At 47.0% G+C, this 72,089-nt stretch overlaps 1 protein-coding gene and 1 pseudogene across 1 annotated transcript; both read right to left on the minus strand.

The window, feature by feature from the left end:
• Positions 1–21,790: 21,790 nt before the first annotated feature.
• Positions 21,791–26,354, minus strand: LOC109763892 (uncharacterized). Its single transcript, XM_020322761.1, has 4 exons — positions 25,863–26,354; positions 24,033–25,771; positions 22,151–22,241; positions 21,791–21,799 (listed from the first exon to the last, which is right to left on the minus strand). Exons 1-4 carry the CDS (start codon positions 26,352–26,354, stop codon positions 21,791–21,793), a joined length of 2,331 nt encoding a protein of 776 aa, XP_020178350.1.
• An 8,136-nt stretch (positions 26,355–34,490) lies between these two features.
• LOC123497239 (uncharacterized) lies at positions 34,491–43,812 on the minus strand (annotated as a pseudogene).
• Between the last annotated feature and the right edge of the window lie 28,277 nt (positions 43,813–72,089).

Here is a 72,089-nt window from a genome sequence, read left to right on the forward strand (position 1 = left end):
TTTTGCAATAAGTATATGAGTTCTTTATGACTAATGTTGAGTCCATGGAATATACACACTCTCACCCTTCCACCATTGCTAGCCTCTCTAATACCGCGCACCTTTCGCCGGTATCATACACCCACCATATACCTTCCTCAAAACAGCCATCATACCTACCTATTATGGCATTTCCATAGCCATTCCGAGATATATTGCCATGCAACTTTTCATCGTTCTGTTTATTATGACACGCTCCATCGTTGTCATATTGCTTTGCATGATCATGTAGTCGACATCGTATTTGTGGCAAAGCCACCGTTCATAATTCTTTCATACATGTCACTCATGAGTCATTGCACATCCCGGTACACCGCCGGAGGCATTCATATAGAGTCATAGTTTGTTCTAAGTATCGAGTTGTAATTCTTGAGTTGTAAGTAAATAAAAGTGTGATGATCATCATTAGAGCATTGTCCCAAGTGAGGAAAGGATGATGTAGACTATCATTCCCCCATAAGTCGGGATGAGGCTCCGGACTAAATAAAAAAAAGAGAGAGAGGCCATAAAAAAGAGAATGCCTAAAAATGAGAGAAAAAGAGAGAAGGGACAATGCTACTATCCTTTTACCACACTTGTGCTTCAAAGTAGCACCATGATCTTCATGATAGAGAGTCTCCTATGTTGTCACTTTCATATACTAGTGGGAATTTTTCATTATAGAACCTGGCTTGTATATTCCAATGATGGGCTTCCTCAAAATGCCCTAGGTCTTCGTGAGCAAGCGAGTTGGATGCACACTCACTTAGTTTCTTTCGTTGAGCTTTCATACACTTATAGCTCTAGTGCATCCGTTGCATGGCAATCCCTACTCACTCACACTGATATCTATTGATGGGCATCTCCATAGCCCGTTGATACGCCTAGTTGATGTGAGACTATTTTCTCCTTTTTGTCTTCTCCACAACCACCATTCTATTCCACCTATAGTGCTATGTCCATGGCCCATGCTCATGTATTGCGTGAAGATTGAAAAAGTTTGAGAACATCAAAAGTATGAAACAATTGCTTGGCTTGTCATCAGGGTTGTGCTTGATTAAATACTTTGTGTGATGAAGATAGAGCATAGCCAGACTATATGATGTTGTAGGGATAGCTTTCTTTGGCCATGTTATTTTGAGAAGACATGATTGCTTTGTTAGTATGCTTGAAGTATTACTATTTTCATGTCAATAGTAAACTTTTGTCTTGAATCTTATGGATCTGAATATTCTTGCCACATTAAAGAAGATTACATTGATAAATATGTTAGGTAGCATTCCACATCAAAAATTCTGTTTTTATCATTTACCTACTCGAGGACGAGCAGGAATTAAGCTTGGGGATGCTGATACGTCTCCAACGTATCTATAATTTTTGATTGTTCCATGCTATTATATTATCCATCTTGGATGTTTAATCGGCTTTACTATGTACTTTTATATTATTTTCGGGACTAACCTATTAACCCAGAGCCCAGTGACAGTTTCTGTTTTTTCCCTTGTTTCAGTGTTTCGCAGAAAAGGAATATCAAATGGAGTCCAAACGGAATGAAACCTTCGGGAAAGTTAGTTTTGGAACGGAAGCAATCCAGGGGACTTGGAGTGCACGCCAGGGAATCAACGAGGAGGGCACGAGGCAGGGGGGCGCACCCACCCCCCTGGGCGCGCCCTCCACCCTCGTGGGCCCCTCAAGGCTCCCTTGACCGACTTCTTTCGCCTATATATATCCATATACCCTAAAACCATCGGGGAACAGAATAGATCGGGAGTTCCGCCGCCGCAAGCCTCTGTAGCCACCAAAAACCAATCGGGACCCTGTTCCGGCACCCTGCCGGAGGGGGAATCCCTCACTGGTGGCCATCTTCATCATCCCGGCGATCTCCATGACGAGGAGGGAGTAGTTCACCCTCGGGGCTGAGGGTATGTACCAGTAGCTATGTGTTTGATCTCTCTCTCATGTTCTTGAGGTGGTACGATCTTGATGTATCGCGAGCTTTGCTACTATAGTTGGATCTTATGATGTTTCTCCCCCTCTACTCTCTTGTAATGGATTGAGTTTTCCCTTTGAAGTTATCTTATCGGATTGTGTCTTTAAGGATTTGAGAACACTTTATGTATGTCTTGCATGTGCTTATCTGTGGTGACAATGGGATATCACGTGATCTACTTGATGTATGTTTTGGTGATCAATTTGCGGGTTCAGTGACCTTGTGAACTTATGCATAGGGGTTGGCACACATTTTCGTCTTGACTCTTCGATAGAAACTTTGGGGCACTCTCCGGTAGAAACTTTGGGGCGGTCGTTGGAGATGTCGTCCTTGGCGGCGACGGCGATCTCGGCGTGGGACCATTCCTCGTCGTACCTGGCCATCTCCCCATCGAGGCGTCGGAGATGGCTACCATCTCCGACGTCGTCACGGGGGTGTCCAGGTTCCAGGGGTACGTCAGGTCCGGATCCACCGCGATGTGTGGCGGCGGGACGTCAGAGTCCGCGAACTGGGATCGGCGCGTGGCGTCGCGCCTGTCCCACCGGCGCTGCTCCCAGTCGGCGTACTCCTGCACCATCATGGCACTCCGGGACGACGACGAGGAGCCGCCGCAGAGGTTGTGCAGAATATGTCCGCGCACCTTGGGCAGGGGCGGCGGTGGCGAGCAGTGCTCCTCCTTGACGACGCGTCGGGGCGGTGGCGAGAGACGCTCTTCCTTGACGTGGCGTCCGATTTGGACGCCGCTGCTGTGCGGCGGCGGAGAGCGTGGAGGGGATGCTAACTCCGGCTTCACGCAGAGGAGCGTCCTCGATGGTGGAGCCGGGCCGTTGGTGTGGACGACGGAGCGATGGAGCATCATCTCGATCTGCTCCTCGAACTCCATGTCGGTGCCGGCGTAGACCTGGCCCGGCACCGCTAGCACGGACTGCGACGGCGGCGGCTGCTGGTCCTCCGCTTCGTCGAAGGAGATGACGATCTCCGCCTGCGTCGAGTCGCTGCCAGCTGATGAGGAGGACGACCCTAGAGTTTGAGTGTGGTGTCTCCATGAACCAACTCCAGTCGCTGCTCCGCACTGAAGCGGTTTACCGGCCCTTCGCATGGCTTGGGCGCGGTTATTTAAGCCGCACTCCGGCGCCGTCCACATCACATCCTCCTTCCTCCCCCTCCTTCACCTCCTCCTCCTCGCCCATCTCTCTTCATATCTCTGGCGATGGGCAAGTCCTGGGCGTTGAGTGACGGGTTTTTGATAGGCCAGTGCGGTCATAAACGGGCTTGGGAGCGGTCCGGACTCCCGCAAAACCTCCCCACTTTTGTCTCCAATTTACGGGAGAAGTCGTGTCCAGACCACCCCGCGAATCGATATAGGTCGGCGTTGGATGGTTTCCAAGGTCTGGACAGCACGGTCCAAACGGTTGCGGAAGGTTTACGAGTCCGCTTTAAAGATGGCATAAGCCAGGTCAACTCGACCCCAATGGCCGAATTGACGGACCGCGTCTTCCACTCCTGCCGCTCCTACGCGTTCTGTTGTACTTGACGGGTGTTTATGTTTCGGCCGTGTATCCCTCTTCTTCCTTAATACGCTTGCATGGTTCTATTTCCTCTTCTTTGGGGATGAGAAATTAATATTTTTCTATCTATATCTATACCAATATAGAAAGAGCGAGTTGTGAAAATCTCAAAATATCTCACCCGTCAACCGTGTCTATCCAACGAGCCGCGTCGCTTTGGTTTTTAGCGTTAAATATGTTTAGCACTAAACACATTTAACACTCTTTCCTACTCCCTCCGTCTCATAATGTAGAGTAAATTGCACAAAACCACCACTTTGAAGGTAAGGTTTGCGAAAACCACTATAATACATTTTTTTTTTTGCAAAAAACACCATGTCTTCAGTAATGTTTTTGCAAAAAACACTGATCGGCGGATATGGCTCGTTTAAGTGTGTTTATGATAGATGGGGTCCGTTTTTTGCCTACGTGGCATAACTGTTTAGGTTTAATGCGAAAAGCCCCCTAAATTTTTTCCCCGCTTCCCAGGCCCATCCCGACCACGGCCACACACCCGTCCCACGGCCGCCCCCATCCCGATCCTGGCAGAGGCCCCCGTTGCCGCCGAGGAGCGGCCTTCCACCATGCACTGGCGAGGGCGAGGCACAGGTCGCCGGAACCATGCGCCGGTGATTTGCCGGAGCCGGCGTCCCCCGCCCCTTCCTCCCCAGGCCGCCGCCGTCATGCCCCCAACCGGATCCGGCCACATCGGCCTCCACTGTCCCCGCCCGGCACCGGATCAGGCAGCAGGGGAGGGCTGCCATTCCTCGACGCTCCGGCGACCGCGAAGATGGCCAGCACGTAAGGGAGCGCGACGGGAGCGGCGTCCTCGAGCCATCACCAGAACGCCTCCATGGCCGGGAGGAGCTCGTGGGCCTTGCTCGCGACCGTGGCCACGACGAGCGGCCAAAAGCCGGCGACGGCGTTCTGCACCCACGGCCGGCGACGACAAATCGAGAAGCGGGGGCTAATTGCTTTTTCGTTTTTGATTTAGGGGTGTCTATGTAAAATTCTAGGGTCTAGTTTGTAATTTTAGATTAAAATCTACCTGGCACAAAAAGTCATGCCATGTAGGCAAAAAACGGGCCCCACCTGTCATAAACTCACTTAACTGAGTCCGATCCGCCAATCAGTGTCTTTTGCAAAAAGATTACCGAAGACATGGTGTTTTCTGCAAAAAAAATGTATTGTAGTGGTTTTCGCAAACCTTGCCTTCAAAGTGGTGGTTTTGTGCAATTTACTCCATAATGTAAGATGCCTTTTGGCACTAATATAGTGTCAAAAAACATCCTACATTATGGGACGGAGGGAGTAATAAATAGCATGCCTAATATCAACATCAACGTTAACCAAGTAATTACATCCTACCAAATGCTAACGTGCAATACTGTGCACGTACACATTTTGTTTTTTGGAAACGTGCACACACAGTTAATAGTAATTTTTTTAGGGGAACACAGTCACTGGTAACTGAAAACATCAAGTTGGATTGGTTCAGGCAAGACCCGGTTTGAACATTTTTCTTCTTCTGAGAACAGCCCGGTTTACGCTTGAAAGGTTTACAGCCCAAAACCACCGCGTCGTCGACATCTGAAGCCCACTAAACCCGTGCCGCCGCTTAAGAAGGCCCAGCTCACGGTCCAAACAGTGTAGTCCGAACGTGTCGAAGGTTTACGTGTCCGGCCTGAAAATGCGGTAAGAGCAAGTCTAGTAGAGCCCTCAAACCCTTAAACCCTTAAAAATAACTGTTTTTTTTTTTTTACAGTTTTCGCCGAAAAAAAGCCGTAGACTAGAACCTCTAAACCCTCAAACCCGTAAAAAAAATTAGAGGTCCAACCCTCAAACTGTTTCCCAACCTGTAGAAGTGAGGGTTGGGAGGAAAAACTCCCCAGAACCCGCACTCCTCTTTCCTCTCGCGCGGGAGGGAAATTTCATCCCCGGCTCCTCCCGACGCCTCCTTCCGCCGCCTCGCCCCGCGCCGGCCATGGAGGCCTGCGCCGCCGCCGCGCCCGCCCCGCCCCCGCCCCCGCCCCCGCACCCGCCCGGCACCCGACCATGGCCGACGTGGTGGCGGCGACCCACGTCGGGGCCAAGCGGCGGCGGGCGGGCCTCGCACCGCCTCCTCCCACCTCCCCGGCTCCCGCCCCGGCGCCCGCCCCCGCCCCCCCCCCCCAAGAAGAGCCGGCCGAAGGCAGGCTCCCGTGGGCCGCGAGGGGCTTCCTCCAAGGTCGTCGGCTCGTCCCCGGCCGTGAAGAAGCCATGGAAGAAGCCCGCGGCCCCGCCCGCCCCCGTCGCCGAACCTCCTCCCGCCGCGCACGAGGTGTTCGAGGAAATGGCATCCCCATTCTCGTTCATGGACCTCCTCCAAAACGCGGAGGTGGACCTCGGGGCTCCGCCTCTAGAACCCTTTAGGGTTGGTGACGACTTGGAGGAAGATGAGGAGGATGAAGGGGATGACGAGGAGGAGGTGGCCAAGATAGGGGAGGAGGCATTCACCGCCGCTTCTTGCCCACACGCGCGGTCGACAAACTACACCGAGGCAGAAGATATCCTCTTGGTTCGTGCTTGGGCAGCTGTGGGGATGGATGCAAGCACCGGCACCGGTCAAACCGGTAAACGATATTGGCAAAGGATCGAGGACAACTATTGTAGGATCAAGCCGAAGAATAGTGGGTTCATCTCTCGCACTTACCGGTCGCTTCAAGGCCGGTGGGAGTTGATGAAGCCCGCTTGTGCTCGTTGGAGTGCGGCCATGGACCAAGTGAGGGATGCACCACCTAATGGAACCGTGGAGAGTGACTATGTGAGTACATATCTCTTCACTATTTTGATTATGTGTGTGTACTATGCTATTGGTGGGTTCTTATGTGATTATGTGTGGTTGATAGGAGACAATTGCCGGCATGAGGTACAAGGAGATGGCTGTTTCCAAGGGCAAGCCATTCCCATTTAAGCATGTTTGGGCAATTCTTCAAACTTTGACAAGTGAAAGTTGAGGGATCAAGAGACCGCACCCAAGAAGTCGGCAATGCTTAGGATGGATGATAGTGAAGATGAGGAGGAGAGGAACTTGGGCAAGCCCGAGGGAACCAAGAAGGGCAAGCTAAGGGTGAAGATGGAAGGAGAGGCGTCAAGCCTAAGGGAGAAGATGGAGCACATGATGAAGGCAAGAGAGGAATTGACAACGAAGACATTGGAGACGAAGCTTCTTATCACCGAGAAGAAGAAAGAGGTCAAGCTTGCCCTTCTTGGTTCCCTCGGGCTTGGAGGAGAGGATGATCAAGCTCAAAGAGGCAAATGTATGGAAAGAACTCATGGTGGAAGAGAAGGAGCATATGATGATGTCCAAGAAGGACATGGATGAAGACCAATTGCAATGGTGGAAGGACTACAAGGAGGACATCGCGGAGAGGAAGAGGATGTTCCGTGGTGCGTCCTCTACTTTTCGAGATGACACTCCGATGAGTAGTTGTGGCGATGGCGGTGTGGACGACTCCACCGGCGCCTATGAAGATGCTTGATGGAGCCCGCATGTGGTCTAGGAGATGGCACCGAGGTGCAACTTTTTGGTGATGGTGCCGATGAGAGGGGGAAGATGATGATTTTGTAATGTAAACTATTAAACCATGCATCAATGATTGTCATTTGGTAGTTTGTTTAGAGGTTGATTGTGTTCTTGTAGTCATAAATTGTGAGATGTCAAATGATAGATTTAAAGGTTGGGGTTAAGACAAAGACTAGAACCCTCAAACCCAACCCTTAAAGTTAAGGGTTGGGTTTGAGGGTTCTAGTCGTTGCCCCTGTTTTTCAATCCTTAAAAATACCAAAAACTGGCACTTCTCAACCCTTAAAACGCTTTAACGGTTTGAGGGTTCTACTAGACATGCTCTAACGCAGGTCAACTCAACCCGAACGGCCGAATTGACGGACCCGCGTCTTGCACTCTGCTGCTTGCGAGGCCTGGAATCGAGCGGTCCGAGCGCGCCATGCATTAGCATGAACGCGATCGAAGCCCGAGCGCGTTCGACCCTACGGATGGACGCCGCTCGCGCCTGCATCCTCGTGCTTTCGCGCACGAGCACGAAGAAGCGGCGTATCCGGCCATGGCGAGCCTGACATCAGGCGCGGCTCCATCCTCCACGGTCCACGTTGTGATGCAATGCGCGTGCCAACCATGCCAGTACTGTCGCCGATGCTTCCGGACTTTGGTTCCAGAGCCAGCCAACATGTACTGCCGTGCACGCATGGAGATGCAGAAATGCAGACTCGGTTCTTCCTTAACCGCTGGAGGTCCGGTTAAGTGTAAGCGTTCTTTACTTTGGTAGAGCCTTTTAATTTTGTTTCTTAATTTCGTTGAGACTCCAACACTCCTGATAACCCTCAAGGTATGACGACGTACGTGTAGGTGTAGCTTGGAGAGTTTCTACAACACTTTCGTTCGAATTATCCAGCCTCTTGCATATTATCTACTTGATTGCAACTCTGATCTTCAGTGTCCTCTTCCCTTCATAGTAAAAGATTACTGCCGCAGCCTTTCTGGTAACAACCTTTATTTATAAGTGAGCTCAAGTACCACTCAGCTTCAAACTATCATTGTCTATCACGCGAGAGCTAAACTAACCTCAATTACGATGTTCACTAGGCATGGATGACCAGTGAGCTGAATTGACAGGCGAAGATCATTAGAGAAAACATTGAAAGTTACATGGTATGAATGAAATTAACTAAAGAATATTCATGGTCGTAGCAAAGGTCCCAAGCTGACATCTGAAACATACAAGTACGAGCCTCCACCCACCGCGGGTGTGATGTCAATGTTCGTGCTGTGCTCACCATTCCGCATTGTCCCTGATGCTTTTAGACTTTATATAGTTGCAGACAAAAAACCAATACACTATGTGCATGTACGAAGTAGCTTTGCAAGAAATGAACATTAGCATTAGCAGAGTAAAAACGTATCGTTACGTCCATCCTCTCAAGAGGATCTCCACAAATTTGATCATACAGCCACGCGACGCCCCTTCCCCCCTCCCCCCCCCCCCCCCCCCCCCCCCCCCCGCGCCGCCAGGGCGACTTGGGTGGCGCCGAAAACCTAGCCGCCGTCGCCGTGCACTCCCTCCGCCGCCGCCGGGCTAAGCCCGGGGCCGACAGCGGTGTCAGAGGATTTCCTCTCTCCCGCATCTCCCTGGTGGTGCAGGCCCCTAGGCGTGTGGTGGCGCGGCCAATCTGGTTTCTGCGGCGCGATGGATGGCTGCGGCAGGCGGCCAGAGGCCGGCCCATCCTCGGAGGCGACGGCTTGGTGCTGCGGGCGGCCCAGTCACGGACGGCGGCGGGGGTTGCGGGCGCAGCGGCCGGCCCTTCGGGAGGCGGCGGGGGCTACGGGCGCATCGGCCAGCCCTTCGGGCGGCGGCGGCGGTCGGCTTGGCTGCGGTAGCGTGCAATCTGCCTTCAGATCGGCGGCAGCGGGGTGGAGGGCCTGGTGGTCTCGTCGGCGGCACCTCCGGTCAGATCTGATCCGATCGGTGCAGACGGCGGTGGTGGTCATCTCCTCCGTCAGAGGTGGTCGGCCTGAGGCTGGGTGTTCGGATTTCGGGATCCGTCATCTAGTACCGGCTGCGAGTCAGGAAGACGTAGTTGCCGGTGAAAACCGAGCCGGCGGCGGTGATGGCGGCGTTCCGCGTCGTTACCTTGATAAAGGCATCGTCGAGTGACTACTGCCGACCCACTCGTACTGCTCCGGGGGAAACCCTAGGATCTGGTCATCCAGATCGGACGATGGAGGCACTGCGGTGTCGTTTCTCTTTTGGGAGCATCATTTGTGGAGCACCGCTGGAAGACAGAGGCAGGAGGTGGAGCGGCTTCATCTTGCATGGAGCTTCGGTGGAAATGTCAAGTCATGCCTGGCCGACAGGTGCTACGCTTTGTCATGCCTGTTCGGCAGGTGCTACGCAGGACAGATCTTCCAGAGACTTCAAGTTGTGTCGGCTGGTGGTACTTGGCGGCATGGTGCTGGGGGTGTACCGCGGCGACCGCGACGTGCTCAGCGGTTCGCGCGAAGGGAGGTGTTGCCGTTGGGCGCCTTGGTGGCGTCGACGGCAACTAGACCGGGCAAGGTTGATGCGTCAGTACAGCTCTGAAGATGGAGTGGTGGCAGTTGGCGGCGGCGGCCTTTGAGAGCGTGGCGCACCAGTGTGTGCTCCATACCCGGCAAGTGGCTTGGTTGGGGCCTCAGGTCTTAGATGTTAGGCTTGCCTGTGAGGTCTGTTTGGTATTATGCCCGCACTATCAGCATTCCTGCATCAACTGAATAGGAGCAGCGATAGTTGTTGCCTAGACGGTGACTTCAGACTTACTATTGTATTTCTTTGTAAAAAAATTATGAATAATTAATAAAGTAGTTGCATCCATCGCCTAGATGCAGAGGCCGGGGGTCTTCCTCCTTTTCTAAAAAAAAAGTTTCTACCACACTACCACATTTTGTTCGAATCAATTAGCTAGTCTCTCGCATATCATATCGTTACAAGTTACCGGCTTGAGAGCTACCTTGATGTTCACTGTCTTTCTTCTCTTAGTAAAAGATCACTGCGGCAGCCTTTCCGGTAAAATAAACATTGCTTCGTAAGTCGGCTCAAGTCCCTTTCGAGATAGTAGAGCTAAGTGTGCACGCACGCACGACTCGTGCGCCGAATTGACAGGCGATGGAAGATAGTAAATCGATAGAGAAATACCCCAATCCCAAGTTTCAGGGGCAAGAAATTATCAAAGATTACTTGAGGGTCGCGATCGGCGGATCTACGAGAGAGGCAGTTAGTTATCTGTACCATCTTCTCATAGTACTTTCTTTATTTTTATTTACTCCGCGTATTAAGTTTGGTCAAAGTCAATCTTTATAAACAAAAATATTAATATATACAATAACAAATCAGTATTATTAGATTTTTTTTGCGACAAAGAAAGAGTTTTATTCCATATGGATAGGGTTACAATCGAGAGGCAATAAGTCCTCAACACAAGGTGGTCCTCTATCTAGCCATGCAGCAGTAGTACTTTTCGTACGACTATACAAAGCCAACCTGCTACCCTATTTTGCTCGCGTTTAATTTTTGAAGGAATAAAAACTCTATCAGCCATAAGATGACGTATTTCCGCTACCAAATGTCCATAAGCCGATCTGGTGAGATGCTCTCCTGTCAAGGCGGCCAGTACCACTGAGGAGTCGGACTAAAATGGGTAAGGTGCAATGCTGAATAGCTAGTGCCATACCCTGCATTATTGCATGTAGCTCCGCCTCCACTGCCTCATTGCAATTGAAAATGCATCAGTACGCCGCAAAGATGACACTCCCGTCATGCCGGCGCAAAACCATTCCGGCCGCCGCCGAACCGTCTACAGAAGAGAAGGATCCATCAACCGACAGTGCTGCCTGATCCACACTTGGTCGTGGCCACGGCAAGCAAGCTTCTTTCCTCACGACAGGCCGCTCTTGCCTTACCTGCATCTTCCCTTTTATGATCTCCTCCGTTGTATACCTCCTGGACAAATCTAATGATTGCATGTAGCTCTGGAGGTATGTCACCAACACCACCACCAGTGGAACTTCCTTCCCATGCGCCCCGTCAGACCGCAAATTCCATATCCTCCATAGCATCATAATCACATAATCCCGCATCATGTCGTCGCAGTTCGCCGGGACATTTAACAACCAATCTTGCCCAGTATCCCGAAGGAGCTCTTGATCTGGTAGCCTCCATACTGTGCGCATCTGGGTCCACACTTGGCGGGCATGGTTGCATGTCACCAGAGCATGAAAACTAGTGTCCTTCTCCCTTCCACACAGAGGACAGCTATCTCTAGTAGAGATATGTCTATATTTCTTGCAAGCATTAGTTGGGAGAGCACCAGACACCACTTTCCAGGCCATAATCCTCATCTTGAGGGGCACCTTGGCTCCCCAAATTGTTTGCCAGATTGATCTCTGGCCGCTCGGGCTATTGCTTGACGCGCTAAGATTGAGTGAGGACTCATGAGCAAGACAATACGCCGACCAAACTGTAAACGTACCGTTCTTTTCCGGAAACCACGCAAGGAAATCCTGGCCGCTTCTCGGCGATGTTCTTATCTTTAAGATTTCTCGCACGTCTAGGTCCCAGAAGTGTTCTCGCAGCCTTTGCACATTCCATGCCCCATGCTCATCAATAAAATCGGCCACCCAATTAAGTCTACAATTGCGCTTTGGAGTTACTGGCCGAAAGTCATTCCCCCTTGGAATCCAAGGATCTCGCCATGTCTTGACTAAGGTACCATCACCCACACGCCAAATAATGCCTTTTTTCAATAGGTCCAGTCCGTGTACTATCCCCCTCCACACCGCGGAAGAGCTCGCGGGAAACACTGTATCAAGCAAATTACCATGAGGATAATACTTAGCCCGTAGCAATCTAGCACACAAGTTGTCCGGGCTGTCCAATAGGCGCCAAGCTTGTTTAGCAAGCAAGGCTTGGTTAAACGCCCTCATATCCCTAAATCCCATGCCACCCATAGACTTGGGTAATGTCATTTTGTCCCATCTGAGCCAAGCCATCTTCCTCTTGCCTTTCTCCACCCCCCACCAGTATTGCCTCATCATTCTTGTTAACTCATCACAAACAGACGCCGGTAGACGAAACAAACTCATCACATAGGTTGGGATTGCTTGTGCCACTGCCTTTATCGATATTTCTTTATTCCTCGAAGACACATACTGCTCACTCCAGTCCACAAGCCTTTTCCTTAACCTTTTCTGAATAGTTTTAAATTGCCCTTTATGCATTCTACCTTCCGGCACCGGAAGACCCAAGTACTTGGGTTCAAATACCTGTTGCGAGATATCCAAAATATTCTTCACTTCAACCGCCACCGCCGCATCGCAGCATTAGATTTGTTATTGAATGTACTTTCACATCATATAAGCTTGTTATGATAAATGTTTATATTATTTTCTCTAAACTTCGTCAAACTTTTCTAAAGTTTGACTTCAGTCAAATCTATTATGCAGACTAAATAAAAATAGAGGGAGTACAATTAGGATGAACCACGCAGTCTATTGGCCTCTGTTCTTGGGTAATAACGAACGAGGTGGCTTGCTAAAATATCTCGCTATCTCAGCGTCACCGCTCAATGTCAATCCATGAATCAAAGAGGAAACTACACCGGCGATACACGTACCCTGCAGGAATACTATAAAACAGCAGCATACCTTTGAACTAACAGGATCACATCATATGCTGCCGGTCTTATCCAGATTAACTTGGAGACGATGTAGACATGTACAACCATGCGATCGTGTTCCTGCGGACGTGTGACACATGCACGAAGCTAGCCACATCCCAAAAAACTTACTAACCTGTGGCAGACACTGGCAGTTGGCTCGAACAAGCGACGTCGGCGCCATGGGTGAGATCGAAACGAAAGCGACCAGCGTAACGGACTCTGACTCGATGGCGACCTCTTCAACTGCATGCGACCCGGTGTGTGTGGTCAGTGGTCATAGTAACCAAATGTATGTAGAGCAGTATCTGTTTGATTTGTTCCTACGGTTTACCGGGATCGATCGATCGTTCTACGCTCCGACTGAGATCGACCATCTGTCAGCAACTCAGCATACATCCAAAACCAGCACCGCGCGCCGCTGTAGTGCATGGTCTACAGCCGTATGAGATATGGACGCTACGTTTCAAAGATGATCAATGCGTCCTACGTATTGACCGTACGTCCGTGCCATCTGGACTATCGGACAAAAATCCAAGCAGCTGCAACCAGCGGTCCTGCTGGACGATCAAGCTAGCTAGCAGCTACGCGAGCGTGAAGAAGCGGCGTATCCGGCCATGGCGAGCCTGACATCAGGCGCGACTCCATCCTCCACAGTCCACGGTGTGATGCAATGCGCGTGCCAACCATAGTGTCGCCGATGCTTCCGGACTTTTGTTCCAGAGCCAGCCAACATGTACTGCCGTGTACGCATCAAGTTGAAGAAATGCAGACCCGGTTTTTTTTTGGGGGGGGGGAGGGGGGGGGGGGGGGGGGGATTTTTCTTTAACCGCTGGGGATTTTTTTTAACCGCTGAAGTGCAACTCAACAACACACAGGAGCCACACACATCGCACTAGATTCGTAAGCAACAAGCAGTACATCTACGAGATTGAAAAGGGCGCTTATAGGCGCCGGCGCACCGGCCGAGCGTTTCGGCCGGTCCAGCCCAGGCCATTGGATATGAGCCACGCAGCCGTTGGACCAGGCAAAAAAAAAAAAAAAAACAGATCGCCCCCAACTTCTTCTTCCTTGGCCAGTCGGCCTGGATCCGCATCTCCCGCTCGGGGAGCACGGCACCGCGCCTCCTGTCCCCTCCGGTGGTCGTCCCCGTCGTCAGTCCCCACCCTCGTCGCCGGCCGGACCCCGCCCTCGCCGGCCGTTCTCGTCGCCGGTCCCCCACCCTCCCGGCCTCGTTGTCGCCTCGACCCATGCAACAGCTCCACCTGTGGGTGCAGCTCTTGACGAAGACGGTTGTAGCTCCGCCGCCCTCGCCATTGATGCTCGCTGCAGGAAAATACGTCGACGCCGGCCGTGAGTCAATCAACGCCATTTGAATGGATGTAGCAAAAAAATTCACCGGTAGTAGCAAAATCAAACTACGGGTGCAGCAAAAACGCCGTCGCCGCCTTCGCGAGGTCGCAGCTCCGCCTTACATGGATGTATCAAAAAACTCCAACGGTAGTAGCAAAATCCTGCTGCGGTTGCAGCAAAAAAACATGAATATATCAAAAAACTCCAACGGTAGTAGCAAAATCCTGCTGCGGTTGCAGCAAAAAAACATGGATGTAGCAAAAACCTCCAACGGTAGTAGCAAAATCCTGCTACGGTTGCAGCAAAAAAATTATTGTCGTCCTCGCGAGGTCGCAGCTCTGCCTGATGGATGTAGCAAAAAGCTTTGCCGGTAGTAGCAAAATCCAACAACGGTTGCAGCTTCCCCTTGTTGTGCAGTGCCATTGAAGCTTCCTATGTCTATGGTTGAAGCTTTTTTCAACGGCTGTTGAAGCTTTTCTAGGTGACCGTTGCAAGACTTGTATACACGGGAGGATCCGGGCATGGCTGCAGGCAGCCATGGCGGCCGGCGAGGGAGCGCCTGGACGCCGGCGATGGAGGTCGTGGTCGCCCAGTCGCAGCTGGGGGGAGGGGGAAGGGGCGAGGGGGAAGGGGGGGAGGGGATGCGCCTGCGTGAAGGCTTGAGGTAGGGGATGGATCTGGACATGGCGGCAGGCAGCCATGGCAGTCGGCGAGGGGAGCCTGGCCGCCGGCGATGGAGGTCGCGATGGCCCAGTCGCAGCTCGGGAAGAGGGGAAGGGATGGGGAAGGGGTGGGGAGGAAGGGGCAGAAGAAGAGAGCGGCGCGCGCCCTGTGAAGGAGACGCGAGGAAGATGGAGACCGGCCCAATGTTTTCGCCGGTGCCCCGGCCCCAAACGTTTCCCGATTGAAAATGCCTCACGCGGAATCGCACCGGCGGCGAGCCAAAATCCAGATCCCGCTTGCCTCCCTACCTAGTCCCACATCACTGCTCGGCCTGCTAGTCTCTCCCCCACCGTCCCATCGACTTCACGCCCTGCCTTGGCGGGCAACCATGGCGGGAGGGCGACGAAAGCGGATTCGAGTGAGGAGATTGGGTCCGGCGACAAGAGTGGCGGATCCAAGGGCGTTGCCAGCTTCGGCGATGGCGCCGTTGGCTCTGATCGACCCGAACTCGCCGGAAGCGCGCAGGGAGATGCTTCGGGTGGTGCGGGAGTGCTTTCCCGATCGAAGCGAGTGGGTAGATATCCACATCGATCCAGATAATCGAATTCGCGACATTCGTAGAGAGAGCGCGGTTCGTCGGCGACGAGGGAGTGGACGATGTGGAGCTCCTGTTCTGCGTGATTCAGGAGGCCGAATCGGCGGATCCAGAGCAGGCGGCGAGGTGGGCGTTCTACCGAACAGCGAATCCCTCGCGACTCAACATCAACCCGCCGCGGGTGGATGCGCTGGCCAACATTTCGCCCGGGGCTCCGCCGCCGGGGATTCGGCCGCCTCCCCGTCGGATCTGACCCCCTCCAAGCAGGGGCGGATGCGGAGACATGCGATTGAAGCCCCTCCTTGGCCTGGTGAGGATGGTATGTCTCTTATCCGCCTTCATCCCATGTTTCGTTCTCGCTTGGTTGCTTTCCGTGAGCGTTTGCTCAAATCTCGCAAATGCGTTCCCCCCATTGCTGAAATTGCTGACGAGATTGGTTCTAGGGTTCTCCCTATAGATGAAAATGTCAACATAGCAATGGTTGCTGCTTCTGCGGCTGAGCCTAGTAAGGAGATGCTGCCTGCCATGGCGATTTCGCCGCCAGCGAGTCGTGTTCAGGTTGATGCAGGCAGAACAGGGGATTGCGCGATTTAGACTCCGCGCCTCGCCTCCCCACTGCTTGTGGGGTCCTTCTTTCAGAGGACGTGTTGTCAAGAGGAAAACGGGTTTTAGAAATATGTGTCCACATACATAGGAAAACCTAGAAATAGAGGAACACTTCGGCCAGTTATGGCTCATTCCTCCCCCCTCCCCCGCGCCGCCGTCTACCCAACACAGCTCTCCCACCCTGCAATTCCTCTACTTCCGCTGGGTTCCTTTGCTGGATCCGGAAAGATCTTGTGGCAAATAGGTCATTCTTGGCCTCTGATTGCTACCCCGCCATCCGTCGTGCTTTTGATCCTACCCCAAAAACCATCAAGACGATCCGTGAAGGGATTGGTCGAGGATCTCTATCCTTTGCTGAAGTGGTCAAACAAGGCTTGAAGATGGCTGATCGTCGTGGAGCTACTCCTTCTGGGGCAGCTGGTCTTGCTCGGACAACGGTGCAGAAACCTGCCTCTGGTCCTGGTGGAGCCAAGCAGCCATCTGCTTCTGGTAAGGACCATGATCCTCCTCAACGGCCGACTAGATCTACTGGGTCCACTGCCACCTCCTCTCAAGTTCAATCATCTCAAGCTAGTGAAGTAGAATTAGAGCAACCTTTGGACCCTAGATATAAGGACATGATCTGCTTTAACTGTGCAGGCCCTAGTCACTATGTTGGGAACTGTGTTAAACCCAAAACTTGCTTTATCTGCGAGCAAAACCACAATGTCAACAACTGTTCCGCTTGGGCTAGGGTTCAACCCACTGCTGTTTTTTTGGTAGTGGTGCCAGTGGTCTTGGTTTTTACCATGTAGATGTGCCTGTGACAAGTGAATCTAAGTGGCTTAACTTTCAGAATTATGGTGTGGTCAACATTACCAAAGGAGAAGTAGATAAAGAGAAATTAATGAGTCTTGTGACTGCCACTTTCTGTAAAACTAGATCTTGGCCATGGCAAATTAGGGAATTGACTAGTAAAACTTATCTAGTCAGATTTCCACCATGGAAGAAAATAGAGGACTTGATTGAACTTCCTCGCTTTAGTTTGCCTCAAGATGTTTCTGTCAAGATGACTGAATGGACTGGGACCTGTGACCCTTTTGGGGAGCTGACTGAAGCTTGGGTCTTGATTGAGGGGATTCCCCCTAAGTGGTGTTCCTGGAAGGTTTTTGCACAAATTGCTTCTATGTTTCGTGTTCTCACTGATGTTGACTGGAATGGCATGTTCAGAACTTTTTTTTAAATGTGAGGATCAAGATAGCCTGCAAGGACCCTAATAAATCCCATTTGAGAGGTTGATTGAAATGAAGAAAAAACTATCTGTGCTTGGATTTACTGTGGAAGGATTTGAGCAGGTTGGAGGTAGGGGCTTGGTAGTTGAATTTGAAGATGAGGAAGAGGATGAGGGTACCAATGAAGACAATGGAAATCAGAAGAACCATGAACTGCCTAAGGATGATGGGACTGATGATCTCCTTGCTGATGACACTGCCATTGATGAGCTTGATAAAGCTAACCTTACACCTAAAAATGGTAATGGGTCTACTGGTAGGAAGAGAACCTGTAATACAATGACTAGTTGCACTGAGTCTGACCATGAAAACTTCATCCTAGATTGTATCTCAGACAAAATGGAAAATGTTGTGAATGATTTTACAAGTGAGAAAGTGATGTATCCTACTATTGATGGTACAGTCAACAAAATGAGTGGGGTTTTTACTCCTGAGATGGTGTGCCCCAAGTTAGTTGATGATGAAAACAGGAGTGGCAGTATGAGCTACTGCTTGGATTTACTGTAATCAGTGGACATGTCTATGTCTAATGATGATAAAAGTGAAGATGAGGTGGAAGTTGGAGTTCTCTCCCCTGATACAATTCAAAAGCTGCAATCTACTGGTCTGAAACGCTCTCTGCTAGAAACACTGAACCAAGCACAATCTGGAGGCAAAAAAGAAGACAAACACTCAAAATGAGGGCCAGTTTTGGTTGAAAAGTATTGTACCAGGATTCATGGTAATGTAAACATGATTGAGAAGGCAACCAATTATAAGATGAAGAAGAATTTGGAGATTCCTCAAACCTTTAAAGGTAAATCTTTCCCCATTGTTAGTCCAGTCCATCTTACTACTCAAGCTAATTAGGTTGGTCTCACTATTGGTAGTGATAGTGGTACCATGTATGAAATTATTGAAGATCTGGTTGTTAGAGAACATGAAAAAATGCATTGCTTTTGCTAATGATCATCCTGAAACTGCCCTACCTACTAATATTGACCTTACTCATGAGGATCTAGTTAGGACTCCTGCTAGAGAACCCTCTGTTGCACCAGTTGGCACTGCTGATGTAATAGATAGATCTCCTGCTGTCCTCACTAAAGCTAAGCCTTGTGGCTTGTCTCGCCCTTTTAGAATTCCTTGACATGATAAGTCTTATTTGGAATATTAGAGGTTTAAGTAAGCCTGGTAAAGTGGTGCCTGTGTGATGTGATTTCCAAATCTAACCCTGATTTTATTGGTTTCCAAGAAACAAAAAAGGAAATTATCTCTGATGGTTTCCTTAGATCCTAAGAATACTTTTAGTTGGCATTTTCTTCCTGCTGTGGATTGTGCTGGGGGTATTTTGGTTGGTCTCAAAAAAGATATGTTTGATGTGATTGGGTTTACAAATAATAGATTCTCTATTAAAGCTGCTGTTAAGAACAAAAGTGATGTGTTTTTATGGCATTTGATGATTGTTTATGGGTTTTCTTACCTTGAGTTCAAACTAGACTTTATTTCTAAGTTACATGATGTTTTTGCTTCCAATTCCTACCCTGTTCTAATTTGTGGCGATTTAAATTTGATTAGAGGGAGTAATGAGAAGAGTAGTGGCCTTGTTGATCAACAAAGTGCTTTGTTGTTCAATGATTGGATAAATAGATGGAATCTTATGGAAATTTCTGTTTCCAATAGAAAATATACCTGGTCCAATAATCAAGAGTATCCAGTTTTTGCTGTCTTGGATAGGATTTTCACTTCTTTGGATTGGGATTCCCATTTTCCCATGTCCTCCCTTGTTGCCCTTCCCAGGGTTGGTAGTGACCATGCCCCCTTGGTGCTGGACACAGGGGCCAGGAGACATGTTGGTCCTAAGATGTTTAGGTATGAGAATTGGTGGCTCTCTCAACCTGGTTTTAGACAGGTTGTAGTCGATGCCTGGAACTCTGTGTCCTCTGATATATCCTCTATTGAAAATTGGATGCTAAAACTAGAGTTCCGAGGAAAAAAACTAAAGGTTGGAGTATTAATTTAGGGGATCTTTACATCTGTGCCCCTGGTTCCTTAGCCATACTCATTCATCCTCACGTTCTTAACTTTTGCTCACTTTTCCCCACTCCCTTGCCCGAAACCCTCAGAACTGGTCACAAATGGTGGATGTCGTCGGGTCAGTGCTTTGACCGTTAACTCTGACGTGTGGGGCCGCGCTGACTGTGTCGCCCATTGGGACGGTGCCGCTGTTCGCCCGTTGGGCCGTCGTTAGACTGTTGGGCCGTGCGCGGTCCGCAACGCCAGAAGCCTGTTATGCATGCACGACATGTCTAGCTAGCCTGCTATGCATGCACTAGCTAGCCTACCTGCATGCACCGCTGCCCGCCGCCACGATGCGCTGACCGACCTCTTTTTCATGGGAGCCGCTGCCGCTGGTTCGTCTCATCTCCCACGCGTGTCTCCTCGATGTAGATCAGTTTCACACTTTTCGATCCACCCGCATCTATTCAACGTGGCAATTAAAACCTGTCGGCAATTAAAGTGGCATATCGATCGATCGATGCGGCTCGTTTGAACGTAAGCGCGGCCGGTGCCACTCCCCTTCCCTTCCCCTTTCCCTATTTAAACCACCACCCCTCCACCTATTCTCCACACATCCATTTGCGCCGCCCCCTTCTCTTCTTCACCCAAACCCAGAGCACTCTCAAAGCGAGGCGAGGATGCAGTACAACGGCCCCACCTTCCAGCTCCCACCAACCGTGCTGGAGAGACGGTATCTGGCCGGTGTCGTCGTGGAGAGGACGCTCCGCGTGTGGGCGTTCTCATGCTGGAGGGGTGCAAGGGGGTTTGCCCAGTGGTTCCTCGGTGCGGGCTTCGCCCACCTCCCGACGGGCTCGCCGATGATATTCCGACTGGAGGAAGTGCGCCCAAACTCCAGGACTCCGCCGATAGGGCTCACCGTCACCTTCACCAACTGATTTGATGCGTGCTACCTCCTTGGCAAGGTGTTTTGGTGTGGATGCGAATTCATCGCATTCACAACCCACAACATCTTCACAAACTTCGACTGCATCTTCCCCACCCGCGACGGTATGCACAGCCTCCCCTACTACATCGGCGAGGATGGCATGGCGAGGAGGAGCAGTGAAGAGGAGGCGCAGTGAAGATGGTGGTGAATGCCGGGTCTCGTCAGCTTTTCATGCCCTAGGGTGTTAGGGCTTCTTATCTTTTATATATTTCTATCTTAATTATGTCGTTGGTTGTACCATGAACTTGTTATCTCTGTCGTGTTATCCCGTAAGAACTATGTTATGCTTGCTACCCTTATTTGATATGTCGTTGGTTATATGTGTTTTGCTTGCTATTTCTATCTTATTTGACGTGAGATATCGCTAGATGGATATGGTGCCGTACACGAGCCCTTATGCTAAATCAATCAATGAAAGGGTATCGTTCAATGAAAACCAGCAAGTTTTGGGGTTAGCCTTGTAAAAATGGTTGGAGGGTAGCCCATTCGTCTTGTTATATTCATGGTGTGTACTTGTGTAGGTCAAGTTTAAATGGCCCATTTAGAGTAGGGTCAAGTTTTCGCACGCGCGGACAATGGACTAGTTGAAGCGTCAAAAAGGAAATAAAGCTAGAAAAATGAGCCATGTTGATGTTCAAAAGAAGAAGAAGAAAAGCCATTTTTTTTGAATTGTTGGTGGCCCTATTCCGTATATTGTATGAACAAAAACAAGCTAATTTTTGAATAGTTTGTGGCCTATGCTATGGTTTAGGGCACCCTCTGTTTTATGTAAGAAGTATGCTATGGTTGCTACCTATTTTCTATGTTATGGATGTATGCTTGCTACGTGAGATATCGGTGCCGTAGCCGAGCCCTAGACATGCTCTCTAGATGGATATGGTGGCTAATGGTGCCACCGCACTTTTTTTAGGGGATTATTTTAGACGTGGTTTCAGATGCATATCATGATCTACATAATTAAGTCTGACATGCTCTTAATAGAAAAAACAAAAACAAAAACAAAAATTCGTGTATACAATATTTGTATTTTATTGCAACATAAACATGTTTATAATACCCGCATGTTAAAACAAAGTGTTGTGCTGTAGCCTATATACAGAAGGAAAATTCCACGATATGTACAAATAAATTTGACATGGGCAAGTCCAACAATAAAAGGGGATTTACCATGGCAATAATCAAGGAAAATAACAGAGCCATTGCGTGCACTATTTTCTAGGCCTCTTTCATCTTTGTGGGCCTTCGGCACCCGACGCAATGATACGGCCCAACGCAATTTGGGACCTGGAACTACGTTTTTTCTGCGGTCTATGTTGTCTGACGAAACTGAAAGTGTACAAAACTAAAGAAACGGACATGATCCATAAATTAAGAAACACAGAGCATAGAGCACATGATCCACAAATTAAGCAACACAGAGCATAGAGCACATGATCCACAAATTTAACCAAATCCTAGAGCACATGACACCACACTAATAACATCTCTAATGAGTGATGACCAGCAAGTAAGCAAATCCTAGAGCAACTACACAAAAATAAAAGGGATAAAATCCTAAAGCTATCAGATTCGCTTGCTTGTTCAATTGAATCATCTGCTTCAAGTTCTTGTTCATCTTCTTTAATTCCCCCTTCAGATCTGCATCCCCTACTGTCACAGCAGCACTTTTAGAGACCAAATTCGTTGGTGCTGACGGCAGATTGAGCTCCCGGGTTGGGGCCCCATTGAATTGAATCTGCTTAACTTAGTCATCCAGCCATTCAAAATGTGTGCATTTCTTCATGATCTGAAACGAAACATGAACCCTAAATCCCAGATCAAAAAAATAAATTAAAAGCAAATAGAAAAAGAAATCAGAGAAAAATCATGAGATCTAACCTGCCCCTCTGGCTTGCTCTCGCATTTCACGAACTCGCGCCCATAGTTGCCATTCTTGACCTCCTTCGAAGTCAACCGTATCAGCGGCACGCTGCGTGGGCAGTCAGGACATCGCTCCATGGGAAGTGGACCATACTGGGTCCACGAGGGGCGGGAGGCTGTAGTGGAGCTCGACATATCACCGAAACTTGCCAGAGAAGAAGAAGCAGAGGAGTGGCTCCTCTTGTCGCCGGAGAATAAGAAGCAGAGGATGAGTGGGTCGTCTCGTCGCTGCAGAATAAGCACTAGAAGAAAGGGGAGGCACAACCAACAAGTCTCGCGGATCGCCTCTCGCGGATCGCCCCATGATCCAACGATGCGGAGCCGTCTATGTGATCCAACGACGCGGAGCCTGCACGCAGCCTGTCCTCGGAATTCCTTCTAGAAGACCACATCCGAGGGCTGTCGCTTGGCGCTAGGGTATGATCGGACGACTGACGTTCGGAGCTAGGGTTAGGTGAAACCCCGCGGGGTTTAGAGGGGTTTTGAGCTGGTCAACGGGGTTTCCAAGGCTTTGACCGAGCAAAACTAATTTAAAACAAAAAAATTATGAAACATTCGTCGTTCGTCGTTTTATAAGACACACTAACAAGGAAGAAATACTAAACTTGGTATACGGACATTTACAAAAAAACTAGCTAGCACAATCGAGGTCAAATGAGCACCATTAATTTTAAAAAAAATATAAAACCTGCGCACAATGTTGTCTTGTGTGACATGTTACCCACTAAAAATCATAAACTTTGTCTATGGACATTTTCATGAAAAAACCTTCACACATATGAGCTATCACATACAACGTTTCATAGAGACCAAGGAGAGGAGGTAGGGTTCCCTTCGGTTTTTGAAAATTAAAAAAACTTAAAAAAAATCACCAAAGCTTGATTTCGAAGTGAATAAGAAGGATCTGAACTTAGTTTTCCATTTTCATATTTTAAACGTGTTTTTTTCATAGTTTTCTATTAAAGTATATTTGTTTCAAAAAATGTAAAAATAGAAAGATTAATTTAATAAATAGTGATTCTTCGAATCTACACTATATAGATTGAATATGTGTTAATAAAAAAATATTCGGCTCATTTGGAGTAGGTCCAAACAAAAAACTTGATTACAAATGGGGCTGTTTACCCTAGCTTGGGAGCTCATTTGGAGCACATTCTCATGACTACAAGTTTTAGCATGCAAAAGAGATCGAATTGATCACCTAAAGTTTATAATATTTCAACAAACTTTGCAGCTCACGCCACGGGGGAATGGACTTCAAGTGTTGGTTCAAATTCAAAGTTTGCCTAAAATTCAAATTCTACCTCAAATTTCACATCAAAATACAAATAGAATTATTACACCTTAGAAGTTTTCACCCTTATTGCAAATCCTTAAAGTTCAAAGTTTATGACTTCCATTCAAGTTCAAATTCAAATCTTTGCCTTGCTCCTTGTGTTCCGGGATGAGTTAACCGTCTTGCTTCTGGTTTCCCTGGCTGGGATATTTTGTGCTTTTGAAAGCTTTGTCTTGTTGCTTCTGATCTTCACTTCTAGTGGTGGCGGTTTTGCTGAGCTTTGACTGACCGAGCAAGTGATGACCAGTTGACGGTCATCTGTGGGTTCACTCATCCTTAAGGGAACTTCAGACAAAATAACTTCCTCCTCTCTTATAGCTTCAAAACCTTCATAAGCCATGGTTTCAAATTCTGCATCAGATGATGGTTCAACCGATGAAGTTTCTTCCTCTCTTGGTCTTTTCTATCCTATGCCTCTAATTAACCTAGACCTGGGTCAAATTGAGCTTAGTCATCGATAAAAAAGAGAATAAATGCAAAAAAGGGGAAATGTTGCACACGTACCTCACTGCTCCTTCAGTTGCTTCATTCTCCTCTGCCGCTGCATTCTCCTCTATACTTGCTGCATTCTCCTCTGCTGCTGCATTCTCCTCTATACTTGCTGCATTCTCCTCTGTTGCTGCATTCTCCTCTGCATTTGCTGCTGCCCATTGTTCCTCTTCTCCAAATGATGCATCAACTGGATTGGTACAACGCCTAGCAATATGCCCTAGGATACCACATCTTTTGCACTTACGTTGTTTTTTTACGCGGCCCTCTTCACCAGCTCTTGTCCTGTTTTTCCTTGGTCTTCCTGGTGGTCTAGTCAGTACTGGAGAACAGAGTTTGAACCCTGGGTCTACTATGTTCCATTGGTCTTTTCCCAAGAGTGCAGGCACATTTTCAGCATAAGCAGCCCTAAATTTGGCAACAGAGAAATATTCAGAGCAATACTGATCAACTTCACCATCTTCACCTCCAATAACAGTCATAAGATATAGGGCATGTATGCACGGCTTCCCGCGGATCTGCCATTGCCTACAACTGCATTCATTAGTTGCAAGGTTCCCTGGATATCTCCATTCCCTATTTTTACTGTCTGTGTATGTCACCTCAGCCTTGTATGTCGACGGTCGAATGCATTTCATCCTTAGTCCTCTTGCCTTGGCGTGCAATGCCTTAATCAGAGATGGGACCATAAGATGGCCAACATATTGTGTTTCTGCAATTCTTTTACGAAGAGCCATCTTTATCATGATCATCTGCCTGATCTTATCAAATGCTTGCCACAACAAAAGCCCTTTCACTGACTTGAACTTTGCATTGAAACACTCAGCGAGGTTATTGGTCACATAGTCTACTTTGCAGATTTCATTGAATTTGCTTCTTGACCACAACTTTCCATGATGTTCATCCATGTACTCCTTCACCAAAGGACTTTGAGCATACAACACTCTCAAATGGTGCTCATGCTTCCTCAAGCTGCATGTGTATGATGCTGGCCATAGGTTCTCATCATAAACTTTGCCTCTGAATTTCTTTTTAAAATTATGCGCTAGGTGTCGCATACATTTCCTATGTTCCACTCCAGGGAATACAATTTCTACTGCAGTTTCTAAACCCTTGCAAGCGTCTGTGTGTATAACTAAACCTGAGGGTGTACCTATAATGTTGCGCAACTGCTGCAGATACCAGACCCAACTCTCCTCGGACTCTACCTCCAACACACCAAATGCAACTGGGAATAGACAGTTGTGTCCATCAACTGCAGAAGCTGCTGCTAGCTGGCCTCTCCATCTTCCATTCAAATCAGTTGCATCAACAGCCAAATAGGGGCTACAACCATTCAGAAACCCCTGCCAGCAAGCCTTGAAACAAACAAAAGCCCTCCTGAAGCACTCCTTCTCCAGTGCCTTCCCTTTTAATTTGCACTTAACTTTATGCTTGTCAATCTCTACAACACTCCCTGGACTAGCCGTCTCCACTTCAGCTTTGAAGGTGTAAAGCAACTGAAAACTCTCATTCCATGGACCATTAATCCTATCAAGAGCCCTTTCCTTAGCATAGAAAATCCTCATGTAAGGTATATTAATCTTGTACTTCTCAAATAGCTTCCCATGGAGTGCTGTTGGACCAATCGTTGGTGTTTCCCTCACCCAATCCAAGATTGCATCTGCCACCCACCTAGTCTTTGCAAGCTTAGATTTGTCCTTTCCCCCTCCCCCTCTAGGTGGGAAAGTGTGCCCGTGTGGGTTGCTTTTTAACTGAAACAAGTCAAATACAATTAAGAAACAGTACACATGATCTGAATATAGAATGGATAAATAATCTGATAAAAAGATTCTGTTGTAATACCTGAATCAATTTGCTCTTTAGCATAGTGGATGCATGCAACCTCCACCTACACCTATCATAAGGGCAATGTACAGTGAATCTTCTTGGCTCACTCCTATCAACCTCATAGGAGTTTTCAGTGAGAATGCAATATGTAGTCACTGCATTACGACAGTCCACCATCGATTCGAATACGGTTCCTGGAGTAAGCTCAAGATTCTCTCTGTTCCACTCAATTGTTGGCATGTCCTCACCATCATATTCTTGTAAAACTAAGGAGTCGATGTTCTCCTCCCTCTCTTCATCGTCAGTGTCATCAAATCTAGCACGGCTGCTAGGCTCCTCTGCATATTCATCTTCCACTGCCTGTTGACTAACTCTATCTACCAGTTCAGGGAATAGAATCTCATCCTCATCATCATGTCGAGGCACTTCCTCGTTAGGCTCTGCATCTACTTCTACATCAGGTGCAGAAGGGAGAGGAGAAGTGGCAGAATTAGCGGCAGCCGACATGTTGTGGCTTTCAGAACCACTAGGTTTACTTGGTCTCGACCTACAAGGAGTGCGAGGACGCTCTCTATTAGCATAGACAGATGATGTCTGAACACCCTTCCCCTTCGGGATACGTTGTTTGCGTGCTTGAAGCACACCAATATGGATTTTACCAAAACGGCTGTCACCATTCAAACTAAATAGCAATCCCAGATGCTCATCACAAGTTAATGGGACAAATCTCTGCTCGATACTGTTGAAATATCTCAGTTCAACAGCATCGGCAGGGCTCCACGGTTACTCACAACAGAGTGGCTCGCGGAAATCTGTTAACGAAACCCTGGTTTCTACCACTTTAGGATAGAAAAACCCAGAGATCAGACACGGTTTAGTTCCACGCAGCTCGCTAGTTTCCATTCTAACCGCCAGCCGAAAAGCAAGTGCGGGATCAACCCTATTCGATTGAGATAAGATAAAGGGCGCAGTTAGGCCAAAAAATTTCAGATAAATTGCACTGATTCACGCTAACGGTGGTCAAATACAACCTAATTTATGGATCTCCTAATCAAGTTGCGAGCAAAACGATGCTTACCCAGGTGGAATCCATGAATTATCCGCCTCTGATTCGATTGAATCATCTCCACGATCGATGGGCCGGAAGGGGTGCTCCCCTGACATCGCTTCCTAATCCTAGATGGGGAGAGAGGGTAGATGCGGGAGAGGTGGCACGACTGCGGCGGAGGCGGCAGGACGGTGGCGGAGGCGGCACGATGGTGGCAGAGGCGGCACGACGGTGGCGGAGGGGGCTGCGCGTAAGCGACTCGATCTGATTCAGGTTACAATGAGGGGAACCTAAAGTGAGTGTCAGTTTCGCGACCCCACTAGTTAGCACGTAACGGTCAAAATGTGGACTCGGCCCTACGCGGCCCCACTCGTCAGAGTTAACGGTCAAGCCATTGACCCGACGGCAACGTCCGCTGTGACCAGTTCTGAGGGTTTCAGCCAAGGGAGTGGGAAAAAGTGAGCAAAAGTTAAGATCGTGGGGATGAATGAGTAGAACTAAGGAACCATGGGCACATAAATAAAAAATCCTTAATTTAGAAGCTGCCATTAAGAAAAAGAAGAAAGCCCTTCTTATGGAGCTTGATATGTTGTATGTCTCTTCCGAGACTCACAATTTATCCCCTGGTAATTTTGCTAGGATGGGAGACATCAAAAAAGAGTTGGATGAGATTTGGAAAAAAGAGAAATCTGCTTTGTGGCATAGATCTAGAGATAGAAAGATCCTTGAAGGTGACAGGAATAATGCCTATTTTCAGGCCTTGGCTAACCATAGACATAGAAAAAAACCACCTTTCTGAATTGGAAGGCCCCAGTGGGTCAGTGACATCCACAGCTGATATGCTGAAAGTGGCCACTGATTCTTATCAAAATCTTTTTGCCTTTGAACCTAAACCTGATATTCACCTTGAACCTGATTTTTGGGAAGGGGAGGAGGTAGTCTCTGAAGCTGACAGGATTAATCTAGAAAAATCCTTTTCTGAGGATGAGATTAAGCAAGCTATCATGTATTCTTATGCTAGTGGGGCCCCTGGCCCTGGTGGGTTATCTTTTCTACTTTACCAATCCTTTTGGGATCTCATCAAAAAAGACTTTACGTGGATGGTCAAAGACTTTGAAGATGGTACCCTTGACATGCATAGGCTTAATTTTGCCCTTATTACACTTATCCCAAAAATTCCTCTAGCTAGGGAGATGAAGAATTTCAGACCTATTAGCCTTAGTAATTGTGTTGTCAAGATATTTTCTAAGGATATGATTACAAGAGTTTCACCCTTGTGTGATAAACTGATTTCTTCCTATCAGACTGCCTTCATAAAAGGGAGGTTTATACTGGAGAGTGTTGTTATGGCTCATGAGGTCATTCATGAAGTTCATATATCAGGATGTGATGGTTTGATCCTTAAGTTGGATTATGAGAAGGCCTATGATAGGGTTAACTCGGATTTTATAAAGGAAATGCTCCTCTAGGGGTTTTGGTATTAAATGGGTTAATTGGGTGTTTAGTACCCTGCATCAAGGGACTTTTCAGGTCACGATTAATGAAACTAATGGCCCATATTTTGTGGCTGGCAAAGGGCTGAAGCAGGGTGATCCTCATTCTCCTTTGCTTTTTCACTTAGTTGCTGATGTGTTTTCTAAAATGCTTTTCAAAGCTGCTAGAGGTGGTTTAATTGCTGGTCTTCTTCCACAAGTGATCCCTGGTGGTGTCATCAGCCTTCAATATGCCGATGACACCATCTTATGCCTACAAAACTCTATGGTTTATGCCAGAAATTTGAAGTGGTTGTTGACATGTTTTGAAAACCTCTCTGGTCTTAAAATTAACTTTAGTAAAAGTAATTTACATACTATCAACATTCATGTAGTCCAATGAACTTGCCCAGATTTTTTGCTGTCAGTTTGGGGATTTCCCTTTCAAGTACCTTGGGGTACCTCTTCACTTTAAAAAGTTGAGGAGGGAGGACATCCAACATATTATAGACAGGATCATCGAAAACATAGCTGGATGGTTGGGAAAACATTTATCCTATAGAGGCAAGCTGATTCTGTTGACTACCTGCATTGCTAGCATTCCTGCTTATTTGATGTCCACCATGAAGTTTCCCAAATGGGCCATTGATGCCATTACTTCACAGATGTCTCACTTTTTGGGGGGTAACATGGGAGGTACTCATAAATATCACCTTGCCAATTGGGGCTTAGTTGCTAAGAGAAAGGAATTTGGGGGAATGGGGGTTCCCAATCTCAGAGAATATAACATGGCCCTTCTGGCCTCATGGGGAAGAAGGTTTCATGGCGGGAGAGCTAGTGACTGGAAAAAAATTCATTAGCTTCAAGTATACCACTGATAAACCCAATATCTATTGGGGCAAGCCTGGGCTGGGTTCTCCTTTTTGGAAAAGCTTAACCTGGTCCCTAGAAGCTGCTAGAACCATTGTTAGCTGGGTGTGTGGGAATGGTGAGAGCATTGCCTTTTGGCATGATACCTGGATTGGGGAATGTTCCCTAAAAACCAGATTTTGGGAGCTTTTGACATCTGTCAGCAACAAGATGCCCACCATTGCCCAGGTATGGGATGACAATACTCTACTGTTAACCTTTAGAAGATGTGGGGATGGTGTCACCATGAATAAGTGGTTAGATCTATGTGATGTAGTTAGAAAATTTACACCCGTTGCTACCCTGGACATTCCTAGATGGAATCTTGAACCATCTGGGATTTACACAGTGAAATCTTTTTATAAAACGATTAACTTTGGAGGCATATCTTCTGATATTAAAGATGCTATTTGGAAAATCAAAGTTCTACCTAATATTCATGTCTTTCTCTGGCTAGCTTACTATAATAAATGTCCGACCAGAGATAATCTAGCTAAGAGGAGACCTGTGGAGGACCCTACTTGTGTGCTCTGCAGTGAGAAAGAATCGATTAAACGCCTATTTTTTGAATGTGTGGTAGCTGTCCAGATCTGAAAAATAATTTCTGAAGGGATGTGTATCACCTTACCTATATCTTTCCTATCCTTGTCTGTTTTATGGAAACAAAGAAAGAAAAAAGAGGCTGTTAATCTTGTCACATCTGCTATCTTGTGGGGCTTATGGCTTTTGTGCAATGATTTTGTGTTTCAGGGGCGAAAATGGCGAAATATTCACTGCATCATGGACATGGTGGGAGGACTGCTGAGACAATGGAAAATTATGTGCTCAGACACCCAGGATGCGCTACTTCTTTGGTGTTTAAAGCTTTTGGATCGGCGAAGAGGGGAATTGCTTAGAATAGCCTGGGATGCATTCTGAACTAGCTTGACTTTACCTATATTTTGTCGGTCAGCCTCTTGGCTGGGCTTCTTGTGATGTAATAGGGTACTTTAAAACCCTTCTTCTGTGACAGCAACTTTGGCTGTTTTGGATGTGTCGTTTCGCCTTTGCTTTTCAATAAAAGTTAGGGCGAGGGGAAACCCCTTTCTTTTCAAAAAAGATCCGGTTAAATGTACGCGTCTTTCCCTCGAAAAAACAAGTAGAGCCTTTCAATTTTATTTCTTAATTTATAGTTGATGCGCCATCACGTACGTGTAGGTGTATCTTGGAGAGTTTGTACAACACTTCGTTCGAATTTTCCAGCCTCTTGCACATTATCTACTTGATTGCAACTCTGATCTTCACTCTCCTTTTCCCTTCATAGTAAAGGATTACTGCCGCAGCCTTTCTAGTAACAAGCTTTATTTATAAGTGAGCTTATGTACCCCTCAGCTTCAAGCTATCATTGTCTATCACGCGAGAGCTGAACTAAGCTAAATTATGATGTTCACTAGGCATGGATGAGGATGACCAGTGAGCTGAATTGACAGGCGAAGATCATTAAGATCAAGGGTTTCCCCCGCTTTATATTATAAAGAAACACCTGATACATCCAACTTGCTGGGGCCGCAGCACAGATAAGCCCAAAAGAAAAACAACAAGAAGAAAGAGAAATAAATACCGACACCGGCAGATCAACGAAGAAAGGAGACCGGCAACCACTGCACCCTCCGAAGAAGTACCACCACGCTCCCGGCATCCTGGAGCGCCGCGCCCCAAGCAACACCTTCAAGAAGGAATGCGACGATGCCGCCGCTGTTGCCCGAACAAGTTCTAGGGTTTCCCCCGGTACGCGAGGGATAGTGGGGAAGGGGTATACCCGTGCCCATCAGGAAGGTCCGACGGCGCCCGCAGGCGTTATCGCATCGGTGCCGGCCAGGCCGACAGGGATTTCTCCCGATCCACAACCACCACCACCACCTCAGGCATTTCGAAATGCACCACCTCCTCGGCCACCCACCAGCTTGTGCCACCATGATTACCGGACAATCCTCCCCGCTTCACCGGAGCTGTCAACACGAGGCTTGGAGAGGAAGAGGAGACACCGGCAATGGGAGCGACCACAACTAGACCGGAAGGAGGGGACAACCTCCACCGCCGCAGCGGAGCCGACCGGACGCGGCGACGAGGACTTGCCAGGCCTCGATGGCCCGGCCGGGCCCACGTGGACCCGGACATTCCTGTCACCACGCTGCAGCACGCCGGCCAACGAAGTCCTCACCGCCTGAGACCGCCGCCACCACCAAGGAACGTCGTCGCCGAGCACCAAGCCACCGGCCCGCCCCAGCCCAGATTGGCCCAAATGGGCCCAGATTTCGGCTGAGCGGGCGCCGCCAGCAACAGCGTCACCGCGCCGCCCCACGGCCAACGGCCGCACCGCCGCGTCGAGAGCCACTGGGCCCGTGGCACCACCACCGACGGGACGGCCCGGTGCCGGCCGAGGAGCACCACCGTCGGAGCAGGAGGGAGCCGCGCGTGGGGAAGGGCAGGCCCGCCGCCGCCAGCACTACGCGGCCGAGGCCCGGTGGTGCTCGCTGGCGGCGGGGGGAGGAGGCAGGGGCGGGGGAGGAGCGCTGGAGAGGGGCGGCGAAGGGGCCCCCGGTCGCCCCACTCGGGGAGGCGACGCGGGGGTACGGGGAAGGGAGGGGAGGGATAGGGGAGCGGGCACCGGCTAGCGGCGGCGACGGGCTCCGGCCGCGCGGGGGAGCCGCCGGCGGCGGCGAGGGAACCCTAGGAGCGGGGCGTTCGCAAGAGCGAGGGCCGGGATCCGCTGTTCAGGGTCCAATTCATGATGAAGATATTGCCGACAGGCGAAGATCATTAGAGAAAACATTGAAAGGTACATGATATGAATGAAATTAACTAAAGAATATTCATGATGTGGCAAAGGTCCGAAGCTAACATCTGAAACATACGAGTACCAGCCTCCTCCGAGGGCCTGTGTGATGTCAATGTTCGTGCCCACCGTCCCGCGTTGTCCCTGATGCTTTTAGACTTTATAGTTGCAGACAAAAACCAACGGAAAAACTAACGCCCACACGTGTGGGCGTTTGCACATCGCCCATACGCCTCATCACTCATTTTGCCACGTATGAACAGATGACATCAGCTGAAATCTTTTTGGTTTTTGGCTTAAAAATGTTTTATCTTCTAATTTAAAAAGCGAATTAAAAATCCGTTTTCACCATTAAATCCGTCTCAACGAGATCTTCAAAACTAGACCACATGTTGATATGTTTCGATGAAATTTTTTTTGCCCAAAAGTTGCCAGGATGTTTACACTGTAGTTGCTATAGTGCTTAAATTAAAGTTGCCATGTGGCAATTTTAGTTTGTAGATCATGGCAATTTTAGTTTTTTGATGATGACAATTCCAGTACTTTGACCATGTTTTTTTGTATGAACCATGACAATTTTAAGTGCATGGATCATGGCAATTTTAGTTTATGATGCATGGCAAGTCTAGTTTCTTAATTTCCCGTTTTATAATATGTCAAAATTTACTTTTAAATGTAGAAGAAAATAGCTGAAACATATTATGGCAACTTCAGTGTAAATATCATGGCAATTCATGTGCAATAGACACGGCAAACTTTTAACCCAAAGAAATTTCGTCAAAATATATTGATATGAGATCTAGTTTCGAAGATCTCGCCGTAAGGGATTTAATGGTGAAAACGGATCTTCAATCGGATTTTTCATTGAAGAGATAAAACATTTTAAAAACAGAAAATCCAAAAAGATTTTCACATGCATGCATGCGGTGACATGGCGTAGTCTGTATGTTATAAAGCGTGTGGGCGGGTTTGGCTCCTACCACAGGTACGGGCGTTAGCGTTATCCAAAATCAATACGCCATCGTGCATCTATGAACTAGAGTATATATGAAGTAGCTTTGCAGGAAATGAACATTAGCATTAGCATTAGCAGAGTAAAAAATATCGTTAGCATGCTTACGCCCTTCTACCAGACTACCACAGCTCGTTCGAATCAATTAGCTAGCCTCTCGCATATCATATCGTTACAAGTCACCGGCTTAAGTTCTACCTTGATGTTCACTGTCTTTCTTCTCTTAGTAAAAGATCACTGCGGCAGCCTTTCCGGTAAAAATAAACATTGCTTCGTAAGTCTGCTCAAGTCCCTTTCGGGATAGAGCTAAGTGTGCACGTACGCACGACTCGTGCGCCGAATTGACAGGCGATGGAAGATAGTAAATCGATAGAGAAACACCCCAAGTTTCAGGGGCAAGAAATTACGTAGTACTTGAGGGTCGCGATCGGCGTATCCAGTACGAGAGAGGCAGTTAGTTATCTGCACCATCTTCTCGTAGTAGTAATTGGGACAGACCACGCATTCTATTGGGCTCGCTTCTTGGGTAATAACGAATGAAATGACAGGCTAGAATAACGAATGCAAGGCGATCGTGTTCCTGAGGACCCTCTTGAGTACGTGTGCACAAGCACGAAGCTATCCATTCCAAGAAACTTGCTGAGCCGTGGCTGTGCAAGTTAGTTTGAAGAGCGACGTCGGCGCCATCGGCGAGGTCGAAACGAAAGCGACCAGCGTCACGGACCCCTTCAGCTGCACGCGACCCGGTGTGTCTGTGCAGTCAAAGGAATCAAATGTACGTAGTATCTGTTTGATTTGTTCCTACGGTTTACCGGGATCGATCGGTCGATCGTTCTACGCTCCGACTGAAACTATCTGTCAGCAACTCAGCATGCATCCAAAACCAGCACCGCTCGCCGCTCTAGTGCATGGTCTACAGCCGTATGAGATAGATATGTTCCGTCGATCCGTCCGTCAGGCGTCAGCGATAATGATGCTATCTTTCTTAGGCAAACTCCACCGCGCGATCCCAAACGGACGCCCGCTTTGCCCAGATTCTGTCTGTTTGGATAGGGCGATGGGGTTGTATCCGGGCGTATTCTGAAATGCGGTGGCCGTGCGCCCAGCGCGCGGCCGCATCCTTTGCCTCATCTTGTCCGCCTCCATTTTAAAAACAAAACAACGTTTCAAATACCAAGTCCTAGTTCAGGCCAGTGGCCCTAGTTCACGCCGGCAACACAGTCAGTGGCCGGCAACACAGCCAGCCTCCAAAATGAATAGTTTTGTTCGCCGGCAACACGGTCAGCCTCCAAAATGAATGTGTTTCTCGCCGGCACACAGCCAGCGGCCCAGCGGGCGGCACCCATGCCAACCTCCAAAAGAGAACGGACACGGCCGATCAGACGACCTAGTTCAGGCCGTCGGCGTCGAACATCTCCTTCTGCCTGGCCTCGAACCAGCTCCTTGTCTTCTCGCTCATCTTGATCAAGTCCACGCTCATGATCGCAAGGGCCACCTCCTTTGCTTTGGTTGCGGCATTGGTGACCTCGATGTCGAGCTGCCTCTGCCTGGCCTTGACAATGGCGGCCTCGATGTCGAGCTGCCTTTGCCGGGACGCCTCCTCAATGTCGATCTTCCTCTTCTTGGCCGCCTCCTCCATCTCAAGCTTCTTCCTTTGTAGCTCTAGGTATTGCTTCATTTGCTCGTCCTTACTTTGCCGCTTCTTCTCCTCCCTCACATCCTTTTGAGACATCATGCCATGCAAAGTCTCATGCAAGGCCATGGATGAGGCATCATGTATGTCGTCCATCTTGGGGTTGGTCTTGCCCCTCGGCCTCTTCAACGCCTCGCCATCTCCACCTCCGGCGAACTTGGCCGTCTTCTTGCCTTTCTTCCTTTGAAGTTCACGGTATTGATCCTTGAACTTAGGGCAATTGTTGATGATCGTCCAACAATGCGTAAGAGTGAATGGCTTGTCATTGTGCCGGGCCTTGAATGCTTCCAAAGATTAAAATGCCTACACCACATGATCAACAAGAATTGGACATGCAAACATATACAAGGGCGAAGTCTCATGGCCGTAGCAAGGAAAGGACTAGGATGAGGAGAGCATACCATGTCCCCAACGCCGAGACCACTCACGGGCCGTGCTTCAACGCTCTCAAATGTGGCGTAATACTTGTTGCACTCTTGTTGGATGAACAATCACCTCTTTTGAATCGAGGTGATTCCACGGTTGCTTGTAATTTGGTAGGGCTCAAACATCTTCCTTTCATGGAAAGTTTTGTGGACTCTCGTCCAAAAAACAAGGCCCTTTTGTTGCGCGTCCATCCTCGGATCTTGGCTAATCTCCATCCAACATTGGCAAATCAACTTGTCCTCCTCTTGTGTATATGAACCCGTGCGAATGCGCTTCCTCCTCTTTTGTGCTTCCGCTCTTTGGGTGAGCTCATCGATGAACAATGGCTCGCCACCAATATCAATGTCATTGCCTTCTTCTTCATCACCATCACCTTCGCAATAGATGTCATCGTCTTCATGCCACGAGTCACCATGGTCGTAGTCAGCACGGTCGTCGGCCTCTTCATCGGCAACGTACTGGGCACGGCCATCCTGACTTTCGGTCTCGTCGGGATCGTAGGCACGGCCATGTCCACCTTCGTAGATCACATGTTTCATGAACAAGTTGTAGAAGGGGTCGTCGACCGGTGGCGTTGGTGTTGGCATTCCGTAGAACAAGACGCGGGGGGCGGCATGGTGCCCGTAAACGCTGGCTGTGCTTGCTTTCTTTGCATCTCGACGGAGGGCCGGCCGCCGCTGCTGGACCCAGGCGTGACGTTGAGGTCGATGACGGCCGAGGGGCGCGAGATGGACGGCGCGATCACGCCAACGTCCGGCGACCCCGAGAAACGGGTCTTGCCGTTGTGCCTTGGCGGGGGAAAGCCGGGCGACATAGGCGTGGTCCGCGATGTCGGCGACTGGCAATGCGGAGGCCGGGCGACTGACGAGCCTGTGCTCGTCGGGCCGACGGCCGCTGCAGAGAAACCCGCCGGACGACAAATGCCAAGCATGAGGAGGGTGTGCGCTTTGTTGACGATGGCCTCCTTCTCCTCTACCTCGGCCTTGCGCCGAGCGGCTTCTATCGCATCGCGCTCGACGGCGAACTTGGCCGCGGCGACATTGACCTTGACGACCGCCCTTCGGTCCCTCCTCTTCGCCGATTCCTTGTCCAACTTGGCGAGCTCCTCCGGCGTGTACTCCGACCGCGGCTTCCTTGACGCCTTGGCCGCCTTCTTCTTGACCTTTCCGGGCGGGTCGACGGCCAGGCCGCCGGAATTCAGCCGGGCGTCGGCCATGGACGGGGGAGGGAGGGGGCGGCGGGACGTGGGAGGGTTTGGGGGAAATGGCGACAAATGGGGCGCGGAGGGTTTTGCTTTGTGCCACTGACAGGCGGACCAGGTGAGGACAAGCGCGCGCGTCCCGCCCGTCCGCCCGCTGTCCGTTTCACCCCAAAATCGGCACAAACTTGGGCCCGGGATGGGTCGAAAGCGGACAGAAAACAGACAAAAATCCGTTTGCTCCCGCGCGCTGGGCGTCTGGTTTGTCCGTTTTACCCCAAACGAACGCGCGGGGACAGGATGAGGTCACGCGGTGGAGTTGGCTTTAAGATGATCAACGCGTCCTACTATGGACCGTGCGTCCGTGCCATCTGGACTATCGGACAGAAATCCAAGCAGCTGCAACCAGTGGTCCTGCATTCTTAGGACCGAATGCACGTGGATATTTTGCCAGAACCTCCCGTATGTGCAGAGAGTGAGAGAGGTGGACCGAAAGAAGCAGTGCATCAAAGCTAGTCCGCTTGGAAGTCTGAGACAAGAGAGCACATTCGCGTATCTGCAGTCGTTGCGGTTGCGGGGAGGAGGGTTCATCGCTCGGTTCCAAGGGTCCGACGTATGCACATGTACGTCATAGCGTAGAACGAGGCTTAGCTACGAAGATACTGCTTGCACCGGGGCACGTCTTGTTTCAGATTACTCAGCTGGATGAATTTTCAAAAGCAGTTGATATGCTGAAGGGCAGTAGTTTTTATTTTGTTTTTTTTGCGGAGGGGCAGTAGTTTGTATTAGGTCCTAAACCAGTGGGTTTTCTCCCTTGAAAAAAAAAAAGAACCAGTGGGTTTTCGTAATGGAAACTGGGAAGGGGCAGCCCTTATTTTATTCAAGAAAAAAAAATGATGTGCCGAAGGCGTTCCTATGGTCTGGAGCTCAAATGCACCTGACATAAACAGTAAAATCAACACAAAAGAGTAAACAAAATAAAAAAAGATTTTTTTTAGCAAAAACTATTGATCAATGTTCTGCACACATGAAAATTTTCGTGAAGAAAAAACACTCCTAATGCATTGGACAGAAAAACAAAACAGGCGCTCCACAATGTTTTATCGATTTTTTTTTTGCACTATGAGCATGAGAATATTTTTTCTTCATGAAAAATTGTTGTATATGGAGCATTGGCAACAATGTAGTTGCCAAAAAAATCATAACTCTTTCAAATTTTTTACTTTTAATCTTATTTTACTGTTCTTTGATTATGTATTGTGAGCACCTGTTGTCGATGAAAATGTGAAATGGAGATTGAAATTGAGAGTGAGCACGCCTCCGAGGGATATTTCGAAAGGGGTGTTGCAAAGGATGGATTTATACATACTTGGATTATTTTGACAAGGGGACAACGAAAAGAATAAAATAATATAGGTTGGGCAAATGGAGTGTGGTCTCTCAACCAAAAGACTAGACATGGCATACATGACCTCTAGGTCATAAGCATTTGTGTCCGGGCCACCACCTATGGAATCTTCATGTATGCTAACGGTGCCGGCATGTTCGTAAACCTTGATAAGAGCGAGCTAGCGGCTATCTCCGAGATTCTGGCTTCCTTCGGCGAGGCTAGTGGATTGATCACTAACACGGGGAAGATAGATGTCTTCCAATACGCTACTAGAATATTGATCCCCTTGACATCCTTTCAATTTTCTGGCTGGGAATGCCACGTTCCTCGGGAAGTACTTTGGCCTACCGTTTGCACACCTGCCACAAAAGGAAAATAGAACTTCAACCACTCATCGACAAGATTTTGGGGCGGCTATCCGGATGGAAGGGAAAAACCTCTTGTAGCCTGGGAGAAATTCTTTGGCGAAATCGGTTCTAACAGCAATTGAAACCTACCACCTCACGACACTCCCACTCCCAAATGGCCCACCACCAAGCTGAATAAGATCACGCACAACTTCATTTGGCATGAAGATGACGTCGGGAATGTGTCTGGAGGGCACTCCCTGGACAAAAGGAAAACACTCTGCTAACCCAAAGCTCTTGGCGGGCACAACATTGTTGACCTGAAACGTTTCAGTCAGTAGCTTATGCGCTATTGGCTTTGGTTCCAATGTATTGATCCAGAACCCCGATTGGTGGGATCTCACCTTCCTTGTGTCAACTCTTACATGGAGTTATTTTGTTCTTCCACTACGTTCACCATCGGTGATGGTGCGAAGGATTTGCTTTGCATGAAAATAGGAGAGAAAAAGGACCACTCAAAACTTTCGCCTCCGAGATCACTAGTAGAAAACAGGGCTTTGGTTCGGGCCTGGCCAGCCCATTAGTCTCGGTTGAGTCATGAACCGGGACCCATGGGGGCATACGTCCCGGTTCGTGCGCCCAGGGGGCCGGCCGGGCCTCGTGGGGCATTGGTCCCGGTTCGTCTGGACCCATTTGTCTCGGTTCCAGGCACGAACCGGGACCAATGGTCCTCGCTCCTGGCCCACAGCCATTGGTCCCGGTTCGTGGCTGCAACCGGGACAGAAGGGGGCCTTTAGTCCTGGTTCCAGCCACGAACCGGGACCAATGAGTTGCCTATGTATACCCCATCGTCGCAGCAGAGCACTCCACACTGCTCTGTTTTTTCTGGCCGGCGAGGGGGGAGCTTTGTGGTGCTCTAGCTCACCTCCTATGCACATGAGGTGTTCGATGAAATGCCCGAGCCACACTAGTTAAGCTTTCTCCTCTAGAAGCTCGACCTCCAAGCTCCATTTTCCCCGAGATTTGTCTAGGTTTAGCGGTCTGTCACGTCCCGTCCCCGTCTTCACCGTTGTCGATCGCCCGCGCCGATCTCGTTACCGGCACCACCGTGGTGAGCCTCTTGTTCTTATCTTCTTTCTGAAAGAAAAAAATTCTTACTTTAGATAGATACTTGTCTAATTTTCTTACTTTTATTATTGTGTGTTATTATATAGTGCGATGGTTTTGGTATCCGCCCCCGTCGGCCCTCGTCCTGTCTATGATTCGGATGTGGTATATATTATCTTTTATAACTATTTGGTTCATTTATTGTTTATGACAATTATGCCGACCAACGTGACATAGATTTTATTTATCTAGGAGGTATGCGAACCAGAAATTCCAACCGACCCTATTGTCGAGAGGTAAAATTTAGTTGAAGAAAAAAACAATTACCTGAAGGAAAAAGTAAAAAAATTGAGGAGGAGGAGGAGATGATATTGGAGTTGCATGTTGCGGATGTCGTAGATGATCACAAGATCAAGATGGATGCAATGCGTTTGAAGATTAGAAAGATTAGAAAATATGCCATTCATACCGAGGCTTGGTATCATTATGCCGTTGGATGAATTGTTACCTTGGTTGCGATTATGATCGCGTTTGTTGTTGCATTGAAATGTTTTACATAGTTTCAATGTATGGTTTAATTAGATGCTCTGGAGAGCTATATGTTGTTCAATGAGAACTATGTATGTACTTTGGTTTTAATGTGATGATGAACTTCTATTAATTTGGTCACTTATCTATCCATGATGTTCTCTAATGGTTTTTGACACACTTAATTATATACAATGCATGCAGATGAACCGGCAATGGATGTACGGTGATAGACACACTTCCGAGTACGTTAAGGGCGTGCATAATTTTCTCGAAGTGGCTGAGGCAAACAAGCAGAATGGTTTTATGTGTTGTCCATGCCCTATATATGGGAATACGAAGTCTTACTCTGACCGGAAAATCCTTCACAGCCACCTGCTTTATAAGGGTTTCATGCCATACTATAATGTTTGGACCAAGCACAGAGAAATAGGGGTTATGATGGAAGACAACGAAGAAGAAGAGGACGATGACAACTATGTGCCCCCTGAATACGGTGATGCTGCAACGAGGGAAGCTGCTGAGATCAAGAGGAACCAGGCGATGTGCCCGATGATGATCTCCGCCGTGTCATTGTTGATGCAAGGAGACAGTGCAAAAATCAAAAGGAGATGAAGTTCGATCGCATGTTAGAGGATCACAAAAAAGGGTTGTACCCCAATTGCGAAGATGGCAACACAAAGCTCGGTACCATACTGGAATTGTTGCAGTGGAAGGCAGAGAGTGATGTGCCTGACAAAGGATTTGAGAAGCTACTGAAAATATTGAAGAAGAAGCTTCCAAAGGATAATGAATTGCCCGACAGTACGTACGCAGCAAAGAAGGTCGTATGCCCTCTAGGATTGGAGGTACAGAAGATACATGCATGCCCTAATGACTGCATCCTCTACCGCGATGTGTACGAGGATTTGAACGCATGCGTGGTATGCGGTGCATTGCGGTATAAGATCAGACGAGATGACCTTGGTGATGTTGACGGCGAGCCCCCCAGGAAGAGGGTTCCAGCCAAGGTGATGTGGTATGCTCCTATAATACCACGGTTGAAACGTCTATTCAGAAATGAATAGCATGCCAAGTTGATGCGATGGCACAGAGAGGACCGTAAGAAAGACGGGAAGTTGAGAGCACCTGCTGACGGGTCGCAGTGGAGAAAAATCGAGAGAAAGTACCGGGCTGAGTTTGCAAGTGACCCAAGGAACATATGGTTTGGTTTAAGCGCGGATGGCATTAATCCTTTCGGGGAGCAGAGCAGCAATCACAGCACCTGGCCCGTGACTCTATGTATGTATAACCTTCCTCCTTGGATGTGCATGAAGCGGAAGTTCATTATGATGCCAGTTCTCATCCAAGGCCCTAAGCAACCCGGCAACGACATTGATGTGTACCTAAGGCCATTAGTTGAAGAACTTTTACATCTGTGGAATGGAAATGGTGTACATGTGTGGGATGAGCACAAACAGGAGGAATTTAACCTGCATGCATTGCTGTTTGTAACCATCAACGATTGGCCTGCTCTCAGTAACCTTTCGGGACAGACAAACAAGGGATACCATGCATGCACACACTGTTTAGCTGACACCGAAAGTATATACCTGGAAAAATGCCGGAAGAATGTGTATCTGGGGCATCGTCGATTTCTTCCGACCAACCATCAATGTCGAAAGAAAGGCAAACATTTCAAAGGCGAGGCAGATCACCGGAAGAAGCCCGCCATGCGTACCGGTGATCACGTACTTGCTATGGTCAATGATTTACACGTAATCTTTGGAAAGGGTCCCGGCGGACTATCTGTTCTGAATGACGCTGAGGGACGCACACCCATGTGGAAGAAGAAATCTATATTTTGGGACCTACCCTACTGGAAAGACCTAGAGGTCCGCTCTTCAATCGACGTGATGCACATGACGAAGAACCTTTGCGTGAACCTGCTAGGCTTCTTGGGCGTGTATGGGAAGACAAAAGATACACCGGAGGCACGGGAGGACCTGCAATGTTTGTACGAAAAAGACGGCATGCCTCCAAAGCAGTATGAAGGTCCTGCCAGCTATGCTCTTACCAAAGAAGAGAAGGAAATCTTCTTTGAATGCCTGCTCAGTATGAAGGTCCCATCTGGCTTCTCGTCAAATATAAAGGGAATAATAAATATGCCAGAGAAAAAGTTTCAGAACCTAAAGTCTCATGACTGCCACATGATTATGACGCAACTGCTTTCGGTTGCATTGAGGGGGCTTCTACCGGAAAATGTTCGATTAGCCATTGTGAAGCTATGTGCATTCCTCAATGCAATCTCTCAGAAGGTGATCGATCCAGAAATCATACCAAGGCTAAGGAGTGATGTGGCGTAATGTCTTGTCAGTTTCGAGCTGGTGTTCCCACCATCCTTCTTCAATGTCATGACGCATGTCCTAGTTCATCTAGTCGACGAGATTGTCGTTTTGGGCCCCGTATTTTTACACAATATGTTCCCCTTTGAGAGGTTCATGGGAGTCCTAAAGAAATATGTCCGTAACCGCGCTAGGCCAGAAGGAAGCTGTAACAGCCTGGATTTTTGCCCTTTTCTTTTTTCCTTTGATTTTCTTGGATTTCCTATTTTGTTTTCCTTTTCCGTGGCTGTGTGGTTCTGAAACTTGGGAAGATCATGTCTTCCTAGGTTTTATAGTGGCTTGTCACCCTCATAATCATCCCAAGATCATGTCATTTCCATCCTTGACCTAACCCAATATTCTTTTTATTGGGAATATTTCCTTTTCTGGTAAAGGAATAACCTTTAAAACCCTAGGTTGTGAAGCAACCTATATTTCTATCACTCCTAAAATTCCCAAATAATTATCATAAATTGTTTGGGTCATATCTTCCTCAAATATGGCAAAATATATCGTTGGCCATGTTTCCCACCATGCTCAATTAATTCCTTTTCTGTTATGTCCTGAATGGCAGTTTGTGAAGCAAGTGCCATTTATCTTTGTCCAATTCAACCCAAACTTCTTGGACATCTTTTTCTGTCCAAATAATTACCTCATGCCAAAATTCAACTCAATTTGCCTACTAAATATTCCTGAGCAAATTTTCAAAGTTCCTGTCTGAGGGAAGTGATTGTGAAGGAAGTACAAGCTAGCCATATCCAAACGAGTTGCAATTTTGCAAGATCCTTCATATGATCAAATCATGACTCTCCACCAAATATGAGATCATGTAACTTATCTATGTGAGCCCAGCCCCAAATCTTAGTTTCTGGTCAGATTTTCAGTTTGTGAAACAACTATATTTTTATATTGCTTCAATTGAGCTGAAACTTTACCAGGACATGCTTCTACCTATATAAACGCGCTCCACCAAGTTTTAGCTCAATTGGTTAATCCAATTGCCCTGTGCAAATTTTCCAAGTTTCTGTCCAGAATGAAGCTTTGTGAAGCAAGTGCCACTTTGGTATTTCCAAATGGCATGAAATCTTTAAAGCAGCTTCATACCATCATATAACCCCTCTCTACCAAATTTTAGCTCATGACAATCAAGTATGTGAGTGTATCATCCAAATCCCTAATTCTGGCCAGTTTTGCACTTTCTACAGCAACCCTCATCTAAACTCCTCCTCTTAGTCTGATTTTTGGTGATCAACATCACCTTAGTGTGTGATCATCATCAGACAAACTATTTACCACGTTACCAAGCTGGTTTAACCACAGCAAGTTACAAGCACCTTCCTGTTGATTTACTTTGGATCTAAGTGCAGATCTCTTCTTTGCCCCTGGACCGATTTATTTCCTCATTTTGACTAAGGGCACGACGGTCTATCTACTGGACATGGTCGGCCCGGCCAGAACGCGCCGTTTGCACCAGTGCCCGTGGTGATCACGCTGGCATCACGCACAGTGCAAGCTCTGGCTCGGTCCGGCCACTGTGCTCGTCTCCTCCCTCCTCATCTCGACCTCCATTCATGTCCTGGAGCTCGCCCGTGCTCGACTGCATCGCCCTGCACCGCTGCTTCGTCGTGGTTCGCCTTAAATGCGCCGCTAGCGCCATGCCCGTGCTGCGTCCAGCCTCTGCCCGCCATTAAAGCTCGGTCGAGAGCTTGCTCGTGAGCTCTAGAGCTCTCCCCCGCACCTATATAAGGACCCCCGAGCCCCTCCGCACCTCACCAGCCTCTCCCCAAGCCTCCTCGACCACCAGAGTCACCCGATCTCGCCGGAGTTCGCCTCTGATCACCTCGGCCATCGCCGGTCTTCTTGATTCCGGCGAGCATAGTCCACCTCTCCACCTCCTGACCCCTCCAACGCGTTCCTCTCCTTCCCGCGGTCCTCCCCACCCCACTAGTTCGACGCTGGAGTGCCTCTGGCCGCGCCTCCCGGAGCTCAGCCGACGCCTCCACCTCTCTGCCTCCATCCCAACCAAGCCATCCGGTGCTCCTCTCTCCCTCCCGTCGCCACCAGAGCCTCCCTCTCGTCCCACTGAGCCGCCCCACCCCTTTCCCCTCGCCAGAGTGTTCCCATCACCGGCAAACCTCGTCGCCCGAGCCCTCTGTACTCCTCCTCGTCGCCGCGACCTCCCCTCCACCCCACTCCTCCCCGGCGGCCGTTTTTCTTCTGAACGGGTGCGGCATTCCTCCCCGAGCCTGTCGGTGCCCTCGCCTAGGCCGGAGGTGGCCGGAGGCAGCGGGGCCAGCGCCGGCAGCGCCCTCCCCGGCCTCCTCTTCTCTCTATCGTGAGCGAGCACGGGGGTAGGAAGAAGACGCGCGCCTGGCCCCTCCCCCTGCCCGTGGACCCCGCCGGTAAGTGGCACAAGCCGGGCCCAGGTGTTTTTAAGTGGAGACGTTTTCTTGAAAAGCGTTTTCGCAAAAGGAAAGTGTATCCTGTGAAGCTTCAGGCGGGTATACGCTTTCACTTCTCCGAAAGCGTACTCTGCTTCTGCTGCGGCCCAGAATACGTCTCCTCTATTATGAAAACGTATTTCAGCTTAGACGCTTTCTGTTTTTCCTCCCAGGGGCCTGTTTGCTGGAAAAAATTCACCGATAGGTCCCTGATCTTCTACACTTCACAACTTTTCAACCGTAACTCCGTTTGAGATGAAACCAGCGCTCACTTCTTCGTCTTATCGAGCTCTATCTTTTGGTAACATTTTCACTAGGTGGTCTCATAGTGAAAATGACCATTATGCCCTTGCCTCTAATCAGCCCCCTCCGAGAAAGAACCGTCCGACGTTTCGTTCCACGGCTTCACCACACTTCTTTCCGGAGTCTCCGTCACCCCCAGGCAAGCCACAATACCCACTTGCATGATAGTCATGCAGTAGCCATGGTTTTCAACTTTAATATTTATTAAATGATTGCTTGTTTAAAATATGGTTATCATTGTTTCGGTAATGCTTCTGGGTTAGTGCTTACTTTCTTGCTATGTTGTTATGCACCTGGTTATCATGCCCTGCTAGTTGATAGTATTCCTTTCATATGCTTATGCTTGCTAGTAGTACATGTTGATGTTGGTGATGGTCTTCGGTGCATGACTGTCGTCTGTCCCGAGTACCGTTGTTATGCATGTTCCATTGCATCCAGTTGGTTAAATGCTTGCATGATGGCATTGTTGATATGTTCTTGAATGATATTTATTGTTGATGCTAGTGGTCATGCTATGTTTCGGAGAAGTATGTACTTGTGATGTTCATGCTAGTCAGTATGCCATGCTCAGTTGGATATGATTCATTGTTGATATGATGGATAGTTATGTGGTACCCTCATGATTATGTTGATATCATGCTCATGCATTGTAATTGCATCATATTATTTTATCATGGCTCAGCATATTTGCATTCAAGTTTAACCGGATTAAATTGAACTTGAACAACTGTTGGCTGAGTCATGGTGCCACCATATCGAGCTGACCAGTGCAACCACACTTACCTTTATGGGAAGGTCCTAACTGGGTCTATTGTCGTGCCTCTCGCTGGTGCCTCCAACGAGGGAAGGTTATGGGCGTGCGGTACCCTGGCCCGGTAAGCAGACATAACCTTGTGTGCCCGTTGTTCTTGTATGGATCCTTGTCCCCGTTTGGGACCGTTTATGTTTTGCCACGACGGTGGCCGTTGGTGTCTTTGGTAGGCACGGGGCCACCCATGACTTAGCCCAAAGGGGAGTTGGTCGGAGTGGCTGGGAGAGTGTCATGGCAGTAGGACGGTTTTGTCGGAACGTCGTTGGTCCACCCGAATGGAAGTGCGAGGCCATGGGTTCCGTGCTGTGGGTACAGTGTACTAACCTCTGTAGAGTGTATACTAAATCTATCGATAGCCGTGCCGCGGATAAGGGCCCAGTTCGTGTCGGTCACACTGTGAGTCAACAGTAATAATAATAATGTGCTTAATAACAACCCCGGTTCTATGATGAGATAAGTTGGTTGTGATCCCCGGAAAGATCACCGTTTGAGACCAAGTGTTGGTCATGGTTGTGATCGCCGGAATGATCACCGTTTGGTTACGAGGTAACCCGTTGAGTCCAGAGTGGTTCCGTTTGTGATCCGTGAATGATCATCGTGGTATCGAGGATACCGAGTTGTTGGATATTCGTGATGTTGTGTGAGAATCGTGGGTAAAAATCAAGCTCCTTGTGGTCATTTAATGATTACTACGGTATTGTTTATACCAAGCTTGATTTGATCCTGAGATGCTCGTGTGATGTCCGAGGTTGGTAAGTGATGCCTGTGATGGTTACGAGGTAACCTGAGCAGAATAAATGGTGCATATAGTGTCATCATGTTGCATCCTAGTATCATCGGATTTATATGTTCATGCCATGATCATATTGTTCTAGCGATATCATGTTCGTGTTGTTCATGCCATGTTATCCTGATGATCTCATGATAATTCCTGCTTACCTGTAATTGCCATGTTGTTGTTTGTCTTGAATACTTCTGGTTATTGTGAGCTTGCAAGTACATTCAATGTACTGACCTGGCGTGTCATGCCAGTTTGCAGGTCGTGCCTCGATTGCTTGCTTGTTTGGTGTGGTTCCTGTGTGCGCGAGCTAGGATAAGCGTTCCAGCCAGAGTCCCTACGGATTGGAGTCCATCATCGTCGTTCGTTGTTCCGCTGCCAGTAGTTGTTCCGCTGGCTCGACTTGTTCTGCTACTTGCATAGAGCAAATGAGGATGGCGTAGTGTCGGCGTGCTGATGTTATTCATTGTAATATCGGAGACCTTGTATTCATATGCGTGTAATAATAGAAAGCTGGTTTGTTCTATGCTAAGCAGTGCCGTATTCCAGAAGACTTCTCCTCGATCTCTGGGCTGGAATACGGAGCGTTCCGATTTCTCTGAGCCGGGGTGCCACAGAAGCATCTCCATGGGCCATCAAACAGAGGATGTCATTGGGTTTTGTGTTGACTTCATTCCTGGCCTTAAGAAGATTGGTCTCCCTCAGTCGCGGTATGAGGGGAGACTGACTGGAAAAGGCACGCTAGGAGGGGACTCAATAGTATGCAGGGACGGGCATTCTTGGTCTCAAGCACACTACATAGTTCTACAGAACTCTACCTTGGTGACCCCGTATGTCGATGAACACAAGAACAGTCTGCGCTCCAAACACCCGGAGCAGTGTGACGACTGGATTACATGTGAACACATCAGGACTTTCGGCAGTTGGTTGGAAACACGTCTCAGAGGTGACAATACTGTTTGTGATGAGTTGTACTCGTTGTCCAGGGGGCCATCTTTGACTGTATTGACTTATAAAGGATACGAGATAAATGGGAATACATTTTACACGATCTCCCAAGATCAAAAGTGCACCAACCTAAACAGCGGTGTCCGCTTTGATGCAGCAACCAAGAGGGGAAAGGACACATATTATGGTTACATAGTGGACATATGGGAACTTGACTACGGACATGATTTTAAGGTCCCTTCGTTTAAGTGCAAATGGGCAATCTGTCAGGAGGCGGGGTACAGGTAGACCCACAGTACGGAATGACAACAGTGGATCTGAACAATCTTGGGTACACAGACAAACCATTCGTCCTAGCCAATGATGTGGCGCAGGTTTTCTATGTGAAGGACATGTCTACCAAACCGAGAAAAAGAAAAGACAAGGAAGCGAACACATCATAGGATGAGCCAAAGCGCTACATAGTTCTTTCAGGAAAAAGAGACATCGTGGGAGTGGAGGGCAAGACAGACATGTTCGAAGATTATTAAAAGTTTCATCAAATTCCTCCCTTGAAAGTCAAGGCTGGCCCAAGCACCCTGTTAAACGATGAAGATTATCCATGGTTACGGCGCAATAAGCAAAGGACATAAGTGAAGAAAAAGTGAAGACTTTCTCTCCACGACTATTATGATGATGCCTTTGATCTAGAATATCCATGTAACAAACGAGTTTCCGTATGAAACCCTGATACTTCGAAAGAGTTTGTCCGTTTTGTACACGAAGTGCATCTAGTTTTTGTCGTAACCCTCTCAACTTTTTAGAACATGCTATGTGGGTGAAATGATGATACCATGCCAACTTTCAACCTTTTAAGAGTTCATTTGTAATGCATGAAAAATACCATGCCAATTTTCAACCTCTTCAAAGTTCATCTGAAATGCTTTTCAATTTCAGGGTCATTTAGCTCAAAGAATGAACTAATATAAAAAAGAATGAACTAGAAAACTTTTATGAAACTCTAATAGCAAAAATAATAAACTAAAAGAATGAACTAGAAAACTTTAATGAAACTCTAATAGAAAAAAGAATGAAGTAGAAAACTTTAATGAAACTCTAATAGCTAAAGGCTTCAACTAAAAAGCTTTTATAAACCTCTAGTATTATTGAAACCAAAATTGTATAAAATTTATGCAACTAAATTATCAAAGTATTTTTTGTTCAAAACATTAAAAGCAAAAAGAATTTTCATAAAATAAATCAAAAAAGCAAAAAAGAAAATAAAATAAATAAGTAGAAACAAAATAAAATAAATAAGTAGAAACAAAATAAACTTTAATAAATAAGTAGAAAAGTAAATAAAATTTAATAAAATAAATAAGTAGAAACAAAATAAAATAAAATAAAATAAAAATAAATAAGTAGAAACAAAATAAACTTTAATAAAGTAAAATAATAAACTTTAATAAAATAAATAAAAATAGCAACAGTAAGTGTTTTGTTATAAGTAGAAACAAAATAAAATAAATAAAGCAACAAAGAAAACAAAAAAATAAAAAAGTTCCACCTACTGGGACACCACGGCCTGAATATGACTAGAAACCCAACCATGGGCCAGGATTCAGGCCCGCAGCAGGCTCAGTAGGCCCACAGGCACATAGTGACAAATTAGGCCCGAAAGCCTGCGGTTGAGAGGAGCTCGAGAGGGCGGGCGCAGCAGCGCTTATAAACCACTCTCGAGCTCTCTCAACTAGCGAGGTGGGACTAAACATCCCACCGTACAGCGCCAGCACAAGGCCTTTAGTCCTGGTTGGTGCCACCAACCGGGACGAAAGTGTAAGTGCATCTAGTGCCCCTTAGTGATTTTGGTGTATTGAAGACTTATAGGTTAAGGGACTAATGTGTTTATGAGTGTACACAGGTCTATAAGTCTATGGGGAGTTTGATATTTACAGAGAAAGTCGACCCCTAAAAATGAAGTTCTTCTACTGAAGACTTTGAATTTCTGAAGACTTTCTGAAGACTTTGAAAGTGAAGAAATTGGTGTGACCCTGAAGACTTGGTATTCGTTTGAGGAACATGAAGCGTGAAGACTTTTGTTTTCGTAGTTTCATTTTCTCTTTCTTGAGTCATAGGAAACACCGTACTGTTAAAGGGGGTCGAGGAAATACTAAGGAAAATTTTCCATGTGATGCTCAACTCAAAATCCTACACCTACCAATCCCTTCGAGTGAAGCCATTGGAAATCTCATACAGTCCAGTCATATTCTTCAGTGACAGAGACTAAGTTCTTCTGGTCTTTGAGGAATTTATTCTGACTGAGGAGTTAGGAATTCGCCAGTGCGGATTGCCTACACAGTGAGGAACATGATAGCCCTGAGGAATTTGATACTCAAATTTCCGACCGTTGTTGTGCTATGCGCCAGCTGTCCCAAAATATCTACCCAACTAACGGTCATATCATTGAAGGGCATTTATGTCTTATCATGACGGGCTGCTCCCTAGGCTATAAATAGCCGCCCCCTACAACCACTAGCTGGTTGGCTGCTCCAAGAGAAACTGACACTTGTCATTTGAGAGCATCCCATCCTCCGAGGACTTTGAGCGAAAATCATCAAGTGAGGAAAACCCAAACCCAAACACCTACAAACCCAAAGTGATTGAGCATCACTGAAGAGATTGATCCTGCGTGGATCCGACGCTTGTTACCTTTGAAGACTGTGCTACTTCCAGACGGTTAGGCGTCATGGTCTAGAGCATCCAAGAGGAATTGTGGATCGCCGAGTGACCGAGTTTGTGAAGGTTCGGAACTCACCTGAAGACTTACCACGAGTGATTGGGCGAGGTCTGTGTGACCTTAGCTCAAGGAGAATATGGTGAGGACTGTGTGTCCGGGACTGTGTGTCCGGGACTGTGTGTCCTCAGGTATAAATACCTAGCCGCTCCAACCAGACGTACAACTGAGACAGCAGTTGGAATTGGTCTACCAAATCATTGTCTTCACCAAGCTTACTGGTTCTATTTCCTCAACTCTTTCATTTCCTCATAACTGTGTTGTGCACTTGTTCATATCTGTGTTTGAAGACTTTGACTGAAGACTTTCTCAATTTCCTCAGTTCAATTTCTTCAGTCTGTTTGTCTTTATCTTGTGCTATCCTGTGTTTACGCTTCTGTACTCTGTGCTTGTCTTCATTTCATCATGATGACCATGGTTGTGTTCTGCTATGCATACTTTTGAGTACTTATTCCACTGCAAGTAGTTCTTCTCCAAGGAATTTCCTCACTGGCAAATTCCTCAGTGAAGAATTCATAAAAATCGCCTATTCACCCCCCCTCTAGTCGATATAACGCACTTTCAATTGGTATCAGAGCAAGGTACTCCCTTGTTCTGTGTGATTTTGGTTTAACCGCCTGGAGTTTTAGTTATGTCGACCGCAGGTATGATCAAGGTCTCTGCTGGGTGTCCTACCTTCGATGGGACGGACTACCCCTACTGGAAGAACAAGATGCGAATGCATCTTGAGGCAATTGATAACGATCTCTGGTATGTTGTGGAAAATGGTGTTCCCTCTGTCTCACCCTCACTGAACGCTACCGATGTGAAGAGATTCAAGCAACTCGATTCTCAAGCGAAGAATACCATATGTGGCCATCTGAGCAAAGGACAGTATGGAAGAGTGAGTGCTTTGGAAACTGCTAAGCTTATCTGGGATAGGCTGTCCAATGTAAATGAAGGAGTCTCAACTCAGCATGACTCTCGAGTTGATGTTCTTCGCAATCTCTTCAACCGCTTCAAAAGACTCGACAATGAAAATGTTCAACAAACCTTCGATCGTCTCACTGACATCTCAAATGAGCTTCAAGCGCTTGGTGCCACTGACATCACCGACCATGAGGTGGTGAAGAAATTGTTGAGATCGCTTGATTCCTCATTTGATACTCTGGCATTGATGATACAAGAACGTGCTGATTACAAGTCACTTGATCCCGCTGATATCCTCGAGAGGCTAAATACTCATGAGTTCCAGCTTGCTGAAAAGAGAGATCTCTATGGTTCGAGCTATGGCAGATCACGTGCACTAAAGGCCAAGGCAGTTTCTGAGTCTGAAGATGAAGACTCTGACAGCAGCCTTGGTGATCCTGAAGAACTGAGCCATGATCTAGCATTGCTCGTGACGAAATTCCAGAAGTTCTCAAGACGTGGTCGCTTTGGAAGACCCTCAAGGAGCAATGATTCCTCATCCAGTGACTACAAGAAGAGGCTTTGTCACAAATGCAAGAAACCCGGACACTACATTCAAGATTGTCCTCAGTGGGAAAAGGAATCAAAGAAAAAGAAATACAAGGATTACAGTTCTGATGATGCGAAGAAAAAGAAGAAATCCTCAAAATCTTCATCATCAAAATCCTCAAAGTCTTCATCTCACAAGAAGAGTAGCTCCAAGAAGGCTCGGGCATTCATTGGCAAGGAAATGGACTATGAGGCTAAATCAGAAGAAAATGAGGAAGAGGAGGCATCTGAGGGTTCCGAATCCGGTGTGGCGAGCCTAGCCCTCACTACTTTATTCGTCAGCAAGTCTATCTTCAACACTGAAGAAAATGACCTCACCAACAAGGCTGATGAAGGCAATGATGACTACGCTCCCACCTATTGCTTCATGGCAAAGGGTGCCAAGGTACTCAAATATACCTCCTCTGAATCAAGTGAGAATGAATCTGATGAAAACCTTAAGCCCAGCTATTCTAAACTTGCTAAGATTGCTGTGAAACAACAAAGGGCTTTTGAAAAGGTTCAAAACATGCTAGACAAAAGTGATGATATGTTGGGTGAAGAAATGGATCGCACTAAAACCTTGACTGAAAATCTTCAGAGACTTCAGACTAGGTTTGACAACCTTCAAGGTCATCATAACACTCTCTTGTCTGATCATGTGAAGCTTTCTTATGAATTTCTTCAAAGAAAGCAAGATCTTGAGAAGCTAAGAGTGAGTTATGAAGATCTTCAAAAGGAGCGCGATTCATTACTTGCTCAACAAATCAGCACTGCTCAGGAAGAATTTGTTCCTCCATGTTTGAAATGCATTGAACGTGAATCTGCTAATTCTTCACCTGAATGTTCAAATGCTTCTAATGCTACAAATTCTTCAACTGTCTCTGCTATCACTAATTCCTCATCTGAGGACATTGCTAGTATCACTGACGATGCAGGGCTGAAGAAATTGTACATGACAGGCATGTACAAAAGCCTCAAAGGGCATCAGACTCTTTGTGATGTGCTTAAAAAGCAGATCCTCAACAGGAACCCTAGGAAAGAGGGTATTGCCTTTGAGAGGAAACTCAATGCTGATGGTACATATTGGAAGCCTGAGCAGTACCCCAAAACCTCATGGGTTGCTGCAAAGGGACCTCCAGTTGATCCATCTAATTTATCTGGCTTTACATGTGAATCTTCTCATTCTTCTAATGAGTCATTTGACTCCAACTATAAACTGTTTAAAAATCAGAATGGTGAAGTATTTGCTAGATATGTTGGCACTAACTGCAGGAACGGTTCTCCTATGAAGAAAATCTGGGTTCCCAAAAGGTGCCTTGAAAGTCTTCAGGTGAATGTCCTCATGACACCACCTGTGAAGAATAGGAACCCCAGATCAAATTCTTCATACGGACCAAATTCTTCATATGGATCCAAGTCCTCATACGGATCGAATTCCTCACGTGGATCATATTCCTCAAAAGGATCAAAGTCCTCATATGAACTTCATCGTGCTAACAACTCTGTTTCGCAGGGAAGAGCTAAGGGCTATGAATATGAGCATTATTCTTCTAATCATTATGTTCATAAGTCTTCGAAGAATTTCTCTGCTTATTCATATGCTTACCCTAACTCCTCTTATGTGAAATGAAATGGATTGGCTTCTATGCCACCTTTCTCGTATGGAGCTCGCAGAGTGATGAACTCTTTGCCACCCCTTCAGATGTGGGTGGTGAAGAAAAAAAACTAATCTTTTATGCAGGGTCAGGTCTCCAGACGTACTTAAACGTGTGAAGAATTTGCTGGAGACCTGAAAAAGTGCCTGAAAGGACGCAGGCTAATCATGAAGAAATGAACTTTCATTTCTCACGTCCTCATATTGTTTTAACTGTTGCATTGCTTGATGAAATTGGTCTGATGAATTGTGATGTCATATTCTTCACATATGAAGTATATGAAGTTCGTAAGCTGCACTAATTCATCTGCAGGATGATCAACCCAAAGCCACTGAGTGGGTCGTCGATAGTGGATGTACAAATCACATGACTGGTGACAAGAATCTATTGATGGATGCTCCCTTATCACCATCGCATCTGAAGCATATCATCTTCGCTGACAAAGGCAAAAGTCAGGTATTAGGCCTAGGTAAGGTTGCGATCACAAAGGATCGACACATGGACAAAGTCATGCTTGTCGAGTCCTTAGGATACAACCTCATGTCTGTCTCAATGCTTTGTGATCTTGATATGGTTGTTGTCTTTGGCAAGTATCGTTGTGTTGTGGTTATGGAAGCTGACAATTCCAAAGTCTTCGAAGGCTTTAGGAGAGGAGACTTGTATATTGTTGATTTCTCTACAGGACCGCAACCAGCCGTGTGCCTACTTGCAAAAGCTTCAGAAGGCTGGCTATGGCATCGACGACTTGGTCATGCAGGCATGAGGAATTTGCACATGCTTGCGAAGAAGAAGCACGTCATTGGCATTGAGAATGTCAAATTCCTCAAGGATCACTTATGCGGTGCCTGTGAAGCTGGAAAGATGACCAAGGCTAAGCATCCAGCGAAGACTATCATGACCACTACTCGACCATTTGAATTGCTTCATATGGATCTCTTCGGTCCTAACCATTACTCAGCAGTCACAAATGACGCATCTCTCTATGGCTTTGTTATTGTTGATGATTACTCTCGTTACACATGGGTACATATTGTCACTTACAAACATGAAGTGCAGGAAGTCTTCAAACGATTTTCCTCGAGGGCTTCAACCAACTTTGGTGTGAAGATCAAGCACATCAGAAGTGACAATGGAACTGACTTCAAGAATTCTGGTCTTGATGACTATCTTGATGAACTTGGTATTACTCATGAGTTATCTGCTCCTTACACTCCTCAGCAGAATGGCATCGTGGAGCGCAAGAACAGAACTCTCGTTGAGATGGCACGCACTATGCTTGATGAGTACAAGACGCCTCGTCACTTCTGGATTGAGGCAATTTATACTGCGTGCCACATCATCAACAGGGTATATCTTCACAAATTCTTCAAGAAGACTGCCTATGAACTCCTCACTGACAAGAAACCCAATGTGAGTTATTCCAAAGTCTTCGGTGCTAAATGTTGGATTAGAGATCCTCATCACAATGCTAAATTCGCACCGAAAGCACATGAAGGTTTTATGCTTGGTTACGGAAAGGACTCGCACACCCACAGAGTCTTCAACAACGTTCTTCACAAGGTTGTTGAAACTGTAGATGTGCGGTTCGATGAAACTAATGGCCCGCAAAGAGAGCACCTACCCTCTATGATAGATGAACCAGCACCTGAGGAAACTATCAAGTTCAAGACTACTGAGGATGTCATTCCTACCGAAGAATCTGTTGAAGAATTCATTCTAGAACGTGAAGAACGTCGAGCTAATGCACCTGAAGAAAATGCTGAAGAAAATGGTGCTGAAGAAAATGCTGATCAAATTCCTCGACGACAACCTACTCATCCTCGCGTTGCAAAAGAAGTGCAAGTTGAAAAGATCATCAATGACATTGAAGCACCAGGTCCTCTCACACGCTCAAAAACTTCACATTTATCTAACGTTTCTGGGCACTATGCCTTTGTCTCTATTACAGAGCCCACTAAGGTAGATGAAGCATTTTTGGAGCCTGAGTGGATTTAGGCCATGCAAGAAGAATTACATCAGTTCGAACTCAACAACGTCTGGGAACTGGTTAAACGTCCAGATCCTAGCAAGCACAATATCATTGGCACAAAGTGAATCTACCGCAACAAGCAAGATGAAAATGGCCTTGTGGTGAGGAATAAGGCACGGCTTGTAGCTCAAGGCTACACACGGGTTGAAGGAATTGATTTCGATGAAACTTTTGCACCTGTTGCCAGACTTGAAGCTATTCGCATATTACTTGCTTATGCTAACCATCATGATATCACTTTATATCAAATGGATGTGAAAAGTGCATTCCTCAATGGTAAGCTTGAGGAAGAAGTATATGTTGCTCAACCCCCAGGTTTTGAAGATCCAAAGCATCCTGACAAAGTCTTCAGACTCAATAAGGCCCTCTATGGCCTCAAGCAGGCCCCTCGGGCATGGTATGATAATTTGAAGGAATTCCTCATGAAGAAAGGCTTCAAACCCGGTTCACTCGACCCTACTCTTTTCACTAAATCTTATGATGGTGAATTGTTTGTGTGCCAAATATATGTTGATGATATTATCTTTGGTTGTACTAACCAACGTTATAGTGATGAATTTGCCTATATGATGAGTGAAGAATATCAAATGTCTATGATGGGAGAATTGAAATTCTTCTTAGGTCTTCAAATTCGTCAACAGCGCAATGGCATATTCATATCTCAGGAGAAATACCTCAAGGATGTACTGAGTAAATTCGGCATGCAAGATTGCAAAGGCGTCAAAATTCCGATGCCCACAAATGGCCATCTGTGCACTGATGAAAATGGTATTGACTTCGATCAAAAGGTATACCGCTCCATGATTGGTTCTTTATTGTATTTATGTGCATCTAGGCCAGATATTATGCTTAGTGTTTGCATGTGTGCCCGATTTCAAGCTACACCGAAGGAATCACACCATAAGGTCGTGAAACATATTCTTCGATATCTAGCTCACACACCAACACTTGGATTATGGTACCCCAAGGGCTCGGCTTTTGATCTCATTGGATATTCTGACTCTGACTATGCTGGTGATCGTGTGGACCGCAAGTCAACATCTGGTACATGTCATTTCCTTGGACGATCTTTGGTCTGTTGGTCCTCGAAGAAACAGAACTGCGTATCACTGTCTACTGCTGAAGCTGAGTACATTGTTGCTGGTTCTTGCTGTGCTCAATTGCTGTAGATGAAGCAAACTCTCAAGGACTATGGCGTCAACGTGAAGAATGTGCCTCTCTTCTGTGACAATGAGAGTGCCATCAAGATTGCTCACAACCCAGTTCAGCACTCAAAGACAAAGCACATTCAGATTCGTCATCATTTTCTTCGCGATCATGTGTTGAAGGGCGACATTTCTATTGAGCATGTGAAGACTGAAGAACAGCTAGCCGATATCTTTACTAAGCCCTTGGATGAGAAGAGATTTAGCAAGTTGCAGTCTGAGCTAAATATCCTAGAATCTTCGAATGTTCTTTGAAAAGGACACTCATCCTAACACTTATGTAAAATTGATGACTTAGATGTGCAACACATGAAGAAACGTTTTTCTTCAATCAATGAAGAATAACACTCTAAGTGTGAAGAAATTAACGAAGAAGTTTGATTCTTGGAACCCTATGACAATTGTACGCGGTGTGTGAAATCATCATTTTTATACGGTGGGTCACGCCACCACCAAAAGTTGAAAACCTTCAATTTGAGTTTTTCCTCAGTTTTGAAATTCCTCAGTTGTTCATGTTCTTCAACTTTGCAAAATCTTCACTGTTTCCGTCGTTTTTCTTCATTGGCTATATGTGTGTGTGTGTGTGTGTGTGTGTGTGTGTGTGTGTGTGTGTGTGTGTGTTTATGTCCTCTACAGCATTCACTTATGGCTAATTCTTCAAGTTGCGTTTTTCTGCTAAGTGAATGTGATCGGACCCTTCCCCTCTATGCTATACTCAACCAAATCTATTCACAAATTCTTCATGTGCATTTTATTTGAAACTCGTTCAAAATCTTCACTGTGCCCTTGTCAACTGAAGAATTTGCGAATGTAACTTTTAACTTATCTTATCCAAATTTTCGGCGTTGCCGCTCAAACCGTTCCGCATCCCACGAAATACTTATCTATTCACCCCCGATCTAACACGATCTCCACTTCTCAGTACGTGGGTGACACATGTCAAGTGAATGAGAAGGGTCAGGGGGCACGTTCGTCCAAAATCTTCGGGCGAACAGTTTTTCACCGTGGCTATAAATACCCCCTCTTCCCTTCCTCACTTCCTTTACTCCGCTCGACCTCTCTCCAGCTCGAGCTTCTCAAACCCTAGTGCCGCCGCTACTTCATCGTCGCCGGTGAGGAAGAGCTTCACTGCCTCGACCTCGTCGCCGTCGTACTCGCGCCGGCCGCGGAAATCTTCACTCCGCCGCCGCCGTAGCCGTCTTCCTCCGCCGAGTTAGGGCGTGGAAGATCTGCACAGACGGACTTCTCATCTCTACCTCACAGTTCGTCGTGTTCTTCGTCCAGGGTAATTAAAAGTTACTTTTACTGCCCTCTTTGGTGTTTATTCTTCAATTTTTTCACACACTAAACACCTCACATGTCATCTGTTCTTGATTCGTTTCTCTAAGCATCATTTTTCTTCAAGATTCCTCAATTGTGTGGATCTTCGATCTATACAACTCTAGAACCTAAGACAAAGAACGCTTAGTGAAATTCTTCAAGACTCATCTGGTCAAATTCCTCAAACTTGTTCTTTTTGAAAAACCTTCTGAGAACGCATATGACCTCTCCAAATTCCTCACAACTATACTTTGTTCACAGGTACTCATGTCCGCTGCTGAATCACTAGGTTCTCATCAACTTATCTCATTTGCAGCGTTCCTCGAAGAAAAGTTGCATACTTCTTCAGAGAGTTCAATTGTTCAAATTCCTCAACTGAAGAAAATGGCTGATGGAAAGAAGCCACAGAAAGGAGGAAAGAGGCCTGAAATCAATACTGCCTTTGAAATCCCTGAGGACATTTATGCTGGGTACTGCACACCCCCTGAGGAAGATAAAAATCAGCGCAAGGTGCGCATTCAGAGGATAGAGAGGAGATGGGCAAAAGAGTGGAGGGAGTACAGGTATGTGACTCCAAAATACATCAAGAAATTCGTTGTTACTCCTCCATGCTCAAGACCACCATTGGCACCTGGCCAAGAAGCAGATCCCACTAGCATCAAGCGCGGTGAGGATTTTCCTGAAGAATGGACCAAGCGCCAGGCCAAGTTGGCCAAACAAGCAAAAGATGCAGTGAGGAAATTCAACGAGGACTCTGCTGCTACTGCTGCCTCTGCTGAGGCCTCTGCTGTCAAGCCGAAGAAATCCATGGCAAAGAAGCCTGCGCATAAGCCAAGTGCCTCAGCTAAGCCCTCACGGCCAATTCCTCACGCTGCTCCTGCCCCTCCAAAGTCCTCAGCTGCTCCGACCAAATCCTCAGCACATGTGCATCTTGCCACGTGCCAAAGGACTACAAGCTACTCTATTGCCTCAGGAGTTTCAGCTAGTTCCTCAACTGCACCAAATTCTTCAACATGACCCTCTCTGCTGAAGACTAAGACCACTCTTGGACGAGGCTCTCGCCCAAGTCCTCACAAGAAGCAGGTCGCCTTCCAAGTGCCGTCTGAAGAAGACGAAGCTAATGATGAAGAACTTGCTGAAATCATCAGAGATAGGCAAGTCAGGGCCGCTAGAGCCAAGGGCACAAATGTGCCTCTGCTTCTGGATCCAAAGTTGATCCTCGACTACATTGATCTCTGGCACAAGGACCCAAACACTCCTATGCCTGACTTCAAGCTGACTCCTGGTCAAAGTCATATGCTGACTGCCTTCATCCAAGAAGAGAAATGGAAATTTGAGAAGGCCAGGCAGCTCAAGAAAGCACAGTACAGGAAGGAGAAATTCCTGAAGAACAACGTTGTCTCTATGACAACTAATGAACTTGTGAAGATCCAGTCTGAGATCAAAACCCTCAGCAATGATTTCAATGCTTACTATGCTGATTGGAAACAAGCCAAGGTCAGGTTTGTTAAATAGACAAAGATGTTCACCTCCAATGTTGCAGCCCCATCGCAACAAGAAATTCCTCAGGCTGAAGCATCTGCTCAGCCCACTGAAGAACATGCCAGCACCACTTATGACAATCAGGCTGCTGAAGAAAATGTGAATTCCAGGGCTGATGAATGCATTCCAGCCGCTGATGAAATTGCCAGGGCATCCACTATTGGTGCGCCTGAAGAAAATGAAGAAGTCAGGGCAACTGCATCAGTTGTGCCTGAAGAAAATCAACCACATTCCTCTGCTCCTCCTGCGCCTACCCCAACTCCGATTCTTTCATCTGCATCCGATGTGAAGAAGACCAAGGCTACAGAGCATGCAGCAGTGAAGAAAAGGAAAGCATCAGCTCCTTCAGATTCTTCAACATCGAAGAAGATGAAGAAATTGACAAGCTCATTTGCTAATCCAATTGATGTTGTTCCAGTTTCCTCCATGCCATCAACGGAAATCATCCCTTTTGATGAAGAATATGTGATCCCTAGCGGATCTAATGAAGAAAATCCTTCTGCTGCTTCGTCAGAGCAGATGGATGAAGAAATTGAAGTGGATAAAATCCCTTCAACCCCCACAGTTTCCTCGCCTATGCCTCAGTTTACTGCTGAAGAGGCCGGCGTTGAAGAAATGGAAGATGAAGATGTGGACATTGGTTGTACCACACCAGTGATGAATGATGACTTCTGGGAAAGTCAGCACCCCAACTCTCCACTCTTCACTCCATTGCAACAAATTCCTCAGTCCCCGGCAACAACAGTTCAAATGGGATCTGATGAAGCTCATGAACAAGTTCCAGCCACTAGTGCTGAAGAAAATGAAAATGAAGAATTGAAGACCCAGACTGCCACTGAAGAGGAACCAGAAATTCCTCAGCCTGAAGAACCTGAGATTGCGATTCCTGAGGTTGTCATGCAACTGACTGACACTCCTCTGCCCAAGCCAAAGGATCCATTCTCAAGGAAGTAAAAATTCAAGGCTAATGATTTCTTCGGCGAGCACGTATTCTTCACTGACTACAACCCCTATGACTCTGGTCGCATTAGGAAGAGGCGTTTCTGGACTGCCAGCCAGGCAAATTTTTATTCCTCGGTGTTGTTCAACAAAGACAAAGTCTTCGATCATGAGCACATTCCTCACGTGGATATGGAATCTCTGCCATGCTTCGGGCCAGTCCTCAGTGTTCTTTACGACGCGGGACTGTTAAATTTCTGCACTGATATATGTGATTGGCATGAAGAGCTCATTCTTCAATTTTATGCAACTCTGCACATCACCGGAGACTCTGAAGGTGTGAATTCATGGGTGCTGGACTGGATGTCTGAAAATACTCACTACAAGGCACCAGCTACTAAATTGCTTCGTGCTTTGCCTCTCAGTCCTCCCCTTGAAGCAGCTCGTTGCGTCTACAGTGAACCTGAGCTTACAGATCACTATATGCAAGTGCTGATGAAGCCTTTGAAGCCAGGTCAGGCCCCGAGAACAAAATTCCTTGTGAAGGAATTGTTATATGTGCCTCGGACTATCTATCGCATTCTGACGAAGACATTGAGTCCTATCAAGGGCCACGACTTGAATGAAGAAGAAGTCGTTGGCATCATGAAGAATCTGCTTTTCAATATCATTCATGGCGTTCCTGTCAACTTCCATGATTTCTTCATGAGGACTCTGACCAATGTCGCAATGTCACCATTTGAGTTGAAGCCTTATGCTCCGTGGATTATGAGATTCATCATAACAAGGTCTTCACAACATGACTGCTACCCACAATGCAGTGAAGAAAAACCACTACTACCTTCATGAAACCCTCAACCGCACCTGGGCTGTTCTGTCGCACATTTATAGCGCAGAAGATCTGAAGAAAATGGGTCTCAAGGAAGATTTTGACTGGGCTGCACCTCCTCCGAAGAAGTACAAGAAGGTCAAGGTTCCTTCCTTGGTGGCCAGCTCCTATTCGTCATCACGTGACACTGATGAACATGAAGACTTGGACGACACTGCGGCAGGCCTTACTACAACAAACGACCCCAACAACGCTGACGCTCCTTCATCAACTTGATATTCTTCAGGGGCGTTAGTCCTCATTTTCGAACCTTTTGGTCATTCAATGACAAAGGGGGAGAAATTTGAGTTAGTCTTCAAGCGGGTCTATCTTATATGGGCATTTCAAGCGGGTCTATCTTATATGGGAGTTTTTTTCTAAGTTACAACTCTCGTTCTTCTGATGACTTTGTTGGATCGAGTTGTAAACTTAAAACTCTATGGTGGCCTGATACTTTTGTTGTTTCTTCTGCATGCTTATTCCTCGTTAATGTTATTGCACGCATGCTGAATTACATCAGTCACCATATTTCATCATGCATTTCAAATTCTTCATATATTATGTCAAATGCGTGTATGAATTACAAGATATAGGGGGAGATCTCCATGATTCAACTCTTCAAGTGTGCATTGCTTCAAAAGCAAATTCCTCACTATGCACATCTTCAGGGGGGGTTCTTCTATATCTTGCAATCAAATTCCTCAATATCAGTATTTACACTTCAAATGTTTATCCCCGTTGAAAACTTAACCTATATTGTCATCAATCACCAAAAAGGGGGAGATTGTAAGTGCATCTAGTGCCCCTTAGTGATTTTGGTGTATTGAAGACTTATAGGTTAAGGGACTAATGTGTTTATGAGTGTACATAGGTCTATAAGTCTATGAGGAGTTTGATATTTACAGAGAAAGTCGACCCCTAAAAATGAAGTTCTTCGACTGAAGACTTTGAATTTCTGAAGACTTTCTGAAGACTTTGAAAGTGAAGAAATTGGTGTGACCTTGAAGACTTGGTATTCGTTTGATGAACATGAAGCGTGAAGACTTTTGTTTTCGTAGTTTCATTTTCTCTTTCTTGAGTCATAGGAAACACCGTACTGTTAAAGGGGGTCGAGGAAATACTAAGGAAAATTTTCCATGTGATGCTCAACTCAAAATCCTACACCTACCAATCCCTTCGAGTGAAGCCATTGGAAATCTCATACAGTCCAGTCATATTCTTCAGTGACAGAGACTAAGTTCTTCTGGTCTCTGAGGAATTTGTTCTGACTGAGGAGTTAGGAATTCGCCAGTGCGGATTGCCTACACAGTGAGGAACATGATAGCCCTGAGGAATTTCATACTCAAATTTCTGACCATTGCTGTGCTATGCGCCAGCTGTCCCAAAATATCTACCCAACTAACGGTCATATCATTGAAGGGCATTTATGTCTTATCATGACGGGCTGCTCCCTAGGCTATAAATAGCCGCCCCCTACAACCACTAGCTGGTTGGCTGCTCCGAGAGAAACTGACACTTGTCATTTGAGAGCATCCCATCCTCCGAGGACTTTGAGCGAAAATCATCAAGTGAGGAAAACCCAAACCCAAACACCTACAAACCCAAAGTGATTGAGCATCACTGAAGAGATTGATCCTGCGTGGATCCGATGCTTGTTACCTTTGAAGACTGTGCTTCTTCCAGACGGTTAGGCGTCATGGTCTAGAGCATCCAAGAGGAATTGTGGATCGCCGAGTGACCGAGTTGGTGAAGGTTCGGAAGTCACCTAAAGACTTACCACGAGTGATTGGGCGAGGTCTGTGTGACCTTAGCTCAAGGAGAATACGGTGAGGACTGTGTCTCCGGGACTGTGTGTCCTCAGGTTTAAATACCTAGCCGCTCCAACCAGACGTACAACTGAGACAGCAGTTGGAACTGGTCTACCAAATCATTGTCTTCACCAAGCTTACTGGTTCTATTTCCTCAACTCTTTCATTTCCTCATAACTGTGTTGTGCACTTGTTCATATCTGTGTTTGAAGACTTTGACTGAAGACTTTCTCAATTTCCTCAGTTCAATTTCTTCAGTCTGTTTGTCTTCATCATGTGCTATCCTGTGTTTACGCTTTTATACTCTATGCTTGTCTTCATTTCATCATGATGACCATGCTTGTGTTCTGCTGTGCATACTTTTGAGTACTTATTCCGCTGCAAGTAGTTCTTCGCCAAGGAATTTCCTCACTGGCAAATTCCTCAGTGAAGAATTCATAAAAATTGCCTATTCACCCCCCTCTAGTCGATGTAACGCACTTTCAGAAAGGGGTGCATTGGTACCGGTTTGTAGCACCAACCGGGACCAATGCCCCCCTTTAGTCCCGGTTAGTGCCATCAACCGGGACCAAAGGTCTCTGTTTCCCGCCCTTTGGGCTGCTGAAAACAGACCTTTGGTCCCGGTTGGTGCCACCAACCGGGACTAAAGAGGGGCATTGGTCCCGGTTGGTGCTACGAACCGGGACCAATGCTTCGTCTATATAAGCAAACACTCAGAAATTTTCATTCAGTTCGATCGACCTCCTCGTCCTCTCCTCCGACAACACCGCCAGGCTGCTCCTCGTTGCCGTCGAGCCCTCCGGACCGTCGTCGCCTCCCCCAGCCCGCGTTGTGCTCGTCGTCGGCATCCCCGAGCCCGTCGTCCTCGTCCCCGTCGCCGCGTGCCTCCCTGAGCCCGCCTCCTCGTCCCCGTCGTGGCGTGCCGCCCCGAGCCCGCCGTCCCCGTCACCGCGTGCCGCCCCGAGCCCGTTGTCCTTGTCGCCAGACTCCAGCCGTCGCCGCCACCCTCAAAGTGAGCCCCCCCCTTTCCCATGGTCCCGAGCACCGGCCCCCTTGCTCTGCCCCTGCTCCATGGTCGCCGCTGACCCCGACGCATTGAAGAGCAGAAGGAGAGGAGAAGGAGTGGAGCAGCAGCAACGCGCTGTCCACTTTTCTGAATTTTTTGGAATTTCTGAAAAAAAATTGTCCATAAGGTGTTGATGAAATGCTAGATGGCTTTGGGCATTTTTGGAATTTATGAAAAAATTTGTGGTGAGGTACTGATGCAAGACCAAGGCGATGGCAAAATTTTAGAATTTTTGGAGTGGTTTAGAATAGGTTTTCAGCAAGTTATTTGAATCTGATTCAAATTTCATTTGAATGAAATTTGAAAAATTTGAACTATGGATCAGAAGGTTTTTGGTGAAATGGAGTGTGGGTACTGTCATGAAGTTGGAGTAATTTTTCTGGTTGTAAAAGAGTTAGCAAAATTTAGAATATGCTAAATATGTCAAATATGCTTTTTTGTCCATAGAAAGTATTTGTTCATATATAGAAAGTTTTTATATATGACTATGGATATATGAGGAATGATGATCCATGGATTTATGCATTGATATATATGAGAAATTATATTCATAGAATATTTACCAAGTATATATGTATTTTTGCTCATATATGTATTTTTTTCATAGCATTTTTTCCATTTATATATGTATGTGGCTATAGATCGATATATATGAGAAATGATGATCCATGAATGTATGCATTTTTTTGCAATGATGATCCATTGATGGATGTATGTATGTATAGATGTATGTATGTGGATACATGAGGGGGGAGGGTCGCGATATACCCCCTCTCCGATAACATTTCCTTCTTCATATGTTGAGTTAGTTGATTTAGGTTAGTGCATTTTAGGTTAGTTGGTTTATAGTGCATTTTAGGTTAGTTGTTAGTGCATGTTAGGAAAACAAGGAAAAAGAAGAAGAAGGAAAATAAGAAAAAGAAATAAGAAGAGAAAGAAGGAGAAGAAGAGGAGAAAAAAAAATAAGAGGAAGAAGAAGAAAAAAAAGAGGAGAAGAAGAAGGAATAGAGGAGAAGAAGGCTCCTTTTTCTTCTTCTTCTCCTCTTTTTTTTCTTCTTCTTCCTCTTCTTAATTTTTACCGGGAACGAGGGTGTCGAGGGTTCGAGGGTCGCCGAGGGTTCGAGGGTCGAGGATCGCCGAGGGGTCAAGAGGTTGCCTAGTGTCAAAGTATTGAAGAAATCCATGGCTTCATCATTAGCCAGAAGTAACCGGGGCATGATGGTACGAAGTTCTGCAAAGTTATTCTGGAACGGAGTCCCGGATAGGATGATTCGCCTTTTGGTATGAATTTCAGCAAAGGCCTTCCAAATAGCGATATTCAGAAGGCTCTTGCTAAACTTTGTACCAAAAAGCGAATTATCCTATCTAGGACTCCGTTCCAAAACAACTTTGCAGAACTTCGTACCATCATGCGCCTGTTACTTTCGCCTAATGATGAAGACATGGTTTTGTTGAATCCTTTGACACTAGACAAACATGACATGAGGGGGTCGAGGGTCGGGAACTAGGGTAGAGGGTCGTGGATCGCCGAGCGGTCGAGGGTCGTGAACTAGTGCAGAGGGTCGAGGGTCGCCGAGGGGTCGAGGGTCGAGGGTCATCCAGGGGTCGAGGGTCGTGAACTAGTGTAGAGGGTCGAGGGTCGCTGAGGGGTCTTCTATATGTCACGTTGTCTATCAAAGTATTGAAGGAATCCATGGTTTCATCATTTGCCGGAAGTAACCGGGGCATGATGGTACGAAGTTCTGCAAAGTTATTCTGGAACGGAGTCCCGGATAGGATAATCCGCCTTTTGGTACGAATTTCAGCAAAGGCCTTCCAAATAGCGATATTCGGAAGGCTCTTGCTAAACTTTATACCAAAAAGCGAATTATCCTATCTGGGACTTCGTTCCAGAACAACTTTGAAGAGCTTCGTACCATCATGCGCCTGTTACTTTCGCCTAATGATGAAGACATGGTTTTGTTGAATCCTTTGACACTAGACAAACGTGACATGAGGGGGTCGAGGGCCGAGAACTAGGGTAGAGGGTCGTGGATCGCCAAGCGGTCGAGGGTCGAGGGTCGTCCAGGGGTCGAGGGTCCAGATTTATCAAGAATGCCCCCATTATGGATGTGCACAAGTTGATCCAATTTTTTTCTAATCTCATCTATATATATATATATATATATATATATATATATATATATATATATATATATTCTTCTATATGCCACGTTGTCTGTCAAAGTATTGAAGAAATTCATGGCTTCATCATTAGCTGGAAGTAACAGGCGTATGATGCTACGAAGCTCTTCAAAGTTGTTTTGGAACGGAGTTCCTAATAGAATAATTCGCCTTTTGGTACGAATTTCAGCAAAGGCCTTCCAAATAGCGATATTCGGAAGGCTCTTGCTAAACTTTGCACCAAAAAGCGAATTATTCTGTCGGGAAATCCGTTCCAAAACAACTTTGAAGAGCGTCGTACCATTATGCGCCTGTCATTTCCGGCTAATGATGAAGTCATGGTTTTCTTGAATTCTTTGACACTAGACAACGTGACATATAGAAGGGTAGATGAGATCAGGAAAAATATGGACCATTTTCTGCACATCCAGAATGGCGCCATTTTGTTAAATCCCTTGTCATTCCGGACGTCGGACAATCATGAGAGAGGCGGTCCGGCCCAAACCCTAGAAGCGCTGTCGAGGCCACCCAAATTTACCAAGTTAAAAGAGCGTTGTCGTCGAGGCCACCCCGAACCCTAGAAGCGTTGCCGAGGCCACCCCAAACCCTAGAGAAGCGTCAAGGCCACTAATATGATTCCTTGTTGTGATTAGCTAGCTAGATCTATGTTTACCACTAATATATCCATCTTTCATGTTTTGTATAATAATTGCCATGTTCTAATATTTGCAGAAACTATGGAGCACCGAGACTTGGAAGCAGAACAGGTGTTGGGGGATATAATCGCAGCCGGAGCTGATGTCATGTCGTATCTCAACGATACCGATGGTCTGGAAGGAGAAGGTGAAGCAGGCTACGGTGATCGAACAACGGAGGAGGAAGGACATGATTATGATGGCTCCGGTGAGCGAATGCCGGTGGAAGAAGGACACCGTGATGACGGCTCCGGTGACCGAACGGAGTCCGGCCAGGTATATATATTAATTAAGCCTGTGCCGACTATAGCTAATTGATGCATTAATTGTTTTGGTATGTACACATATCAACTCTCTTCTTTCTTATTTTCTAGCCCTCCAGATCGAGCAAAACTTCGGTAACGAGGCGAGGCCCAAAGAAAAAGTTGCGCCGGGATGAAAGGTTCACGATCACAGCAATCGCGCGCGATGGCCAACCGATTGAACCCATCTGGAGCAAGGAAGCATTTTCTGCTCAGTGCGGGGTTCTTGTTAGGGACATGATCCCGATCAGCATCCACCAATGGTATAAGCCTAAGAACGAAGACCCTCGGGTGTCTTATGTCAACGATAGGCAGAAAGATGATCTTTGGACCATGCTGAAGGCAAATTTCACCCTACCGCCAGAGGAGGATCCGGAGAAGCCAGCTATAGAGCCATTGGTCAAGGCTCATGCTCTTAAGAAGATGGCAGATCTATTCAGGAGGTGGAAGAATGAGTTGAAAACAACGTTTGTCGATAAAGAAAAGACTCCAGAATTCACCGGCCGTTTTGAGAAGATAAGAGATCACTAGGACACATTTGTGGCCCACAAGACATCGGAGAAGAGTAAGAAGATGTCACCAACAAACAAGAAAAATGCTGTAAAGAAGAAGCTTCACCATCGCACGGGGTCAGGTGGCTACCTCAAAGCCCGGCCGTTATGGGACAAGGCTGAGAATGACCTGCTTGATAAAGGGGTCGAACCAGAGACATTGCACTGGCCAGACCGTTCAAGGACTTGGTTCTTCGGGGTTGGGGGGTCCTTGGACCCTGAAACAGGGAAGTGCATTTGGACGAACGAGCAACTGAGAATACCCGTCACGAATCTTCAGGAGTATATCGCCGCAACGCAGCAAGGGATGTTCGTTCTCGGCAGAGAGAACGACGAGCTCACACAGGCCCTCGGGAATCCTGAGCACCCTGGACGGACACGAGGCACACCAGGCTCCGTTTCGTGGAAGGCTGGGTTTCCCGACGCAGGCGGTTACAAAACCCGGGAGAGGAGGAGGAAAGTGGAGCAGACCCAACTGCAGGCGTTGCACGCAAGGTTACAAGCGCTAGAGGAACGAGAAGCAGTTCACAGCAAGCGACTTACCGAAGCTACCCCAGAAGCTACCCCGCCATCTCAGCGGAGAAGCAGCATGGCTTCCACCGAGCTGCTTCAGGAGCCTGTCTTCATGGCTCCTGCTAGCTACCCCGTGGATGCTATAACAGAGTCTCAAGATTGCCACCTTATGACGCAATGGCAGAACTTCAAAGTCAAGGCGGCTGTAGGCTCTGTTGCACCTCCTAAACCCGGCGCAACTTTTCACTGCCGTCCGATTCCAGAAGGATATGCTGCTGTGATGGTGGATGAAATAACGGAGGGATTTGAGGAGCTCGAGCTTGACCACCCTACCGGTGAAGGGGAGACTCGGTTGGGTTGTGCTCTGAAGACTCCATGTCTATGGCGGAAGGAGCTCATCAACCTTCCGAACTGGATGCCTCCGCCTCCTCCTCCTCTGGCGAGTCAGGGCACTCCGCCTCCTCCTCCGGCGAGTGATCAGGGCACTTCGCCTCCTTCTCCGGCGTGTGGCGGCACTCCGCCTCGTTCTCCGCCTGCGCCGGCGTGTCCAAGCAGCCCGCCTCCTCCTCCGCCTCGTCGGCAAGGGCGGAACAGAGCCGCCGCCGCTCCGGCTGCTCCGGCGCGTCGTAGTACTCCGCCTCCTTCTCCGCCTCGTAAGCAACAAAGGAAGAATGCCGCCGCCGCTCCGGTCGCTCCGGCGTCTTGTAGTACAGCCAGAGGCGGGAGGCAATACAGATTCGGTCCATCTCTCAAGCCTGTAGAGAAGTTACCATACGAGATGACCGAGAAGGAAAACGCGGATATCTGTCAAGCCCAAGTGAGGGACTTCTTTGAAACGCAAAGAGCTAAGAAACATCCACCTTCGGAGGAGAAGATAGATCTGGTGAAAGCAAAGCGCACTATCGATGCCCTGAAGAAACCACCACCGTCTCCGCCGGATGACAACCATGTCCGCGCTCTTAAAAAGGCAACGCAAGAAGCGCGCTGGTCGGGAACTACTTCAAGTGAAAACAGGTTACAAGAATGAAGAAGTGGGAAAAAAATCCCCAGCTCCGCGAACAGGCGAACAAATCGTGCCCCCCGCTGAAGGTGTCTAGTGATATCGCCGTTAATGATCCGAGGATGGTGCCCGGTTATACCAATCCTGGTGATTACCTGCCCGACTCTGCACATTTTGATACAATGGAGGTGGACGAACACAAATACCGGTACGGGAGGCCTCTCATCAAACCTGGTCATCCTCATCTAACAACGATGATGCGAAGATTCCATAAGTGGTACATGGACACCTGCAAGTCTGGGAAGGATATTTTGACGCTGAGAGTTCAAGAGGAGCACGACCTCGTTGGAATTGATCTGGTGTGTGTTCCATTTGAGGAGTTCTTCCAGCTTTTCAATCAAAAGGCCCTTGATAAAATAATCATCACTTGCTATTGTCTGTAAGTACTACTTCTGTAATTAAGTCTCTATATATAGCCCAGCTCTTTCATTGCATGTATATATAATTATCCTCATTATATTATGCAGATTGAAGATCGTCGAATGCAAGAAAAGACAAATCTATGATATTAGGTTTATTAACACAAATCTCATAGATTAATGGACGGTTAAACATGATGCCAAAGAAGCCGAGGCCAACTTGCTAAAATCGTTGTTTCTAAATCAAAACAAAGATAAAATACTCTTTCCTTACAACTTCAAGTGAGTGTTACTGTCTTGTGCATATTCGGTTTCCCTTATTACTCGAGGTTATAGTAATGTAATTGATGAGTTATGCAGGCGTACGCAGCTTCCACTTTATTCTCCTAGAGATTGAGCTTGAGCATGGACTAGTAACCGTCTTAGACTCAAGACGAAAAGATCCCAAGGAGTATGCGGCCATGACTGAAATGCTCGAGAAGTAAGTTCAATCGATCATTATCGCACCATATCGGCAACTTTGTTCATTTCCTTATATCAAGTAATAATTATTTTCTTTGTCTCGCAGGGTTTGGAAAGTGTTCACCCGAGAAGCTCCGGGACTGCCGGGAAGTTGCGATTTACACTCCCGAAAGTAAGTACTACTAGCTAGTTCCGCGCATCTCCCATTGATTCTAGCTAGTTTCATCAATATCATTTATAATGCTTGATTATCAGTTTGATTGACCTCTATTTCTCGTAAAGTGGTTGTGGCAGAAGGCGGGAATAATTTTTATGGATACTATGTTTGCGAGTACATCTACAACGCGACGACCTCTAAGCGGGGCTACTCTAAAGAAGATTATGAAGTGTGTAAGCAATAATATTCACAATTTTATTTTATTACCATCATTTGTGCTGAGTTTCATTCATATATATGTATTGACCCCCTTCTTCAAATTAGCTTTGGCAACTGCTGGATGAACTCCTACCATAAGATCGCATAAAAGCAATTCAAGAGGAATTGGCGGGATTCTTTCTTAACCACGTCATAGATAAAGACGGAGAATATCATGTGGAACTTGACATCAGATGCTAGGGATTGTAAGAGATCTTATATTGTATATATGTAGCTAGTAGCGTCGGATAGATGTACGAAAACTTGATGTTCGACCAATCTCTCGGAGAAAGAGAGGTTGATCACTTCTCTTTGTATATGTTCATGACGATCTTGTGTACTTAATGGTTTCCTTCATTTGCTTACTAGCTAGCGTGTCGAGTCCTCTCTATACGTATAGTACGTAGCGTCGACCAAGCACGGAGATAACAGAGGACACTTCTCTCTATTAGTTAGCTAACACAATATATGAAACCCCTAAATTAACCCTACAAAACCCCCAAACCCCCCCCCCCCCCCTCAAAAAAACCAAAACCCTAGCCCCTGAACTACTGACGCGTGAACGCTTTTTGGTCCCGGTTGGTGCTACCAACCAGGACCAAAGGCCCCCCTGCCTGGGCAAGCCAAAGCGGCCACGTGGAGTCCCATTTGTCCCGGTTCGTATAAGAATCGGGACTAAAGATATTGGGCTTTAGTACCGACCCTTTAGTCCCGGTTCCGGAACCGGGACAAATGGGCCTTATGAACCGGGACAAATGGGCCTTTTTCTACTAGTGGATCTTCAACATCAGTTCATGGAAGAATAGGACCGTTGTGAAGCAGCTACAAGATGCGAACTACATCCATGCAGTTGCTCGCCTTCATTCGTTGGAGTAGTTGAATGACTTTGTCAAACTCCCGAGGTTGTTGTCCCAGACCAACCTCACCTAGGACCGTGAAGACTGCACCCCCTGGAATTTGAATGCAAACAACATATACTTGTCTGTCTCGGCTTATGTTGCGTAGTTTATGGAGTCCTATCCCAAATTCTCCCCTGCAAAGATCTGGATTGCGCATGTTGAGCCCAGATGCAAGTTGTTTGCTTGGCGAATACCACGCAAGACAGTTATTAAGGATGATATGTTGTCCATTCGAGGATAGCCACATGACCTATATACCATATGTCTCCACGCATCAAAAATGCATCGCACATTTGCAAGTACTCGCCCTTTTCCACTGTCATGTGGAATCACGTGAAATCCTAGACGAGGGAGACGATCACGATTGATCCCGCGTAGGCAACAAGACTTTCATATTGTTGGGACAATATGGTCTCCATGGCTCCCAAGGAGAAGTGTTGCTGGAGTGGTACGATCTTATACACAATCTGGAACATATGGAAAGAGCACAACCGAGAAATAATCAATGGCACTCATCTCACCCACTTCAACGTTGCAGTTCTTCCACTTG

This window comes from Aegilops tauschii, chromosome 2, assembly GCF_002575655.3.
Source record: "Aegilops tauschii subsp. strangulata cultivar AL8/78 chromosome 2, Aet v6.0, whole genome shotgun sequence".
NCBI lineage: Eukaryota > Viridiplantae > Streptophyta > Magnoliopsida > Poales > Poaceae > Aegilops > Aegilops tauschii.

Coding starts and splice junctions, on each gene's coding strand:
- LOC109763892 (XM_020322761.1), bottom strand. CDS start 26,354: ATGTCGGCTGCCGCTAATTCTGCCACTTCTCCTCTCCCTTCTGCACCT. Junction 25,772..25,862: donor TAAAGAGCAAATTGATTCAG/GTATTACAACAG, acceptor GACTTGTTTCAG/TTAAAAAGCAACCCACACGG. Junction 22,242..24,032: donor GCAACTGAAGGAGCAGTGAG/GTACGTGTGCAA, acceptor CTGCCCACGCAG/CGTGCCGCTGATACGGTTGA.